This window comes from Camelina sativa, chromosome 4 (assembly GCF_030686135.1).
Source record: "Camelina sativa cultivar CO46 ecotype springtype chromosome 4, ASM3068613v1".
Classification (NCBI taxonomy): Eukaryota; Viridiplantae; Streptophyta; class Magnoliopsida; order Brassicales; family Brassicaceae; genus Camelina; species Camelina sativa.
The window spans coordinates 5,951,314-6,012,261 of record NC_141883.1 but is presented as its reverse complement, the minus strand read 5'-3'; the positions used below and the strand labels follow the sequence as shown (position 1 = coordinate 6,012,261).

General features: G+C 36.6%; 10 protein-coding genes, 1 long non-coding RNA gene and 1 pseudogene across 16 annotated transcripts; 5 read left to right on the top strand and 7 right to left on the bottom strand.

The window, feature by feature from the left end:
* Window positions 1-859: 859 nt before the first annotated feature.
* LOC104779952 (uncharacterized) lies at window positions 860-2,237 on the bottom strand. The gene has a single exon (XM_010504387.3). The coding sequence runs from the start codon at window positions 2,005-2,007 to the stop codon at window positions 1,156-1,158; it is 852 nt and encodes a 283-aa protein (XP_010502689.2). The 5' UTR covers window positions 2,008-2,237; the 3' UTR covers window positions 860-1,155.
* A 150-nt stretch (window positions 2,238-2,387) lies between these two features.
* On the top strand, window positions 2,388-6,386 carry LOC104783601 (cytochrome c1 1, heme protein, mitochondrial). Its single transcript, XM_010508738.2, has 8 exons — window positions 2,388-3,899; window positions 4,128-4,218; window positions 4,597-4,808; window positions 4,973-5,252; window positions 5,342-5,413; window positions 5,496-5,612; window positions 5,714-5,779; window positions 5,955-6,386. The coding sequence occupies exons 2-8, from the start codon at window positions 4,159-4,161 to the stop codon at window positions 6,069-6,071; spliced, it is 924 nt and encodes a 307-aa protein (XP_010507040.2). The 5' UTR covers window positions 2,388-3,899; window positions 4,128-4,158; the 3' UTR covers window positions 6,072-6,386.
* Window positions 6,387-6,683: 297 nt separating this feature from the next.
* LOC104783598 (putative methyltransferase At1g29790) lies at window positions 6,684-8,354 on the bottom strand. 2 transcript variants are annotated; one of them, XM_087509961.1, is made up of 2 exons: window positions 8,267-8,354; window positions 6,684-8,067 (listed from the first exon to the last, which is right to left on the bottom strand). In XM_087509961.1, exon 2 carries the CDS (start codon window positions 7,986-7,988, stop codon window positions 6,756-6,758), a length of 1,233 nt encoding a protein of 410 aa, XP_087366087.1. In that variant the 5' UTR covers window positions 7,989-8,067; window positions 8,267-8,354; the 3' UTR covers window positions 6,684-6,755. The 2 variants fall into 2 exon arrangements, with proteins under 2 accessions (XP_087366087.1, XP_019099605.2); XM_019244060.2 differs by having other exon boundaries at window positions 8,207-8,288.
* Window positions 8,355-11,018: 2,664 nt separating this feature from the next.
* Window positions 11,019-11,927, bottom strand: LOC147945470 (uncharacterized). The gene has a single exon (XM_087509267.1). The coding sequence runs from the start codon at window positions 11,925-11,927 to the stop codon at window positions 11,019-11,021; it is 909 nt and encodes a 302-aa protein (XP_087365393.1).
* A 15,143-nt stretch (window positions 11,928-27,070) lies between these two features.
* On the bottom strand, window positions 27,071-30,879 carry LOC147945469 (uncharacterized). Its single transcript, XM_087509960.1, has one exon. The coding sequence runs from the start codon at window positions 30,706-30,708 to the stop codon at window positions 27,301-27,303; it is 3,408 nt and encodes a 1,135-aa protein (XP_087366086.1). The 5' UTR covers window positions 30,709-30,879; the 3' UTR covers window positions 27,071-27,300.
* Window positions 30,880-31,156: 277 nt separating this feature from the next.
* On the top strand, window positions 31,157-33,122 carry LOC147945468 (uncharacterized). Its single transcript, XM_087509054.1, has 3 exons — window positions 31,157-32,246; window positions 32,332-32,553; window positions 32,671-33,122. Exons 2-3 carry the CDS (start codon window positions 32,494-32,496, stop codon window positions 33,016-33,018), a joined length of 408 nt encoding a protein of 135 aa, XP_087365180.1. The 5' UTR covers window positions 31,157-32,246; window positions 32,332-32,493; the 3' UTR covers window positions 33,019-33,122.
* A 3,059-nt stretch (window positions 33,123-36,181) lies between these two features.
* Window positions 36,182-36,894, bottom strand: LOC147945467 (uncharacterized). Its single transcript, XR_015596117.1, has 2 exons — window positions 36,684-36,894; window positions 36,182-36,472 (listed from the first exon to the last, which is right to left on the bottom strand). It is a non-coding gene; the product is annotated as an uncharacterized LOC147945467 (long non-coding RNA).
* A 2,607-nt stretch (window positions 36,895-39,501) lies between these two features.
* On the bottom strand, window positions 39,502-40,509 carry LOC147945466 (uncharacterized). Its single transcript, XM_087509266.1, has one exon. It carries the CDS (start codon window positions 40,507-40,509, stop codon window positions 39,502-39,504), a length of 1,008 nt encoding a protein of 335 aa, XP_087365392.1.
* A 1,691-nt stretch (window positions 40,510-42,200) lies between these two features.
* LOC104779949 (uncharacterized) lies at window positions 42,201-44,729 on the bottom strand. Of its 4 annotated transcripts, none has more exons than XM_087509957.1 (4): window positions 44,598-44,722; window positions 43,381-44,508; window positions 42,985-43,199; window positions 42,201-42,614 (listed from the first exon to the last, which is right to left on the bottom strand). In XM_087509957.1, exons 2-4 carry the CDS (start codon window positions 44,501-44,503, stop codon window positions 42,363-42,365), a joined length of 1,590 nt encoding a protein of 529 aa, XP_087366083.1. In that variant the 5' UTR covers window positions 44,504-44,508; window positions 44,598-44,722; the 3' UTR covers window positions 42,201-42,362. The 4 variants fall into 4 exon arrangements, with proteins under 4 accessions (XP_087366083.1, XP_087366085.1, XP_087366084.1 ...); XM_087509959.1 differs by having other exon boundaries at window positions 43,381-44,400; XM_087509958.1 differs by having other exon boundaries at window positions 43,381-44,450; window positions 44,598-44,719.
* Window positions 44,730-44,857: 128 nt separating this feature from the next.
* LOC104779948 (kelch repeat-containing protein At3g27220) lies at window positions 44,858-47,095 on the top strand. 2 transcript variants are annotated; one of them, XM_010504383.3, is made up of 7 exons: window positions 44,858-45,177; window positions 45,385-45,570; window positions 45,671-45,900; window positions 45,986-46,153; window positions 46,245-46,350; window positions 46,489-46,695; window positions 46,776-47,095. In XM_010504383.3, the coding sequence occupies exons 1-7, from the start codon at window positions 44,992-44,994 to the stop codon at window positions 46,938-46,940; spliced, it is 1,248 nt and encodes a 415-aa protein (XP_010502685.1). In that variant the 5' UTR covers window positions 44,858-44,991; the 3' UTR covers window positions 46,941-47,095. The 2 variants fall into 2 exon arrangements, 1 of the variants encoding a protein (XP_010502685.1); XR_015596588.1 differs by having other exon boundaries at window positions 44,868-45,177; window positions 45,986-46,140.
* A 1,862-nt stretch (window positions 47,096-48,957) lies between these two features.
* On the top strand, window positions 48,958-49,995 carry LOC104783594 (uncharacterized). The gene has a single exon (XM_010508732.1). The coding sequence runs from the start codon at window positions 48,958-48,960 to the stop codon at window positions 49,993-49,995; it is 1,038 nt and encodes a 345-aa protein (XP_010507034.1).
* Window positions 49,996-54,567: 4,572 nt separating this feature from the next.
* The window catches only part of LOC104783593 (UPF0496 protein At3g57100 pseudogene), an 11,949-nt pseudogene continuing 5,568 nt past the window's right edge, over window positions 54,568-60,948 (top strand).

The following is a 60,948-nucleotide window of genomic DNA, read 5'->3' as shown; positions in this document are numbered from 1 at the left end:
TATATACACATATATTTTGTATACATAATCAGAACGATTCAACCAAATAATGTTAACGTTCCAAATTCTTCCATTAAGAATTAATAAATGAAAAATCAAATATGAATTAGCTAGCAATACATATAAATGAAGCTTAAACTTTCAGTCTAGAAGAAAAAATGAAAACCAGATGCTGTACTTTGTGTATATATAAAACTTTGTAACGTTTTTCAAATAGGCTAGCCACCTTTGTTGGTTACATAAATGATGGAAATGTGTGATTGAATATTACTAAGTATATAGCTGCAAGAAGGTCGTGGTGATACTAATTTGTACAAATCATTACGAAACAGATATTAAAAGATTTAAGAAGCAAAGACGTGAATATATACCTATCATAAAAAGATAGGGGAATGTATGTGGTGAGTCTTCCGATAGCGAAGAGCCAAGGTACACATATATATAGATCATGATGTGCTTAGTTGCTTACATCTAAACTGATATATATATATATATACATATATTTCTATTATGTATATATGTAACAAGTTATACATAAGTGTGTTTGTACGTATGTATAATTAATGTGGGAATACAAAGCTTAGTGAAGAAATTTAATACTTGGTATGACACTGAATAGGGTCCCCATGTAGTTCATGTGTTTTTGTCTCTCAATCAAGATATGTACGTGTATATATATATATATCAGATCTCTACATTCATGATATTCTTTAGCTCATGATATAATTTGTTTACTACATGCTTTAAATTCTTTGATTTAAATATATTTTTGATATATTTGACTATCAGTTGAAATATATGATAACTATGAAATTACGGATGATATCTTAAACACAGATCTGTAATATGTTTTGGCAGATTTATCGATCTAAAAAATAAACAAAGAAGCCAAGATTGGTACGAAACCATACAATGGCATCTTTTTGTTGCCAATAAATACATGACATTATTACGGTATGTTCTATATATTTAAGCTTTCTTAGCTTCTTCACACTTGTTCCAACATTAACCTCATTTGTTTCCTTCTTACTCATCTTATAGTAGCCTATTAAACAACGTTGCTTGAAGTGATTATATAAAGTTTGTGATTAGTCACACTCTAAAATCACATAGCTTATTATTACGTACCCTCTTTCTTTCAGGCAGCAATCACCATCAAAGCCATAGAGTCAGAGCAGCTGTTGTGTCTAGCCTCCATGCGAAGCCACCAAACTCCATTTTCCACACCTCACACGGCACCGTTTTGGTATATTTTGTTTGCTGCCACGTGTATTGCATCCTCACCCTACACGTGAAAGCTCGGTAGTTACAATACATCGCCGCCGTCGCCTCCTCCGCCTCTAACCGCACCACAACATCCGACGACAACAACGACGAGGATGAATCCTCACCGGAAACATTCCTCCGGTAAGCCTCGTTGACCCACAGAACACGGTTCGAACCATCCGATACGAACGCTGGACACGTGTCTTTACCAAAATTATCAACGATCTCAACGTCCGTAAACCCCACCGCATGGGAACTCAAACTACCATCAGAAAACCCTGTGACGGACTCCACCGTCACCCAAGTCTCCACCTCCGGCCTGACGCCGCCGTTAAACGTACCCCACGTGTTGGTTTCTTGTGTCTCATCTCCGATTATCGTTTTCACCGTCGGATCGAGACTATCCTGTTCCAACGGCGAGTATTCACCGGAAAGATCTGATTTTTCCGGCAAGAGTTGCAACGTCACGACCCCGGCTTGTTCCCGATCATCAGACAAGTCAGATCTGCTCTTCCCTCGACACGTGCTTTTATTATTCTTCGAAACCCTAACGTACTTACGTTTGGTTCGTTTGCTCATACCGTACGAGCCACTGTTGTTGTTATCTCCCACGCCACATGGCTGACCACTCGTTGGCTTAGGAGCGATCGGACGGTACCGGAGCATGAGAGCGTCAACGGAAACTTTATCTTGCGCCTTACCGGCGTATCTTAGCGTTCCCAACCACTCATCTTGATCCATTTATCTTTCTCTCTCTTCACAAAAACACTCTCACTCTTTTCTTTCTCTCTCTCTATAGTCTTTGTGTCTGTCTCTCTCCGGTGAGCCGAAAAGATTATCATTCGGGGCAAATGAGGAGGAATGGTAATTCGCCACGTGGCTTTAGGGTTAGCGTAAGATACAGTTATATTATTGGATGGTTTCTGTTCATCTCCTAAGTCCTATGTCATCTTTTTGCACCATATTTTTTTTTTTTTTTCTTTTTTTTTCTTTTGCAGATTAAGATAAGCGTAACAAAAAAAAAAACTGTATAATTTGTAATTTGATAAAGATTCAAAACAACGCTCAGATGATCATCTTGTCAGAGTTCTCTCTGATATACGAACTGTTAACTCTCGTGTAATGTCCATTATTAATGTTATAGTTAGAAGATATACGTATCTTACGATGTAGCGCCACATCTATATATGCATAATGTTTGTACGACTCAACTCTCTCTATATGACTTAAAAGTGCGTACGCTTATGTATACATGTGAGATCTGTTCAATAATATATTGTAGGATTTTATATAGCCACATCCATTGTGTATATGTTTGTTGCATTTGTCTATATATACCATATAAAAGTGCTACGATCGACCAAACATTAACAAAAATCATATGCGTGTGAAAAGAAAATTCGTTTCAATTATCTTCACAAGCTGAAAATATAAAATCAAGGTCTCATTTAAAGAACAAAAGCATTACTTGTCTTTTTTTTTTTTTTTACGTTGCACATATATGGCATACAAAAATGAATGTTTGATCTGGATTATAATACAATGGCCAGTTAATACTATTGTATAACCATTGAGAGTCTAAATTTCTGGTCACTTAGCTTGAAGTATAATATTTTTGTTGTTTGATTAGCAAAATGTATGGTCAACACATACTAGTATTAAATTATGACGGGCCACTATAGACGCAGAGACACACACGTTGTTGAATAGGAGCGATGTGAATATATCTTTACCCACATAGATGCATACACATAGGGCCATATGATAAATTAAATGGTATGGGTATGGTATGGTGATCCAAGGCATCCAATAATTTTGGTTATATTATTCCCCATTTTTCTTTTCTTTTCTTATCTGAGATTTGTATATTATATGAATGCGTGGGTCCTTTGTAAAAAACACAATATGCTGTTCTACCTTACTTGAAGGCTCTGATTGGTCCTCGCAATCTTCAACCAATCATATTGCACTATGTGTCTTCCATTCCTCACTTGAAAAAGCTGTTATGTCATGACTCACCCCTCATTTGAAAATATATACATATATGCTTTGTGTACTCATACTTAACATATACTACTACGTTGAGACAAAAGAAAAAAATAAAGAAAAAGACAAATATGGGTGAGAAAACAAATATGAAAATACACTATAACCTCTATATATTAATAGTCGATAAATTAATAAGTGATAACTATGTAAATATCAAAATATTATTACTTGATTTTATTAATTTATAGTGGTTTAACTGTATTAGTGAAAACGAAAACGACCTATATTTGCTAACATAACACAGTTGCAAGTTATATTTATTTAGCTTGTGCATGGAAAACTATATTGGAGGGTCTGAAGAAAGTTCCTTTATTTATTTTTTTGGTTCTTTCTTTTTTTTCGAGTTATTAGAAAGAAAAAAATTGATGGAGTTATTATAGAGACTCATAAACATACTTGGGAATAAATTGGGCACGTACAAATTTAACGTTGGCCCATTAAGGCCCAAATAAGTGAACTGTCGTGTGTCTAGCAGCCGCTGTGTCATCGTGGAACTCCCATTTTCTCTCGTCTCTCTTTTTTTACTTGTTCGTTCCTTCCCAACTCGATCGTCTCCGTCGCCGATCTCGTTTCTTCATTTTCCGGTGAGATCCCATCTCTCTACGTATATCTCGTATTTCGAATCCTCTGATGTCTTCTTCGGGCATTTTTGATTGATTAGAGCTAATCTATATTTGTCGGATCTGTATTATAGTCTCAGATTTCTAGGGCTTCTTGGCTTTTGTTTTATTTTCGTATATGTGTTGTGAAATCGCATTATATCACTGATTTAGTATTCTGTGTGGATTCAATTTATTTTTTTTGTTCTTCAGCGAGTTTGATTGGTACAAAGCGTTTGATCAAATGGTTGGAGGAGGAGTTATCCAGCAAATTCTTAGGAGGAAGCTTCACTCCCAATCAGTTGTGAGATTCTTTTTTTTTTTCACTCTTAATTTACATTTTCCTCGTTTCTAGTTTTATTTTACGATTTCAGTTTGGGATCTGTTACAAGAGATTTCTTTGGGTTTTGTGGGTAAAAGCTTTGTGTTTTGGTAGATTTGCATTAGCTAACGAGTGATAGAGAATCATCTCTTGAATTGTTAGTGGAATTTTTCATATTTTGGAACATAGACAGGAGACATTGATTTGATTTGTGTGATTTGTCTTCCTGTTATGAACTTTTAGCATGGCAGGGTCTTTTAGTTTTGTTTAGTCTCTGCTTCAATGTGAAAACCTTAGTAGAATGCAGCAATCTCTTGCCAGTCCATTTTGTCTGATCATTGGTTTTGTGTTATCTTGCAGGCAACTCCAGTGTTGTCTTGGTTTTCTTCGAAGAAAGCTCATGAGGATGCTGGCTCTTCTGGTGTAAGAGCACTTGCCCTCTTGGGCGCTGGTGTTACAGGACTGTTGAGTTTTTCTACTGTTGCATCTGCTGATGAAGCTGAACACGGATTGGAATCTCCAAATTACCCTTGGCCTCATGATGGCATTCTCAGCTCATATGACCATGCTTCGTGAGTGTTTATCTACATATTTTCACCACTCTCTTTTCTTCTTGTTTTAAAAGTGAAAAGAGTGTAACTCCTGTTAACTTATATAGATAGGCTGTGCAACTTCTGGCTTCAGCTAATAGATTGATATTGTATTAACTTATGAAGGTTTGTTGTTGTATGAGCAGGATCCGTCGTGGGCATCAAGTTTATCAGCAAGTCTGTGCATCTTGTCATTCAATGTCTCTGATCTCATACCGAGATTTGGTGGGTGTCGCCTACACAGAGGAAGAAGCGAAGGCAATGGCAGCTGAAATCGAGGTAGTAGATGGACCTAATGATGAGGGTGAGATGTTCACCCGTCCTGGTAAACTCAGTGACCGGTTTCCTCAGCCATATGCGAATGAATCTGCTGCAAGGTTTGCGAATGGTGGAGCCTATCCTCCTGATCTAAGTCTTATAACTAAGGTCTGCTGCAGCTGCTACTTCACTTAAACTGAACATTTGTAGAAACTTGTGTTCTGTGTTCTAAATAGTTTTAATGTTCTGCCTGCCAGGCACGTCACAATGGTCCAAATTATGTATTTGCTCTTCTGACTGGTTACCGTGATCCTCCTGCTGGCATTTCGGTAAGTTTCTCTCTCAAATTAAGCATTGGACTTCTTCAAATTCAAAGTGCTGGTTATGAAAATTCCAATGATAATTGTACAGATAAGAGAGGGGTTACACTACAATCCTTACTTCCCTGGTGGAGCAATTGCTATGCCGAAAATGCTCAACGATGAAGCTGTTGAGTATGAGGATGGTGTCCCCGCCACAGAGGCACAGGTTAGTTTTCCCCCTCTTGAATATTAAAAAACATGAATGTTTAGGCCTTATGGATCTGTCCTTTCTCAGTGTCATGATTTGCTTTTTGATTTACGGTGCAGATGGGTAAAGATATTGTATCATTTTTGGCCTGGGCAGCTGAACCAGAAATGGAAGAGAGGAAATTGGTAGGTTTATCTTTCTCTGTTCTCTGGTGAACAATGCATTTTCTCCCTTAGTCTTTGCTGTTAATGTGACACAGTTTCAATCAAAGTTACTAGATTTAGTTAATGACCGAACTAGGGGACTTGAGAGAACTAATTGTTGTATATGACGCATAAATGTTGGTTGCACTATTTTCAGATGGGTTTCAAATGGATATTCCTACTCTCCCTCGCTCTGCTCCAAGCTGCGTACTATAGGCGACTGAAATGGTCGGTTCTCAAGTCCCGCAAGCTGGTTCTCGACGTGGTTAACTAAAGCGTCGCTGAAACACACAGTCGTATTTTTCAACAGTGGATGTTAAAATAGAGAAGAGCCTTTCTCTGGGTAATAACGTGTCTCCATTTTTATGTGTCATAAAAATCTTTGATGAGACCAGTTCTCACCTGTAAGGTGAAAAGACCTCATCGTTCTTCTTTTTTCCTTCGATTATTTACTAGTGAGTTTTATTTATGAGGATAATCACGAAAACTTGTTCTTTTTCGCCTCATAATAATCACACATGATTTTGAGATTATATCATTTGTTATGTTTTTTTTTCTCGTCTCAATAAAGAAGAATTTTGTACTCTGATTTTGTTGTCTATTTTGGGCAGTTCTTTGCATTCTTTGATGCCAAGAGTAGTAGTATACTTAGTTAAAAAGGAAAATTATTACAGTAAACAACAAAAAGTAAATGTCAAATGCAACATAGTCTACTCTTTTTTTTTTTGTACTGTATGCTATAAATTTATATGGATAAAGTCGCATAAAAGTAGTAATAATAAACAAAATTACAACACATTCATTACACTGAAAAACTTAAACAAATGATTTTCTCCAATTTCCCTTGTAAATATTTGCTTATTCATCTCTCTGGAATATAATATTACCTAACGAACTCCAAATTTATAACCTATGATCCAATGTAACAAGAGTCTTACTCTTACCATTGCCTATCCGATCAAGCTCTCACAGGCTTTTGTAATACAGCTGAGAGATACACCTGTGCATCAGCCTTCTCTCCAATAACCCATTTAAGCTTCTTATACCCAAACCTCTCGATCAAACGTGTAAGATCTTTCTTCTTCTCGTCGTTAGCGCAGTAGAAGTTATCCAACCAGAACAACCCACCAGGTTTCAAAACCCGATCAAGATCGAACATCAAGAACTCAAGCTTCTCGGGTTTACCCTCAGCATCTAATCCGCTAGAAGCATGGATGAGATCGAACACATTGTCAAGGAAAGGGAATCTATGGTCTAAACTCAAGAACAACGGAAAAAGCCCTCTCGCAGCTATGAACTCACTAAACGGAGCACCATTGTTCAACGTGTTAGTGATCACAGTCACGTTCTTCTCAGCCATTCTCGCTGCAAAAGTCCCTGATCCACCACTAACATCAAACCCGATTCGAACTTTCCCACTTCCTAAACCCAACACATCATCAATCAAGAAATCGTTCTTCCCCTTAACCTTCACAAACCTATCTTTCTCATTACCTAAATCAAAGCAACCAACACACTCCCGGCTAAGTTTCTTACCTTTCAAACAATCAAAACTCTTGCAACCGAGTCCACTCCAGTTAACACTCTTGTTACTAACAGATCTCCACAACGAATCAGTAAACCTACTCAGATCCTGCTTCTGCACCGTTTTCGCCAAACACCTCCTCCGCGGCAACGGCTCACACGCACGGAGAATCAACTTCTGGCCAAGGCTCCAATCATCAGGACATCTATCAAACACTTTGTATGACATATACTGAGAAAGCAAATCCGCAGATTTCTCGCAAGAGTGTCCAACGGAGGACACCATTTCAGTGATCCCTGTACGCGAATCTTTCCCCAAAGGAAGCTGATGACGCTGGAGGAACAATTTGAGCTCGGGAACAATGTTTGGCCGAGAGAGATCAATGGATTCGTATCCAAGCATCTGTTTCTCCATCTGAGCAAGCTTGCGCTGAGACGAATCGATCTCTCGGAGGATCAAAGAGAGATGCTGAGAGACGAGTGAGATGTTGTTGGAGTGGTGGACGAGTGGCGAGTTAGCTTGGGAATGAGAGGAGAAAGCGTATAAGGCGAAGAGATTCGTCGTGACGACGGAGAACAGCATGAGGAGGTTCACGGCGGAGGAACAAATCGTTGTTCGTTGGAATCTGGCTGTTCCATCGCCGATCTTTAAAGACACAGATCCCATTTCTTAGACTCTCTTCGTCGGTGAGAGGATGAGTTTGAGAGTTATAGTCTCACTATAGCTTGAATCTTCATTGTTGAATCTGCACAGAGAAATTTTCAAAATATTTCACATTTCTTGCTTCGATTACTCCGATTTGAATCATTCAGATCTACCGGAAAAATTCAACAGGAGAAATTGAGAAGTATATGAACAAAACCAAGATTGATGAATGAACGAACATTGAAGAAGCTTACTAAAGAGACGAAGATTGAGAAAGAGAGAGAGCGAGAGAGCATTACCGTGATTTCAGCACTGGAGAGTGAATTGAATCGCCGACATGACTAGTACAGTCAACACGTGAGTGACAACAATTTAACTTCTTTTTATGGGCTTTTATTGCATTTGGGCTTAGTTTTAATCCAACCCATGTGATACAAGCAGCACATACAGTACTTCTTACAGAATTAGAATTTAGAGGTCATATGATTTTTTTTGTTGTTAATGTTAAAAAACCAAAAAGAATCACTTACGGTAAGGGCATCATTAATAGGAGAACTTTTTTTTGTGTTCTTAGATTAAATATATAGTGAAAATAATGTAAGATCAGTTGTTAAGATCATAGGTAAAAAAAATGGGAGAACTAATTATGGTATTCTTAGAATAAAGATTTAGTGAAATAATGTAAGATCAATAGTTAAGATCTTTTGTTAAAAAGCTAGTTATTGGGAGAACATGTTTAAGATCATAAGATTTAATAATATAATATTCATAAACATTTTACAAATTATGAAAACTTATAAAATAACATTTAAATTGCTTACTTATAAACTTGTAAATAAAATGTAAAAAAGAAACAAACATATTACTTAATTAATTATAGCAGATAAACATCTTATTAAATGAATAAATAGTTTAATGTCCAAATTTACTCCATATATGCTCTATCAAATCCTCCTTTAATTTCTGATGTGCTTGTCTATCACGAATTATAGTATGGCCATCACCTAAACCCTCAAGATTTGAAGACATATTTACTGAAAACGAAAGATCTGGAGTAATTCCGGTTCCATCTTCTTGTTGGAATTCTTGTTCGTCATAGAGCGTGTATGAATCTCGTTCATCTTCGACAATCATATTATGGAGTATGAGACATGCTATCATAATATATGCAATCTTACCCTTTGACCATAAAAGAGATGGATTTTTAATCATGGCGAATCTAGATTGCACGACTCCAAATGCACGCTCAACATCTTTTCGTGCACCTTCTTGTTTTTCTGCAAACAAACGATGTTTCGGATGTTGTGGTTGTGGGATGGATTTAACAAATGTCGCCCATTCCGGGTAAATACCATCCGTCAGATAGTAAGCCAAATTATACTCATTTCCGTTGACATAGTACGTAACTTCAGGAGCTCGACCGTAAATAATGTCATTAAATACTGGTGATTGATCAAGAACATTTAAATCGTTACAAGTACCTGGAGCTCCAAAAAATGCGTGCCATATCCAGAGATCTTGTGAAGCTACCGCCTCCAAAACAATTGTTGGTTTACCGGTGCCTTGTGAATACATTCCTTTCCAGACTGTTGGGCAATTTTTCCACTTCCAATGCATACAGTCGATGCTTCCAACCATCCCGGGAAAACCCCGCAGTTCTCCGTAAAAGAGTAGCCTTTGAAGATCCGCTTGTGTGGGTCGGCGTAGGTATTCAGTGCCAAACAAGTCAAATATTCCAACGGCGAAATGTTCCAAACATTTACGAGAAGTCGATTCAGAGATACGTAAATATTCGTCAACCGAGTCCGCCCCAATCCCATATGCTAGTAGTCGAATTGCTGCAGTACATTGTTGTAGCGGTGAGAAACCATTCCGGAAGGTTGCATCCTTTTTTGGTTTAAAATATGGAACTTCTTCACTGAGACGATTCACAATACGCAAGAACAATGACTTGTTCATGCGAAACCGTCGGCGAAATTGCCTCGTCGTGTAAGTCGGATTATCACTAAAATAATCATTCCACAAACGTTCGTGGCCTTCTTCCCGTTGTCTATCGATATAAATACGTGTAGATGGTTCCTCCGGAATTTCATGAACAGCAGCTTCAAATTGATTATTAAATTGCTCTTGAAAAAAATGGTTCATACTATCATTATTTGGATCATAATGGTAGTGAAATTTGTTTGAAGAAGATGCCATAGCAAATAAGAAGAGAAAGAAGTATTTGAGAGGGTGAGAAGGAATGAAATATTTTATTTTGGTTATAGAAGGAAATATTTTTGTTGTAGAGAGAAGCAAATGTTTGTTTTCGTGCAAGGAGCAAATGTTTGTGTTGGTGCAAGGAGCAAATGTTTCTCATCTCATATATACAAGTGATCAAACTAAAATCCAAAGAAGGCAAAGACATAGCAAACATCACGGGTTCATTCACGAGTACATAGCAACATCACGGGTTCACAAAGCTATCAAACTAGCCTAAAAAAATCCAAACAAAAATCCAAACAAATAACAACCACCACACATCACGGGTTTGTTAAACAACATCCGAAAGCAAACAACATCCGAAAGCAAACAACAACATCCACACATCACGGGTTGATCATTACTAAAGCTGGTTCACTTGGTCAGTCAGCTGGATCACTCGGTCCTTGAGCTGGATCACTTGATCCTTGAGCTGGATCACAAGTACCTTGAGCTGGATCATTTGGTCGTTGAGCTGGATCACTTGTTCGTTGAGCTGGTTCCGGAGGATAGTAACAGGTCTCAGCCTCCTCTTCTGACTGAGTACTATAGTCTAATGGGCTGTTTATACCATAGTCATATTCACGGTCCATGACTTCTTCAACCTGAAACCGAAACACATATATAAGTTCATGAAAAACATATATAAAACATGGATTCACATAAAGCATATTAACATTGATATGGATTCACGGGTTCATATATATCATATAACATATAGCATATTAAGATGGATTCAAACATCGGAGATTCGCTTAGACAACAAACAAGATGGACAAACATCCACATACATAGTTAAAAAAAACATAGTTAAAACAGTTCCGCCATTAGCTTCTTCTTCAATGCTTTTTCATCTTCGTCTAAGGTTTCATTCTTGGCAATGAGAGTGTCAAGAATGGACATCTTTTGGAGTTGTTTCATGCCCTCTAAATCCTTCTGTTTTATCTCCCACATGTGACTAAACTCCGCAGAGGGTGCAGCCTTCTCTTTGCCTTTGTTCCTTACTCTTTTTGTTGCCTTGATGCCCGCGGGTCTGCTCTCGTGCTCACCAACGACAGAACCCGTAGATGGTGCAACTTCATCAGCTTTTCTCTTGTTAGAACTGGTTGTCTTCGGAGTAGGGTTCATATCCTCGAGAATTGTCCATTTCTGTTCATAGCGTAGAACATTCCAAGCATACTCCATACCGAACTTCTTCTTGTACAGGTTAGTGTAGATTTGGTGAGCATTTTGTAAAACATCTAGATCGTTCATCCCACTAGCTCTCTCACTCTCTGCCTCTGCAAAAGCTCCACAGAACCTGCTCACTTCCTTACTGATTTTTTGCCACCTTTGTCTACAATGGTCAGGGCGCCTAGGCTGAGCACCATCACGGACATGACTACTTGTTTCGTAGTAGTCTCCTATACGGATCCAAAAGGACCCTGCCTTTTGCCCATTCCCAACTACTGCATCCTTCGATGTGTTTAACCAGCCGCTTATTAGGACTAAGTCATCTTGGGTGGACCATAGCCTTCTCTCCCTTCGCTGTTCTGCTGTCTCTTCTGTTTGACTAGGAGGTTGACTCGGCTGTGAACTCGGCTGTGAACTTGGTTGTGAACTAAAAGAAGGAATTTGAGAGGAACCAATGTTTACATTGGGAGCAAAGCTGTCATATGGGAAGTTAAGAAGGCTAAAGTAGGGTTGAGACTGATTGTTAGGAGTATTGTTTGATTCCATATCAATCAGAATTTAACAAAGAACAGATATTGTTCGAAGGTGGATGATAGAAGAGAAGTAAAAGTTATGATAGATTGGAAGAAAGAAGCCAACAAGAAGGATGATAGAAGAGAAGTAAAACAGCGTGAGTGATTGATAGAAGATTCGGATGTAATATAGATCACTTAAGAAGGAAACAAGATGGACTTAAGAAGCAAAGCGGTTGGACGTAATATAGAGAACTTAAGAAGCCATCATTAAATCAAAAGTTAGGTGTTGTTAGGGAGTTTTAATTGTAAATAACGACAACCTAGTTCAGTCAAATCAGAAGTAAATAAAAGTCATTTACTATTTTTTCAAAGTAAATCATTCATAGATTTGGTAACTACTCAACTATATTTGTTAAAGCATTCATAAGTTTCAAAAGTTTAAAAATTTTTGGCAGTTTCAAAAGTTGAAAAATAGCAGACAGTTTCACAAGTTTTTACACAACTCAAACCTACAAAACAAAACTACAATCACAAAGACTAGCCAAATCTAAGAAACATACAAACAAACCAAATGATAAAAGGTTAGATGGTGAGACATACAAACCAAAACAAAGAGACACTTAATTGACAACAACAATGTCTAACATCCGACACCACAAAACAATTTCCCTCATTACACAATCAAACCACAATTAACAAGCCACTTCAATCAAATATAATCATTGAATAAACACTAATATCACGACTCAAATCAAGAAACCAACCATGCGACTTACCTTTTACTTTCGAGCAACCGCAAGTTTCTTGAAGGATCCGATTTAACTTGCGCTAGTTAACCTCACCTACAAGCCTCCGAAACAAAGAAAATTCAATTTTAATACATGAGTGTTATTGTTGATTCCAAATTCAAAATACAACTCTCGGAATTCAATCATAGATAAGCTCACTAAAATCGTATATTGATTAATCAAAACCGTTAATTCACAGATGAAACAAACCCTATGACAGATGAAACAAACCCTATGACACATGAGACAAATCCTATACTAAACCGGGCAAACCTAATTCACAGATTTGAGATTAACCCTAAATCGATGAAACATCCAAGAAACAAAGAGTGAAAGAGGAAACGACGGAACTCTATATGGTCGGAGATTTGCCCGACAAAGGAGAGGAGGAGACAAAGGCTCGTCAAGAAGATGTCGACTTCACCTTCAAATCGCCGGACAAATCAATCGAAAAAAGAAGGAAATTGAAACGAATTTGTCGGAGAAGCTATGTAAAGATCGACTGCTAGATGGAAGAGCTCTCGATTTTGGTGGTTCAATTGCCGGAAAACAAACCTTTGGCGGTGAATATGGCGAGAACGAAGCTTTCGCCGTTTTGGAGAAAAAGACAAACCCTAGACACGATTTCGAAGAAGGATGAGAGAAATGAATATTTTTCTTTCTCTCCAAAATGTCTCGACCAATCAGAATAGAGGAAAGAAAGGAGAACTGGGCTTTAGATCAGTTCTATCTCAAGACCAAAATTATTGATCTTAGCCCACTATTCACTTTTTTATTGATTTTTTTGGGCTTAGAACACACCATGTGTTCCCCGTTAATGATGGCCTAAGATCCCCAAAATTGGAATTATGCAATTTAGAAGTAGAGTTGAATTATACGATCTGTTACATATATATAATTTAGAGGTCATATGATTTTTTTAAACAAGTATCACTCTGAACTGAAGTAGTCACATATTGACATCAGGGAGCAGTAATTTTTTTAATATGTACAAAAACCAGGGAGCAGTATGTCTCTTCAACATAATTATTCATATAACCAAACATAATTAAAAGATTTTAACATTAATTATAAAATTAGAAATATACATGTAATATTCTAAAGAGAAAACATTTGTATAGAGTTGTTTGAATTTGAATACATGAATATCTGTACTTTTCTATTCCATATATACCCTTTAATGCGTTTAATTATTTTGTGAAGTAATGCTATTATGTGTAATATTCACTTTAATAAAGATCATTTTACAAAATGTACTTAAAAATGCTAATATAATTGACGAAATGTTTGGAAAAAATAAAATGACAAAAAAAAAAAAGCAAACAATAAGGAAAAGTTAAGAAAGAACTAAGAACAAAGTAAGCAAAACATAACATTTGGTGACGACATTTAATAAATAACTTATTGTTATCTAAATAACATAACATAAAATAATAACTAACCCCATATGACGTGCAACATCAACAATAAAAATAATTAACCTAAAAAAACAAAAATTGACTTTAGAATTTTCCGTGCAAGTGATTATTATTGCGCTGTGTTATAATATAATAAAAACTATGCAAAACATTTGACGTGAATATAATATAAATAAGAACTTGATTAATTAGCCATGCAAATGCATCCGGGGAGTGGCTTGAGAACCATCACAGACCTCTCATTCTCACGCATAGGTTGATGAGCGCGAAGGTGGACGGGCCTGAACTTCTAAATCGCAATTGCATAAGGATGGCTGTACACATTGAAGCACAACGATAGGCGAAGCGCTAGGATATTTCCTCTTGCCTGCAGACTTGCCCAATGTTGCGCCAAAGGGGAATCCTGACGCGGTCAAGTATCTTCTCTTGCCCACATAAGTGAAGAAAGATTGGGACGAATGTAGCATATGTTGACTTAAGCTTGAAGAAAACTTGAGTCATAAGGAATCCTAATCCTACCAAGTTGTGGTTTCTAAAGGTTTAGGATAATGACAAGTTATATTCAGGAGTTATCTGAATATACAAAGCCTAATAGAAATAAGAATTGGTGTTATGAGTTCTCTATATAAAGAGATGCAGGGTGTTGCATAATTTATATAGTTGAGAGAACAAAAGAGAAAAGCTTTAGGTTTTGAAAGAGTTTCCTAAAGACTAATAAAAAGAGAGTGATTCTTTTTAATTTTGTTCTACATATCTTTGAGACATTGTTACGTTCAATATCTACAAACTATATTTGGTATCAGAGCGATGGGAGATCTTACTGAAATTTCAACGGAGAAAACGATTGAAGGAGGAGGATCTTCCTCGCTTAAGTTTCCTATGCTAAACTCCACCAATTACACTGTATGGGCCATGAAGATGAGAATTCTTCTCAAGATACACAAATTTTGGCCGATTATTGAAGAACCAAGTGATGATAGCGATATGAATAATATGGCGACAACCTTGTTATTTCATTCTATTCTAGAGGCACTCATCCTACAGGTTGGTGAGTTGGACACATCAAAGAAGATCTAGGATGTTATACAAGCAAGACACGTCGGAGCAGAAAAATTTAAGGAAGCTAGGCTGCAGACCCTAATGGCTGAATTTGATCGGCTTAGGATAAAGGATACAGAGAAGATTGATGACTTTGCTGGAAAATTATCTGAGATATCCTCTAAATCTGCAGCTCTTGGAGAAAACATTGATGAGTCCAAGCTTGTGAAGAAGTTTCTCAAGTGTCTTCCTCGAGCAAGTACATCCACATGGTAGCCTCATTTAAACAAGTTCTAGATCTTAACAAGACTAGTTTTGAAGATATTTTTGGCCGTCTGAAAGCCTACGAAGAACGTATTTCTGAGGAAGAAGAAGCGCAAGAAGATCACACTAAACTTATGTATGCTAATATGGACACTCAACAAAACCGAGAATACAATAGTGACTTTAGATACAAAGGACGAGGAGGACGTGGTTCTTACCGAGGAAGAGGTCGCGGAAGGAGTAATGGAGGAAGAGACACATCTAAAATCATGTGTTTCCGTTGTGACAAGGTAGGACACTACGCCTCGAGCTGTCCTGATCGCTTACTTAAATTGCAGGAAGTCCAAGAAGCAGAGAACATCAATGAAACTCAAGATGCAGATGCTCTCATGATACACGAAGTCGTGTATCTAAACGAAAAACACTGCACACCAAACCAATATAAGCCAAACACTAGTGGAGAAAATATTTGGTATCTGGAAAACGGTGCCAATAATCACATGACTGGTGATAGGAGATACCTTGATGAAATTGATGATTCCATCACAGGAAAAGTGAGGTTCGGTGACAACTCCCGCATTGACATCAAAGGAAAAGGGCCAATCTCGTTTGTTGATATCAATGGAGAACCAAGAAGGATAATGGATGTATACTTTATTCCAGACCTCAAGAGTAACATAATTAGCCTCGGTCAAGCCACTGAGGCAGGATGTGACATTAGAATGCGAGGGGAATACCTGTTTATGTATGATCGGAATGGAAGGCTACTTGCCAAAGCAGAGAGGTCTAGAAACAGGTTGTATAAAGTACACATGGGAGTTACAAACACTACTTGTTTGTTCTCTAAAACCAGCACTAAATCAAGAAGGTGGCACGCAAGTTTGGGGCACCTTAATATCGAAACTACAAAGACAATGATGCAGAAAAATATGGCTCATGGTATACCACAGTTTGCGATTGATGCAGAAGTATGTTCATCATGTTTACTTGGTAAGCAAACTCGAAAATTATTTCCCAAAGCCACAACATATAGAGCAACCAAGGTTCTGCAACTCGTCCATGGTGATTTGTGTGGACCAGTCACACCGAGCACTGCTGCAGAAAACAAGTACGTTTTTGTACTCATAGATGATCATTCATGATACATGTGGACAATCTTATTTAAAGAGAAGAGTGAAGCCTTTGAGAAGTTCAAGAAATTCAAACAATGTGTAGAACAAGAGGCAGGAACCAGAATACAAACCTTCAGGACAGACAAAGGAGGAGAGTTCATATCACAGGAATTCAACTTGTTTTGTGAAGAATCTGGTATTAAGCGACACCTCACAGCTCCATACACTCCGCAACAAAATGGCGTGGTAGAGAGACAAAACAGGACACTTATGGAAATGACAAGAAGCATAATGAAACACATGCAGATTCCAAATTACCTTTGGGGAGAAGCCATCAAACATTCTACCTATCTCCTGAACAGAATTGCAACTAGATCCCTTGAAGATAAAACTCCATACGAAGTCTTGCGAAGCAAAAGACCCCATGTTGATCATCTCAGAGTTTTTGGATGCATTGCATACGCCAAAATAGACAAGCCTCATCTTAAAAAATTAGATGATAGATCAAGAATCACTATTCATCTCGGAACAGAGCCTGGTTGTAAGGCGTACAAGCTACTGAAACCGCAAACTCGAAGAATAATAGTGAGTAGGGACGTTGTGTTTGACGAGACTAGAGGTTGGGATTGGAGTTCTACCAATCAAGATAAAGAACAAAGTGGAAGTTTCAGTGTGGTGTTTGGTGAGTTTGGAAATTGTGGCATTTGAGAAAGTGAAGAAGTAGTCTTTGAATCGGAACAAACAACTGTCCCAGATCATGCAGATGATATGTATCAAGATAACTCATACCATGAGGAAAACATGGACAACAATGAAAACACGGAGGATGAAGAAGAGCAGGTTCAGGATCAGTCTAACTTAAGGAGAACAACAAGACAAATCACAAAGCCTAAGTATCTTCAAGATTATGTTCTACTCGCTGCAGAAGAAGGGGAATCACTACTCATGTGCTTGAACGATGAACCAAGATCCTACTACGAAGCAAAACTAGAAATAGAATGGATATGTGCGTGTGAAGATGAACTTCGATCAATCAAGAAAAATCAAGCGTGGAATCTCGTAGACTTACCAACAGGAGTTAAACCGATAGGTTTAAAGTGGATATTCAAGCTTAAACGAAACTCAGATGGAAGCATAAACAAATACAAGGCTAGATTGGTAGCCAAAGGTTATGTGGAGCAATATGGAGTCGACTTTGAGGAGGTTTTTGCTCCAGTAGCTAGAATAGAGACTATACAGCTTTTGCTTAACCTTGCAGCGTCTAAAGGATTGGAGATACATCATCTCGATGTTAAGACAACGTTTCTACATGGCGAGTTAAAAGAAACTGTCTATGTCACACAACCTGAGGGATTTGAGGTTAAGGGGAGTGAAAACAAGGTTTACAAGCTCAACAAAGCGTTATATGGATTAAGGTAAGCTCCAAGAGCATGGAACAACAAGCTAAATCAAATCCTTATTGAGTTGCAGTTTAAGAAGTGTTCAAAAGAGCCATCTGTTTATCGAAAGGAGGTAAGAGGAAGTCTACCTGTGGTTGCAGTGTATGTAGACGATCTGTTTGTTTCAGGATCAAGCATCCAGATCATCAACGAGTTCAAAACAGAGATGGCCACCAAATTCGAAATGAGTGATCTAGGAAGATTAACGTATTACTTGGGGATTGAAGTGTGTTAGTTTGATGGAGGAATAATGTTGACACATAAGCGATATGCTAAGAAGATACTAGAAGAAGCGGGAATGAGAGACTGTAATCGAACACTCACACCAATGGAATCTGGCCTAAAATTGTCAAAAGCTGAAGAAGAAGAGGATATCGATGCTACAAGCTATAGGAAAAACATTGGTTGTCTTCGTTATCTAGTTCACACTCGACCAGATTTGACCTATTGCATCAGAGTACTGAGTAGGTATATGCAAGCTCCTAAGGTTTCACATGGTGCGGCTATGAAGCAGGTTTTACGGTATTTGCAGGGTACGGTAAATTTTAGTTTAGTTTTTAAATGTTCTGCTTCACAAGTACCAAGATTGATTGGCTATAGCGATAGAAGTCATAATGTTGATCCCGATGACGGAAGAAGCACTACATGCCATATTTTTTTATCTTGGAGGAAGTCCAATCACATGGTGCTTGCAGAAGCAAGACACGGTGGCATTATCGTCTTGTGAGGCCGAGTTTATGGCCGGAACAGAAGCAGCTTGACAGGCCATATGGCTTCAAGATTTGCTTGAAGAAGTTACAGGTGTGTCTAGTGAGAAAGTCACAATCAGGGTCGACAACAAATCGACGATTGCCTTAACCAAGAATCCAGTTATTCACGGTAGTAGTAAGTATATACACACAAGGTATCATTTTATAAGAGAGTGTGTGGAGAATGGGCAAATAGAGGTTGAACATGTTCCTGAACATGAGCAAAAGGCATATATTTTGACTAAGGCATTAGGAAGGATCAAGTTCAAGGAAATGAGGGAGCTAATTGGAGTTCAAGACTTGGAGGAGATTGATTTCAAGCTTAAGGGGGAGATTGTTGACTTAAGCTTGAAGAAAGCTTGAGTCATAAGGAATTCTAATCCTACCAAGTTGTGGTTTCTAAAGGATTAGGATAATGACAAGTTATATTTAGGAGTTATCTGAATATAAAAAGCCTAATAGAAATAGGAATTGGTGTTATGAGTTCTCTATATAAAGAAATGCAGGGTGTTGCATAATTTATATAGTTGAGAAAACAAAAGAGAAAAGCGTTAGGTTTTGAGAGAATTTCCTAAATACTAATAAAAAGAGAGTGATTCTTTTTAATTTTGTTCTACATATTTGAGACATTGTTACGTTCAATATCTAGAAACTATAACATATGCCATGTCATCCTCACCCACGGGTTTCAAGAGGATGATGAATGCGGACGGCTACCGCTATGCATGTGATCACGTCTTTCATAGGAAGTGTATTCGGGGCAATAACATTGACCCTTATGAAATAACTATAAATGATGAATATTTTACGAACAAAATGGTAATAAAATAAGAAAAAACCTAATGTTAATACTGTTATTAAACAATTTTATGAACTTGTTAATAAAGAAACATAAATAAATAGAGTTTTGTCTAATATTTGTATATAATGGGCTTTAAATGTTAATATAATCAATACAATAAAATCATGTTGCTCTTTTTTCCATTGTTGACACCTCAACATTTTGGAGAATCCTAGAGCTGACATCTCAGTTAAAACATGTAACCAATTAAATTATAATAATTAATACAGCCTAATTTTGATATATAATAATATTCATATCTCTTTCCATGTCAATTTTATTAGTTAACTAGGTATTAGTCCACACAATGCGTGATTGCATGTATAATGATTTTTATTATATTTCTAAATATTTATAAAAATAATATTTTGTTTTTTTTTCTAGTAACAATAACATAATCAAATAATTTTTCTTTTCTTAAGATTGTATTATAGTAAAATTGTATCAAACAAAATTATCCAAAAATTAGTAACTATATCTAAAAATAATATGTTTAAGCATTCGTCATTTCAAAGTTTAAAGAAATATAAACAGAAGAGATATATATATATATATATATATATATATAACTAAAAATATAGCTAATAAAAATAAAAAATATGAAAATTTAACCAAAGACATTTTATTTTGAAAGATAAACAAATTAGTGGGAGAATGAAATTTATAATAATTATGGGGTAGGAGTTACATTTGCGTTAAATGTAGAATTACACATGACACTAAATGTGAGTTAATTAGAAATAAATTTTTAATTTGTTTTGTTTTATTTTATAAAAAGAATACCAAGTGGTCCAATGAAATTTTAAACTTATACATGGTTTGTTTTTTTGTTGATATAAACTCATACATATTCAAATTATATTATTTTATAAGTGACAAACTAAATTAGTTTTCGTATAACATCACATGAACTTCAATCTAAATATTTTTAAAAATTTCCAAGGAACATTGGCGATTGAAGAAGTCAATAATTGGATTCAAGTATGTACCGGATCACAAAGGTAAGACACTCGCCAATACTCTTCTACAATGTCTTGCTGACTGGGGGATAGAGAATGTGTTTACTGTGACTGTAGATAATGCAACTGCTAATAGCAATGCTCTGGGTGAGTTTCAGTCTACCTTCTCTCTAATTAGAGCAGATTCTCTAGTGTTGAATGGAGATTACATGCATATGAGATGTGCTGGGCATATTATAAACTTGATAGTTAGGGACGGTATGGCTGAAATGGATAGTAGTGTTACTGCAGTCCGCAAAGCTATATCTTATGTCAGATCAGGACCAAATAGGAGAAAGGCCTTTGAGATGCGAGTGGAAACTGGTAGATTCACGAAGGGTAGTTTGCCTCTAGATGTAACCACTAGATGGAATTCGTCATATTTGATGTTGACAAGAGCAATTAAGTTCCAAGGAGCTTTTGATAGGATGGATATGGAAGATAAGCTTTACAATGATTATTTCTTAGAGTATGAGAATGGAGAAAAAAGGATAGGACCTCCTTTGATGAATGATTGGCGTAAGATAGAAAGATTTGTTAAGTTTCTTAATGTTTTCTATCAGGCTACATTGGTAGTTTCTGCTTCCACTACTTTGAATGCACATAAGTGCTATAGTGAGATAGTAAACATTGCAATGAAGCTTCAGTTACTCTGCCTTAATAGTGATACTGATGTGAAGGTTAATGCCGAGAAGATGTATAAGAAATCTGACAAATATTGGGATGGCATTCAGAACATAAACATCATGTTGATAATTGCTAGTGTCTTTGATCCGAGAAAGAAGATGGAGTTTGCAAATTTGTGTTTTGTGGAGCTTTATGGAGAAGATAGTACAACTGCTAAGGGGTTGAATGAATCAGTTTTGATTGTCATGCGTGTAATGTATAAGGAATATAGTGAACGATATGTTGAATCAACATCTCAAGCATCGAGTCAGTCTGAATCATCATCTCAGTTTAATGAAGTGAGGCAAACAGATGGGTTATTCGATTCAATGGAAGATGAATTTGATGGTTAAAACCCAATGGGGCAGAAGTATGATACATTGTTAAGAAAGATTGGAGTTAGGGATACTAATGAATTGGAAACATATTTGAGAGAAGAAGTTGAGAATCCTGAATTGATTGTGGGCATTGAGTATGATATTCTCTCTTGGTGGAAAGTAAACAGTGCAAGGTATCCCATTTTATCATGTCGAGAGATTTATTTGCTATGCATGTGTCTTCTGTTGCTAGTGAAAGTGCTTTTAGCACTAGTGGAAGGATAATTGAACCATATAGAAGCTGTCTTACACACTACATGGTGGAGGTTTTGATGTGTACTGAACAGTGGTTAAAACAAGGTATTCATTTTGCAGAAAATGTGCTTACAAATGCATAGATTCTTGCAGAAGTGGAGTTTGAAGATGAGCTTGAAAGAGGTACTGTTTTTTTTTTGTCTATCACTCTATCTGTTTGATGTTGATACAATCTCTAAGACTTTTGTTGTTGGTCATTTTCTTTTCAGAGTTTGAAACTCTAACTCTCTAAGTGGTTTTGGTCCCGACGTGATTTGAAAGAAGAAGTTAAAAGGGGTTTGATGTTTTGGAGCAGAAGTATGTCGGATAAAGAAGAAGAGGGGTTCGATGTTTGTATGAAGAGGATGAATTCATATGATTGTTCTTTTACTTCTCTACTTACTCATCTCTTTAAGACTTGAAACTTACATTTGTTTTAACTATTCTATCTCTTTAAAACTTAAACTCTCTCAGTTCAGTATTGATTTTGATTTCGGGTTTTTCCTTAATTTCAAATTGAAATCAGTGAATATCGGGTATTTTTATCAATTTCAGATAAAAATACCCGAAACATATCGGATATCCGACGCCAACTTCGGATTTCGGGTAAATCCAAAAATACCTGAATCCGAAAGCATCCGACCCGAACCCAACCCGATTCTATAAAATACCCGATCGGATTTTATATGTCTACATCCAAACATCCGAAAATCCGAAGATCCAAATCCGAGCCCGATCGGATACCTGAATGCCCAGGCCTAAGTGCACCAATCAAGAGAGAGTGAAACATGGATATATTTTAAAAATTATATTATTTTTCTATATATTACTCCATTTAAATTTGAGTGCTAGAAGAGAATAGAAAATTGGACATGGATATTTTCAATCTCATGACCTTGTGGGGTGAATATAGTAGAAGAATATTAAAAAATTATTACTTATAAGATGATAATCTAAAATAGACAATGAAGATAAACTTTTTAAAACATTAAAAACAATGTAATATATATATACCTTAAAAACTCCAAAAATATAATTTAGAATTAAGTTTTTACAATGATATTTGAATTGATTTTTTAACCCATACAACAACAACATAAAAGAACACAAAACAAAACAAAACAAAAAGATTTGAGGTATAGTAAAAGAGGATGAGAGAATGAATGAATGAAAGAAAAGAGAATGAGTATTTAAAGGAATAGAAGTGATGTAGAATTATATTTAGAAAAATAGGAGTTACATTTCTAAGTTATTATGTGTTATAATTATATTCTTTTTTTTATATATTTTACTCCATTTAAATTTGAGTGTTAGAAGAGAATATAGAATTAGACATGGATATTTTCAACCTCATGACCTTGTGGAGGTGAATATAGTAAAAAAAGTATAAAAAATTATTACTTATAAGAAGATAATCTAAAATAGACAATGAAGATAAACCTTTTAAAATATCAAAAACTATGAAGATAAACCTTTTAAAACATTAAAAACTATTTATTAATAACAACAACAACAACAACAACAAAATTTGAGATATAGTTGAAGAGGATGAGAGAATGAGAGAATGAAAGAATGAGTATTTATAGGAATAGAAGTGATGTAAAATTCTAATTTATTATGTGTTTTATGACAATTAAGTGGAGAAATATAGATAGGAATTACAATTCTAATTTATTATGTGTTTTAATACAATTGAGTGGAGAAATATAGTTAAAGCATAATTTATACACTACAAGAAAACAAGCTTTTTGCGAGGACACATTGCGACGGAGTACAGCTCTAGCAAATTTGCGATAGATTTGCGAGGGATTTACTAGAAAATAAAAAACCATAGCACATTCCTCGCAAATTTGCGACGAACTCAGTCGTCGCAAATCTGCTGCTCAATTGCGATGCATTTACGACAAATTCGCTGGGAAGGTCCCTTTCCTCGCAAATCCATCGCAATATTGCGACGATTTTGCGAGAACATACTCCATAGCAAATTTGCTATGGAATTACGAGTGATTTGTGAAAGCCATAGCAAATCCATTGCAAAGTTAGGATAATAATTTTTTATAAATATTACAAAACTTAATAGAATTATTCTGAAATACATTTGAATGTGTTCATCAGGTGAACTTACTAACTTTTAACATTATTTTGATGGTTTTTACAAATTATATATTCAAGGTTTGCGACAAATTTGCGATTGATTTGCTAGACGCATAGCAAATTAGTCGCAAATCCATCGCAAACTACTCAAAACATAGCAATTCCCTCGCAAAAAAAAACTTTAAACCCTTAACCCTAAACCCTAAACCCTAAAGACTTATTACATTACTATTAATGATTAAAAAAGATGAATCCAAAACTATTAATCAAAGATAGCAGTGCAACACAAAATTGTTAGAGAATTGGACAATTTGGCAAATATATGTCTCAATGTAATGAACATATATGTGATATAGTGTAGAACATCATCATGTTTAGAGTAAGATGCAAAATTGGACAATTTTGGAAAGTTTGATGATAGAAAAGAATATGATGACACCATTGGACCTTATAATATACTTGAAAGTTAATTTGACTAATTTGTTACAATTATTTTGATGGTTTTTGCAAATTAGATATTTAAGATTTGCGACAAATTTGCGACTGATTTGCTAGAGCCATAGCAAATTCGTCGCAAATCCATCGCAAACAACACAAAACATAGCAATTCCCTCGCAAATAGAAACTTTAAACCCTTAACCCTAAACCCTAAACCCTAAACCCTAAAGACTTATTACATTACTGTTAATGGTTAAAAAAGATGAATCCAAAACTATTAATCAAAGATAGCAGTGCAACACAAAATTGTTAGAGAATTGGACAATTTGGCAAATATTTGTCTCAATGTAATGAACATATATGTGATATAGTGTAGAACATCATCATGTTTAGAGTAAGATGCAGAATTGGACAATTTTGGAAAGTTTGACGATAGAAAAGAGTATGATGACACCATTGGACCTTATAATATACTTGAAAGTTAATTTGACTAATTTGTTACAATTATTTTGATAGTTTTTGCAAATTAGATATTCAAGATTTGCGAAAAATTTGCGACTGATTTGCTAGAGCCATAGCAAATTCGTCGCAAATCCATCGCAAACAACACAAAACATAGCAATTCCCTCGCAAATAGAAACTTTAAACCCTTGAACCTAAACCCTTAAGACTAATTACATTACTATTAATGATTAAAATGATATAATTCAAAAATTATAATCAAAGATAGGGCACTAATGACAATTGCAAATCCTAAACCCTAAAGACTTTGCGAGGGATTTGCTACGTTCCCTCGCAATTTGCTCGCAAAAACTCTAAATTATAAAAATTTAAATTAATTAATATTTGCGATGCTTTTGCGAGGGAACGTAGCAAATCCCTTGCAAATTTTGCGTTGGAATTGCGACGTCGTTAATTTCCTATATAACTAAAAAACCTAGTTTGAGCGGAGCTCAAACCCAGTCGACAAACCCTAATTTCCTTCTTCTTCTTCCGATTTCTTTCTTCTCCGGTTGTTCTCTTCTCCTCTCTCTTCTCCGGTTGTTCTCTTCTCCTCTCTCTTTTCCGGTGAAACCTTCTCCGACCCTTACTCCTCCTCTTTTCTCTTTTCCTTTGAATCAATTGTCCGGTAAGTCTCCTCCTCTCCCCTTCTACCTCTTTATAGTTAGAAAGTTTGCTTAGATTAGGGTTTTTAATTCGATTTTAGGGTTTCAAATTTGGGGATTCAATTTGGGGTTTAGGGTTATGATTCGATTAGGTTTTTAATTCGATTTTAGGGTTTGAAAATTGGAGATTCAATTTGGGGTTTACGGTTATGATTCGATTAGGTTTTTAATTCGATTTTAGGGTTTCAAAATTGGAGATTCAATTTGGGGTTTAGGGTTATGATTCAATTTGGGGTTTTAAATTCGATTTTAGGGTTTCGAAATTAGGGATTCAATTTTTGTGTTTCTAATCAGTTTTTTTTTCTGCTTTCAGATGTCTTCTCGAGACCAAAATGTTTCTGTAAACCAAAACGTTTACAGAAATTTCATTGCTTCTCAAGGGTTAAGTCCTCCAGTCTCTGCTCGAAGGACACATTCTGCTTCTGTTCCTCCCCGAAGGTTACCTTCTCCCGCTTCTTCTCAAGGTACATCACCGGCGATGCATGCTGATAATCCTCATGGAAGCTCTCCGGCGATGCATGATGAGAATCATGGAAGCTCTCCGGCGTTGCATGATGAGAATCCTCCTCAGCAATCAACTTCGCGTATCAACAGTATTTCTGCCTCTCAAACTTTTTTCACTTTGGAACAGTTACTTGCAAGTCCCGGGCGTGCTGGCTTACCAAAACTGGATCCTAAGTGACCTCCGGATACTCTCTGGTGAGAATGTTATGTATCTAACCTATAGTTTATCTTTATGTTTTGTATTTTCAGTGATACTCATTCCTTTTATCTTATGTTTTGTAGGTTTGACCAGGATTCTTCGGTTGCTGCTACTGTCCGGGCCATTTTTGAAAGAGATTTCAAATCAGCTCATGCCAATTGGACCCAAACACCAGGTCCGGTTGTAAACCGGTGGTTTGAAACTTTTGCGGTAAGTTATAGATTGTTGATGTGTTTAAATTACATATTTTGTTTGTTTATCACTTGATTCTTGTTCTGATTCTGATTCTGATTCATGTTATGTCTTTACAAGCAAACATATAACTGGGATGCATCCATCAATGGAAGAGTTAGAGCTGAGTTTGAAAAGAAGTTGAAGAGTCGGATGAGTGATCAAGTGTCTCGGTGGAAGGGTAAGTGGAAGAAGAGAGGTAATGACGCAATGCCGCGGTGGCTTGATCCTACCGTATGGGATGGCTTGGTCCAGTTTTGGTGTGAACCAAAATCAGAAGCAAAAAGTATCAATAGCCGTAGTTGATATGATCCTCCCAAGGATTCGGCACCTTCGAGTTGGTTGATAGAGACACCTTGATTCTAAAGACGACGAAGCCTCAAGAATAAGGATGGTGGAATGAATGGTCGCACAAGAGTTGCGGAAAGACTCTTGATATACCGGTTTGATCTTTCAGCCTCACACCAAAAAGATCGGATCTCTCAGCCTCGCACCAAAGAGATCGGGGTTTTGACTATCGGAATCACACCAAGTAGTCGGTTTTGATTGTTGGAATCACACCAAGCAATCGGTTTTGTTCACAAAGAACAGAAGAGAATCACTCTCAAAAAGAAAAGGTTTTGATAAAAAGTTGGATGATTATTTCAATGATCTTACATGAGTCTATATAGGATAAGAAAACTTGGTAACAAAGCCAAGTATTAACTAGTCTTAAAACTTAAAAAAACAATTAAGATAGATGGTTGAATGAAGATCCAATTCTTGTGCATGTATCCCTTCCTCCAAAGTGACTTTAGGTGCATGTATCTCAATTTTCGTCACTTTTCTTTGACCACAAAATAAAGTGATTATTTTGGGCTTTCTTGGACTTGAATTAGGTTCAAAGTGGGCTGGACTTGATAGGTATCATCCCCAATAGATTTTTCAATGCTCTCTTTGACCATAAGCTCTTGAATAAGCCCATTTAGTGCATCCTTTAGTTTCTTAGCTTTTGCTCTAGTCATTGGTCCTTCAGGTACAAGCAATGGTTCCTCAGGTACAAGCAATGGTTCCTCAGCTACAAGCTTCTCTGGTTCAAGCTCAGCTACACTTTCCTCGTGTTCAAGCTCAGCTACAAGCTCATCCTCCTTAGCTCCATCCATGATCACATCATCCCCCTCCTCTTGAAAAGGATTTGACCTCAAATCTGGATCATCTGCCACAAAAGGAACCAAATCAGAAACATTAAAGCTTGAACTCACATTGTACTTACCTTGAAGATCTAGTTGGTAAGCATTGTCATTAATCTTTCTTGTGATCTCAAAGGGTCCATCGATTCTATGCATCAGTTTTGACTTCCTTTCAGCTGGAAACCGTTCTTTTCTCAAGTGAACCCACAGTTGGTCTCCTGGTTTGAAAACCATCTTGCGCCTTCCTTTGTTTGCTTGTTTTGCATACTGCTTTGTCTTCTCCTCAATGTTTATTCTAGCTTTCTCATGGATCTGTTTGACAAGGTCAGCTTTCTTTTTCCCACCCAAGCTAGCTCTTTCACTCAAAGGTAAAGGGGTTAGATCCAATGGAGATAAAGGATTAAAGCCATAAACAATTTGGAATGGAGAGAACTTATTTGAAGAATGAACTGATTGATTGTATGCAAACTCAACATGTGGTAAACATTCTTCCCAAGTTTTAATGTTCTTTTTGATCAAAGCTCGCAAGAGAGTAGACAAAGTTCTATTAACTACTTCAGTTTGACCATCAGTTTGTGGATGACAAGTAGTGGAGAATAGTAACTTAGTCCCTAGTTTAGACCAAAGTGTTTTCCAGAAGTAACTCAAAAACTTTGTATCCCTATCAGAAACAATTGACTTAGGCACTCCATGCAAACGAACAATTTCTTTGAAGAACAACTCAGCAACATGCAAAGCATTATCAGTTTTGTGACAAGGTATGAAATGCGCCATTTTTGAAAATCGTTCAATAACCACAAAAACTGAATCTTTACCAGTCCTAGTTCTAGGCAAACCAAACACACAATCCATAGAAATATCATGCAAAGGCTGAGTAGAAATAGGATGTCGATACTTTACCGTGATGTTGTTGATAGCTCTACAATCAACACACATGCGCCAACTTCCATCCTTTTTGGGCACAAGTAGGACTGGGACCGCACATGGGCTCATGCTCTCTCTAATACGTCCTTTCTCCATGAGCTCATTAACTTGTCTTTGCAGCTCCAATGTCTCCACGGGATTAGTCCTATAAGCTGGTCTGTTTGGAAGTGATGCACCAGGAACAAAGTCTATTTGGTGTTCAATACCATGGATAGGTGGTAAACCTTTCGGATTGTCCTCCGGGAATAAGTCCTCAAAATCCTGCAAAAGAAAGGTTATCTCACTCGGTAACACCAGTGCAAGGTCAGAAAAACTCATGAGAGTTTCTTTGTAAACAAACATAAACATAATCAAAGGTTGTTTCGAAAATAAAGCTCTCTTAACCTCTCCTTTTCTCACAAAGAAATTTGAATGCCTGACGGGTTTTCTCTCACAGGCCTTTGACTTGGTTTTTCTCAAACTCTCGCTCTCTTTTTGGTGAATTGTGTTTGTGGGGTCACTCATGGTGTTTGTTTCTTTCCTTTGCCTGAGAATCAACTGATCTTGGTAAACTTCATGAGGTGTCAACGGAAATAAGATGATCTTCTTGCCTTTGAACTCAAAAGAATATCGATTGGTGAAACCATCATGGCTTGTTCTCCGGTCAGATTGCCATGGTTTTCCCAAAAGAATATGACTTGCCTCCATAGGTAGAACATCGCATAAAACCTCATCCTCATATTTTCCAATGACAATAGGAACCTTTACTTGGATACTAACCTTCATCTCACCATCATCATTAAGCCATTGCAGCTTATATGGCTTCGGGTGTTTCTCCGTAGTTAGCCCAAGCTTCTTGACCATTGTTTCACTCGCCACATTAGTACAACTCCCGCCATCAATTATGAGACAACATACCTTATCTCGGACATGACACCTTGTATGAAATAGATTCTCCCTTTGCTCCTGTTCCACAATCATAGTTTGAACACTAAGTGATCTCCTTGCCACCAATATCTCACCCTTTGCTGGAATTTCTTCAAGTTCTTCTAGTGAATCAGAAACCACCTCTTCATTTTCTGATTCAAACTCTCCATTCTCCAAGAGAATCATGGTTCTTCTGTTGGAACATTCATGCGCATAGTGTCCTCTCCCATGACACTTATAACACGTCACATCACGAGCTCGGGTTCTGGTAGCCTCAGTTTTGTCCTTGGTAACTTGATTGACAACAATTGGCTTCGCTTCAGCCTTTGGAATAGCAACTGGCTTTTCTTCCTTCTGGTAACTTGTTTTTGGGTTAGATGAACCAGCACCATAATTTATCCGCGTAGAACTTCTTCTCTTGAGTTGCTTTTCCACCAAGATTGCTTTATGTAACATCTCTTCAAGCTCCACATAATGCTCCATCTCAAGCCTATCTTGGACATCTCGGTTCAACCCACTCATGAATCTAGCCATAGTAGCTTCTCGGTCCTCAACCACATCAGCTCTTATCAAAAGAATCTCCATCTCTTGATAGTAATCCTCCACACTTCGACTTCCCTGAGTCAGTCTCCTTAGCTTTTGATGCAGATCGCGGTGGTAATGGCCCGGAACAAACCTTCTCCTCATGATAGCCTTCATCTCAGCCCAAGTCTTAATCGGATATTCGCCATTACGTCTTCGTGAAGTCTCCAACTGATCCCACCAGCTAAGCGCATACTCACTAAACTCAACAGCCGCCATTCGCACCTTATTGATCTCAGAATAGTGTTGAAAATTGAAAACTTGTTCTACCTTCTTCTCCCACTCCAAGTAGACATCTGGATCATTTTTCCCAATAAATGGTGGAATTTTAAACTTCAGCCCTCCAATGTTATCATCATTTCTTTCTCTGCCTTCTCGCACACGTCTAGGTCTCCTTCGGCCTCCTTGAGATGAGTTTCCACTACGACTGTAGTAATCTTCAGCTGCTACATCTCTTGGCATTCTTAACTCCTCCTCTACTCTCCTCTGTTGATTAGGCAAGTTTTGTGGTTGCCTTTGTTGTGCATCTGCTTGAACTTCGTCCAACCTCTCATAGACTGCATTCATCTCAACCCTCATCATCCTCCGTATTTCTCCCAACAATGCTTCCATCTGGATATTTTGAAGTCTCCCAGGTTGTTCTACTTCATGGTTGTTATTTTCTCCGTCAGCCATATTTGAAGAAACCTGCAAGATGAACAAACTCACAAAAACAAAATCCTCACAAGTGTTTACTCTCAAGTGTTTCACTCACAAGTGTTTACTCTCAACTCTCAAAGTGTGTTCTAGTGACTCTCAAAGGTTCTAATAGAACAGAAACCAATCAAACCCAATGTTTTTCCAAAACAGTTGAAACAGAATTAAACTCAGCGAGATACCAAAAGATAAAATAGAACCGATTAATAGAAGTAGATTTTTTTTTTTTTTTTTTTTTTGAAATAGAACGAAACTTTTTTTTTTTTTTTTGAAAAGAACAGAATTGTTTTGTTTTTTTTTTGAATAGAAAAGAACCTTTTTTCTCTCTTTTTTTTTCCTTTTTTTTTTTTTGTTTTTGTTTTTTTTTCTTTTGCTTTTTTTTTTCTTTTGCTTTTTTTTTTAAATAAAATAAATAGAAAAAGAAGATGAAAAGATGAGAAGATGAAAATAAAGAAAATGGAAAGATAGAAAGATGATAGATAGAAGATTGAAAGATAGAAAATGATAGGAAGAAGATGAACGGTTAGAAGATGATAGAATGATATAATACCAAACTCAAGGGTGTGCTCTGATACCACTTGATATGATCCTCCCAAGGATTCGGCACCTTCGAGTTGGTTGATAGAGACACCTTGATTCTAAAGACGACGAAGCCTCAAGAATAAGGATGGTGGAATGAATGGTCGCACAAGAGTTGCGGAAAGACTCTTGATATACCAGTTTGATCTTTCAGCCTCACACCAAAAAGATCGGATCTCTCAGCCTCACACCAAGGAGATCGGGGTTTTGACTATCGGAATCACACCAAGTAGTCGGTTTTGATTGTTGGAATCACACCAAGCAATCGGTTTTGTTCACAAAGAACAGAAGAGAATCACTCTCAAAAAGAAAAGGTTTTGATAAAAAGTTGGATGATTATTTCAATGATCTTACATGAGTTTATATAGGATAAGAAAACTTGGTAACAAAGCCAAGTATTAACTAGTCTTAAAACTTAAAAAAACAATTAAGATAGATGGTTGAATGAAAATCCAATTCTTGTGCATGTATCCCTTCCTCCAAAGTGACTTTAGGTGCATGTATCTCAATTTTCGTCACTCTTCTTTGACCACAAAATAAAGTGATTATTTTGGGCTTTCTTGGACTTGAATTAGGTTCAAAGTGGGCTGGACTTGATAGGTATCATCCCCAATAGATTTTTCAATGCTCTCTTTGACCATAAGCTCTTGAATAAGCCCATTTAGTGCATCCTTTAGCTTCTTAGCTTTTGCTCTAGTCATTGGTCCTTCAGGTACAAGCAATGGTTCCTCAAGTACAAGCAATGGTTCCTCAGCTACAAGCTCCTCTGGTTCAAGCTCAGCTACACTTTCCTCGTGTTCAAGCTCAGCTACAAGCTCATCCTCCTTAGCTCCATCCATGATCACATCAGTAATGCTCGCTATAGTGATCCTAATGGCACCGGAATACATAAGCACCGTTCTGGTCAGACCTCTTTTAAAGCCCGAGCACGAAAGCTTGTAAGTATCTCTGTTTAACACAAGTTCATTATTCATATCATATCTACAATATAGTAATATAGTTGTTTCATTTCTCTGTTTTTAGTCTGAGAGTACTGGTGAGCCACTACCTGATTTCCTGCGAGTACTAGAAGACACTCATAGGAAACCTGATGGGTCGTTTGTTGATGGACTGTCTGAGAAGGTGTTCAATGAAGTGTCGTCAAAGATAGCTGAAGCTGAGTCTGAGCTATTATCAGCGGATAACATGGAGAGTAGTGCTTTTGGCGGGTTATCAGTAACTGTGAAGAACCAAATCTATGCCGAGGTAAAACATGCTTCATTGTTTTTGTTAATGTTTGTGTTTGTGTAAACTATGTGTGTAAACACTTATGGTGTTTATGTTTGTGTAAACACTTATGGTGTGTATATGTTTTGTTGGCAGGTTGCTCCGAAGAAAAAGAACCGGATATATGGGGTTGGTAACATGCAAGCAGAAGCATATTCAGCTCATATTGGTCAACCGCCTCCTCCTGATGAAGATCCACTTGTTCTAGCTGCAAAGCTTGCTGCTGCCGAAGCTGTTCTTGCAACTCAGGCAACTCAGTTACAGAAGATGCATAGTTATGATGCATACTTTGATTATCTTGCAGAGAAAGATCCAGAGTTTGCTGCAAGGTTTCACCGAGAAGATACAGCTGTTGGAGACATAAACACCGGAGAGGCAACCGGCGGAGAAGCTACCGGCGGCCAAGCAACCGGCGAAGAAGCTACCAGCGGCCAAGCAACATGATGAACTCTCTTTCTCTTAATGTGTTATGTGTAATGAACATCTTAGAACTTGATCTCCCTTGTAAACTTATTTTGTTATTTGAAAACTTAGTACTTCTAATTACAGCTTTAATTTGCATAAGTTATAAGGTTTAATTCTAATTATAGGTTTAATTTTAATTACAGATTTAATTCTAATTAAGCTAACCAAAATGAAAATTTTAATTTTTTTTTATACCATTATTATTATTTGCGACGGAAAAGATAATTGCAAAAGCATCGCAAATTTGCGAGAGAGTTACTAGATACGACATTTGCGAGAAAATTGCTTTTTAAACAAGTCCTCGCAATTTGCGATTAGTTTGCGAGGGAATTTTTTTCCTCGCAAAAGTTGCGAGGGATTTGCGACGTTGACCGATTTGCGAGAAGCGATTTGCGAGGAACGTACTTTCCTCGCAAATACCTCGCTTTTGTCGATTTGCGAGGGATTCACTACATATTCGTCCATCGCAAAACCGTTGTTTTCTTGTAGTGATATAATTTCAGTTTTATATTAAAATGTGAGTTAAATGTCATGATTAAATATTTTTTATTTGTGGATTTAAATAAATAATTTTCTAAATTGCATTGCCAAGTGTACCAATAAGTAGAGAGTGATCCCTTACTTAAAGAATAATTATATAAATTGTATACAATAATTATGTCATCTAATGGATAAAAATAATTTAAGAAAATGAAAAACGTTAAATATTTTACAGTACAATTCAAATTATAGGTGTGCATCATGAATATCTTTAACGGAAGATGTTTTATTAAGTGCGATAGTCGATGAAAATATACACATATTTAATTAATAGAATAATGGGGTGACATAACTCACTCTCCATTTCCCATACTATTGGTTAATTATGACAACTTTTTTTAAAAAACAATGAATGTAAAAATTTATTCAATAAAAAAACTACTAGGTAACAACCCGCACTAATATGCGGAATAAATCAATTTAAATAAAATTATCTGGAGTAAAATTATAATTATTGAACTAATATATGTTTTTGTCAAACGTAATCTATAATACGTCTTACCCGCGAAATCTTTTAACGTGAAAAAGTTTAATCATAGTCGAAAAAATATTGATATAATATTATTATTTATGGCAACATGTCTTTTGTTCAATTTATTGAAACAGGACAAATGATTAAATAAATAAATAAGATATTTTTAAAATTTTGGAAATTTTCAGAAGAGTAATATGCATTTACATAAAATGTAAAGATATGAGTACTATTAAGTTCAAATTTTTATTTTAATTTGCTGATTTTTTTGTTACATTCATTTCTTTTTTTTTAGTTTTTGAGAAAAAAATTTGGTATATTATTTGATGAGAAACTATTTTTACTAATAAAATTAGATGTTACATTTTTAAAAAAATTTAAAAGTACACATTAACAAAATATAGTACAGGTGAAAAAAAGAAAAATGTAACAATATATATATATATATATATATTTTGGTTAAACATATAATGACATGTATTGTAAATAGTATTACCAAATAGGGGTAAATTGCTAAAAAATGTCTGGAGCTCTCCAGCGACGACACCTCAGCATTTTTCTCAAAGTGCTTCACTATTAATATATAGGGGATTGTTAATTTACAACTATGTGTTACTTTAAGTTTGAGAAATTGTTCTAAGATAATGATTAAACTAGTGTTTACAACTATGTGTTACTTTAAGTTTGAGAAATTGTTCTAAGATAATGATTAAAGTCTTCTCCTTTAGTCACTTGATGTTGTATACTCCATGTCCAACCACCATATCAGTGCACATATTCTGTTCGACAAATTTCACGATTTGCGTTGCCATCGCCATGACGCCTCATATTCCTCTCCATTTAGATATGGTATATTGTCAATTTAACCGCATATCTCAGAAAAATTAGAGCTAGGTTTTATCAAATGTTTTCAATGAATACACTCTGCTGTGTACTGATGTTTGCCTCAAGCACAAATCAAGTTTCCTACCGGTAAAATCTTCCATCAGCTAGTATATATTGAGCTAGATACAGGTGAAACGAAGTGGTGGAACTTGCTTTCTCTCATGCTCGAGTGTTCCCCTATATTGCAAATCCTCAAGCTCGTCGAGTAAGCAATTTTCAATTGTTTTTTTATTAGTTTTTCCTGAGCTCTTCTTTAAGGTATTCTGATTGTCTAACATCATATTAATTGCATATTTATCAGTCAAGGTCCTCGTACTAAAAGTGGTTACCTTGTGGACTGGCAATGGAATCAACCGGCACATGTACCAGAGTGTTTACTGCTCCATCTTGAGATATTTGTGTGGTTAAGATATGACTGGCAACGAGAAGATGAGAACAAGGTTTCCGAATACACTTTTTAAAACGGACAATGTTTGAAGAAATCAATTTTCTCCACAAGATCCCACAGCGGTAAAGAGCCCAAAATGTAAGAAGAGAAAATCAAGGCATTCAACGAGTTGGCTAGTGTGGTCGGGGCTTCCGAGTCATGTCTCTTTGAGATCAAATGAGTTATCCCATCTCTACATTAGTACGTTGTTTGTGATTCACAAAGTTGACTCTTTTCTTTTTCCTACTTGTATTTCGTTAGTCTTTAATTCCAGTCACATGTTTACTGCTTTCTTATTCCTGCTGCCAAGATTATTCTGTCAGTAATTTCTTGGTTTCATACACTTTTGTGTATGCTTTGATCCTTATATTACCTTAAAGTGTGCTTTACTACTCTATGATGATGATTTTGGTGTTATATTTATAACTCCGTATGAATGTGTTTTCGGTTGTGCACAATTGGGCTGGGCTTGTGAAGGAAACTCTTTATGGGAGTCTTTAGAATGACATGATAATAGAAAATCTTAGTTTTTCGTATAATTTAAACCTGTTACAAAACGGTCACACATGTAGCTGTGGCATTAGCCACAAATTAAAACATAAACATTGTAACAAATTGGTCGCAAATTGTATTTATATTATGAAGCTTTATATGGGGCTAATGAGATCGAATGATTGAAGAACCTTTACATTAATAGAATTCTGAGGTGACACTACTCATTTGTCCATTGACATTTTAGTTTTTTTTTAAAAATCATTCTATAATTTTTTCATTAACAAATCTAGGATTTTAACTATTCTATATTAAGGACTTTGAAAGACAATCCAAAATTAAATAATATTGAAAGTGATATATATATACATAGTCAAAAAGTACATTTTCAAGCATATATGAATTAAACCAATGATGCTTAATTTAGATAAGCTTTTCCGAGAAACTCTTTAGTATCTCAAATTACGAGGACAAAGTGGTGCGAAACAAGCTCCAAGAGAGTAAAGGTTTTTGTTAGAAGATCCATGAAACCCAATGAATGATCTCCTTGCCTTTGACTTCAAGTTTAGACGTAGTAACCATATGATATGTTCATCACATGTATGGTTTAGATCAAACTGCAAAATGTATGCATCGACATGGAAAAGTCAATTGATATAAGAATGAAATTAAAGAAGATCAGGCATGCATTTATACTTAGTCGATAACATTAACCAAGTCTAAACCAATTCTAACCAGAAACTATATACATCAAAATTAAACGGTAGAACAATATGGATGTTAGCAAGATCAAGCACACTTTTGATGATAGAGAGTTCGAAGGCATACCTACTCGGTGAAACTTTGACCCGAGCCACCATGGATTGGCCCATGTTTAGGTTGACCATTTTTGACATAATCGAACTTGATAGACTCTATACCTTCAACACCCTCTCGTATATAGATCTGTGATACACCTTCATAGTTGGCTCCATCATCCCATTCCTTTCCTCCATTTCCACCTTTCGCTTTTAACTTTTGTGCCATCGGGAATCGATTTAAATCTGATCAAATGATACATAATGCATCACTTAACTCCACGTTCTGTTTCTTTGGCTCGGTGGGGCGGATCCACTTGACAATAGGGTGGGGCACGTGCCCCATGCTACTTATAAAAATTGGATTAATACACCACTGTATAGTTTATTCTCATAGCCTATTTGGTAGTAAGGTGCCACATGCACCACCTCAGATGAGTGTTCGACGCCTTTCTCTCAGTTTTTTCTTTTTTCCCTTCTCGACAGCCAACGACGTTTCTCTTTGTAATGTTAACCAACATGTTAATCTCTTTTTCCTATTCTAAAGCATACTTATGGTAATATAGCATGTTATCGTTTCTTTGCAGCTACGTTTATCTATATATAATACTAGATTAGGATCCGCACATCGTGCGGGTTTTAAAATTACTTAATAAAATTAAAAAGTTTTAAAATATAGAAATAAATTTTTGTAAGTGAAATAAATTTTCCGAAAATAAATAGATAAATAGTTTTAGTTAGAGAGAAGTTGAATTTCTATTTTTATATTTTAAAATTATTATTACAATTTTTATAATAACCTAAAGCTAAATTATACACCACCAAAATGTTTTTCAAACATTAACTATTACGAATATTATTATTGTCAAATTTAAAAAACGTTCAATTTCAACTTATTCACAAAATGTTTTACATGCAATCAACCTATCAAAACGTCATCTTATTAGCATTCACATACAATCTTACTCTATGTTTTACCATTAATAATGTGTTCTTACACCCTAAAATACTTTATTATTAAAATATGCTCTTTATCACCACGACACCACCTATAAAATGTTTATGTGAACATATTAAACTAATTTTTGTCTCTTTACTTTCAATTTGACGTAAGTTTTTTTTCACCACTAAAATTTGAAGTGACAGTTTGTATAACCACTAAAACTGTTTACTCAAAAAATATTTTGGATGAAAAACTGAGGAAAAAATATCTACACGATTGCAATGGGTTTATGATCAACCCAATAAAATTTGAGAAATTAAAAGATAGTTAAAAGAATAAAAAAATTATAACCACGATGATATAGGAGTCCTAGATAATTATAGATATAAAATATAAACTAAAATAAAAAAATCTAAAAATATTACAACATAAGAAATTTAAAATATTTATTTTAAAAGGAATAAATAAATAAAGATCTTACATATCTTTAACTGAAAATAATAATCAAAAACTCAAAATAATATAGAAAATTTTATTTTAAAATATCACAAATTTTTAATAAGAAAATCAAATTTAAATAAATAATATAACTAAAATCTAAAAAAGCTACAACATAATTAAATTAAAATATTAAAAAGAAGAAATAAACGAATATTGATAGTACGTAGATTCGTATCCAAAATTATAAGAGAAATATAATAAAAGTCCTTATAATCGTATAAGTTGCAAACAACTTATTTACAAAATGTGTTGCATGCAATCAACCCATCAAATCATCATCTTATTAGCATCCACATACAATTTTATTCTATGTTTTACCACTAATAATGTGTTCTTACACCCTAATATATTTTATTGTTAAATTATGCTCTTTATCACCACGACACCACCTATAAAATGTCTCTGTGAACAAATTAAACCAAATTTTCTCTTTTTACTTTGACGTAGTTTTTTTTCACCACCAAAATTTGTAGTGACAGTTTGTTGACCCACTAAAATTGTTTATTCAAAAAATATTTTGGATGAAAAACTGAGGAAAAAATATCTACACGATTACCATATGTTTATGACCAACCCAACAAAATTTGAGAAATTAAACGACAGTTAAAAGAATAAAAAATTATAACCACGATGATATAGGAGTCTTAGATAATTTATAGATATAAAATATAAACTAATATAAAAAAATCTTAAAATATTACAACATAAGAAATTTAAAATATTTATTTTAAAAGGAATAAAGAAATAAAAATTTTATATATCTTTAACTGAAAAAAAAACTCAAAATAATATAGAAAATTTTATTTTAAAATATCACAAATTTTTAATAAGAAAATCAAATTTAACTAAATAATATAACTAAAATCTAAAAAAGCTACAGCATAATTAAATTAAAATATTAAAAAGAAGAAATAAACAAATATTGATAGTACGTAGATTCGTATCCAAAATTGTATAAGACAAATAGAATAAAAGTCCTTATCATCGTCTAAGTTGCGAAGTTGTAATTTGGGAACCCTGTATTTTGGTAAACTATGTTAGACAATGAAAATCAATAAAAATTTTAAAATAATACGATGTTTATTATTCATATAGGCGGAAGTAGTCGAAGATATATGTGTAGCAATGTATAAATATTGTACTTACACATTGATTTAGTTTGTCTACCCATTGATGAAGCGTAATTAAATCCAGCCTTATATGAGGTTCATCTGCAAGTGTCTTTTTGATCATAGCAATCTGATCATCACTCATGATACCCTGTTTTCTTTTGCTAACAAGGTTTTCTGATCTCTCATGGTTTGTATTTTTGTCTTTGTTGTTCATGATTTTCTAGCGTACTTAAGATTTTGATTTGATATGAGATACCGCTTAATATACATCTTTATATAATAAGATATATGCTCTATTTCCTTACGGTGATAGGTAAATAAGACAAATTGATGTATATAATCATCATGCAAACCTTGTATAGACGATTCCTTGATCTAGAGGCCTTGACAAGTAGTCTTCCGTTTCGATCATACATTGTTAAGTGATCTCCTTTCATCCTTACATCACAACCAGCTTCTGTAGCTTGTCCCAGACTGATAATATTACTCTTCAAGTCGGGGATGTAATATACTTCAGTCATTGTTCTTGCTTCACCATTCATATCAACAAGCTCAATAGATCCCTTTCCTTTGATGTCTATGCGAGAATCATCACCAAATCTCACTTTTCCGGTGATAGTACTGTCCAAAGAGGATAAATACCTACGATTTCCAGTCATGTGGTTGCTAGCCCTATTATCGAGATACCAGGTATTGTCTTCTGCATCACTTGTTTCATATTTGCTTGGCACCACTTTGCTTTCGTTTAAGAATACTACCTCGTGCATCATAAGTTCGTCTGCTTCTTCCGTATCTTTATTGTCGTTCTCTTGTGTTTCTTGCAACTTAAGCAAACGATCAGGACACCTTGAGGCATAGTGTCCAAATTTGTCACATCGGAAACAAGAGATTTCAGACAAGTCTCTTCCTCCATTAAATCTTCCACGGCCTCTTCCTCTGAACCTTCCTCCGCGACCTCTGCCTCGATATCCTCCATAGTATCCTCCATTAAAGTCACGATTTGCTGGTGGCACTTGAGGCTCTGAATTTGAATACATCAGCTTGCTTTGATCTTCTTGTATCTCTTCTTCTTCGGTGATACGTTCTTCGTATGTTTTTAAACGTCCCACAATGTCTTCAAAACTTGTTTTGTTGAGATCCAACACTTGTTCAAGCGATGCCACAATATGGATATACCTTTTTCGAGAAAGACTTTTAAGAAATTTCTTAACAAGCTTGGATTCTTCAATGTCTTCTCCTAGAGCAGCTGACTTTGATGAAATCTCCGATAGCTTCCCAACAAAGTCATTGATGGTCTCCATATCCTTTATCTTCAATCAGTCAAATTCTGCCATCAATGTCTGTAGCCTAGCTTCTTTGACTCGATCTGCTCTGACATGTCTTGTCTTGATAGCTTCCCAGACCTTCTTTGCATTATCTAACTCACCAACTTGAAGGATGAGAGATCGATTGAGACAGCAAAGCCATAGCCATGTCGTTGAGATCAGCATCATCGTCTTCTGATTCAATCACATCCCACGCCTTATTTACTCTAAGGAGAATCCTCATCCGCATAGCCCAAATGGTGTAGTTGCTAGATGTTAACATAGGGCACTTGATTGACGAAGGTCCACCTCCTTCTTTCTTCGAACTTGTTGTAGCCTCAATATCTTCATTCTTTGTCATCGTTTCTTCTAACTCTGATACCAAATATTGTTTTTAGCAAGAAAGATTAAGAACAAAAGATGTTTAAGAATAACTCTCTTATTAGCTTAAAGAAAATAACTCTAAACTTTAAGCTCTCACAATCTCTCAATCTCTTTCTCTCTAAAGCTCACAACTCATAAGTTATGCTACATCTTAGTATCTCCTTATATATAAAACTTCTTAAGTATATTTCCCTAATCCTAATAGGAAAACTTCTTATTCTTTAACTTCCTATTATATTTAGATATCTCCTAAATATAATCTCCAATTTTCATTTCTCTTTTTGGTTAGCTTGATCTCCAAGCTTACTTCAAGATTACTTCGACATTCACATCAGACTGGAACCAAATACTCACTCTGCTTCACAATCACCGTTATAGCAAGCACCGTTTATTCACCCTACGATACTGTTTTCAATCAGCAATTTATCATGTCTGGCAAGAGAGAAATAAGCGGCGGCATAGTGAGCACCCAACCTCCTCTACTCAACTGGTTAAGATCATTGACAAAACAATCCGGAACCGCTTCATTGCCATTTGTACTCAAGGCGACTACTCCTATGATGATGGCCTGGCTTTATGGCTTGCTCGGCAACCATAAACTCCCAGCTTTGTTGGTGATTGGTGTTTTTTTCCAATTCAGAAACATTCAACTAAACAGTACACATTCATTGTAAAACACTCTTTTTGATTTTGAATTAATTTAACATTCAATTCAAAAATTAAAAAAACAAAAAAAAAAGAGAAGGGGATATTGATGAATCGTGTGTTTTAGGGTTTATCAGCTATGCTTCCTTTCTACGTTTCAATTGATTGTGTTTTTAGGGTTTAGCTCTTCTGAGTTCTTATTCCTGGCGCTAGAGAAAACGATGAAAACTTCATTCTTAGATTTCATCAACAATCGAATGGTACAAAAAGATGTCCAACGTGGAGACAAAAATATGAAATAGAAACCATGGCCAAGTCCCACATCGGTAGTATTAGAACTTGTAAACGGATATATATGTATATATATATATATATATATGGTAGAAATCGTTCAGTAGATTGTCGAGTGGCACGGAGATAGTGGATGTTCCCAGTTCTAAACATGTCTATGGGACTAATGAGATTGAAAGATTGAAGAACCTTTGAATTAATAGAATTCTGTGGTCACACTACTCATTGTCCATTGACATTTAAAAAAAAAAAAATCATTCTATAAACTTTTCATAAACAAATATAGGATGGGGACACTACTAATGGCCCATTGACATTTTTTTTTTTTTTTTTTAAATCATTCTATAAATTTTTCATAAACAAATATAGGATTTTAACTATTCTTTATTAAAGGACTTTGAAAAACAAGCCAAAATAAAATAATATTGAAGGTGATATATATACATAATCAAAAAGTACATTTTCATGCATTCATGAATCAACCTGATGATGCTTAAATATAGATAATATTAAGCTTTTCCGAGGAACTCCTAGTATTTCAAATCACCAGGAGAGAGTGGTGCAAAATAAGCTCCAAGAGAATAAAGGTTTTTGTCAGAAGATCCATGAAACCCAATGATCTTCTTGCCTTTGACTTCAAGTTTAAACGTAGTACCAAGGTTATATCCCATGAGTGCAGAAGTCCTGATATTGGTTTTGATCACAAATCCTTGTATTGCACCCTCGTCCAAGAAATATGTAACCGATACGATACGTTCATGACATGTATGGTTTAGATCAAACTGCAAAATGTATACATCCACATGGAAAAATCAATTCATATAAGATTGAAACTAAAGAACATCCACATGGAAAAATCAATTCATACTGAGTCGATAACATTAACCAAGCCTAAACCAAATCTAACCAGATACTAAATACATCGAAATTAAACGGTATTCATACACATTGAACGTAAATATTAAATTACGATTCACGGAAGAATAATATGGATGTTTAAACCAACGAAAAAAAAAAAAAAAAAAAAACCGAATCGATCAAACCGGCCATATTGGTTGGCTATGCAATCTAACAAACTCAGAAATAGTAGCAAAATATCAAGCACACTTTTCATGAATGGACCAAGAAATTATAGAGGGTTTGAAAGCGTACCCACTCGGTGAAACTTTGCCCCGAGCCACCATGGATTGGCCCATGTTCAGGTTGTCCATTCTTGACATAATCGAACTTGATAGACTCTATACCTCCAACACCCTCTCGTATATAGATCTGTGACACACCATCATAGTTGGCTCCATCATCCCATTCCTTGCCTCCATTTCCACCTTTCGCTTCCAACTTTTGTGCCATTGGGAATCGATTTAAATCTGATAATATGATACATAAAATTCGGAAAGTGTTAATATGACTAGTAAGATATGCATCACCTAATTCAAGATTAAAAACCATTCAGAACCTTTAGTTTATAATTCAAGATTAAAAACAAAACAAAAAACAAAAAACAGTGAGAAGTGTATCAATAATCACATCAGTAGATAGTGGTTGTACCTGATGGACCTCCAGAATAGATATTAGATTCAGGATGCTGCATTGTCCGTAGATTCAGAAAACGGTTGAATTCATCCATGTTCAAGCCTGAGAGAGACTGACTGGTAGTTGCCGTTTGAGAAACGTTTACTCTTTCCCGAATATTGATTGACTTGCCCAAACTAACTGGTCGTGTACCATGTCGTACTCGACCTTTAGGTGGTTTGTTCTTTTGTCGTTCATGCCACGACTCTGGATAGCCATGAAGTGCATAACATTCCTCAGCCTGATGTCTTCTACGCCCAGAATGAGAACAAGAAATGTCTTTCCTTGGAGGTCGAACATGTTGTACTTGCTCGGGTTCGGGCTCCGGTTTAAGTTCCTTCGACTTAGCAGCCCAAACATGTTTCTGCACGGGCTCAAGCTTACCTTCCTTCAACTTAGCAGCCTGAAAACGTTGCTCCTCTGTTATAACAAGGGAGTATACTTTGTTTAAATCTGGAAGAGGATCTTGGCTAATAATACTTAAGCGGATAGAGCTAAAACAAGATCTATGAAGTCCTATAAGAAACTGATGAACTCGTTCATCTTCCCTTTCCTTTTCAATATATTTCGCGGCATGGCACGAACATTCCGGAGTAGATTTGTAGCTTTCAAGCTCTTCCCATAACTTGGAGAGTCGGCCAAAATAATCTTTAACACTTTGACCTTCTTGTTTACAAGAACATATCATAGTCTTTAGCTCATGGACACGAACACCATTGGAAACGGAGAAACGACGTCGTAGGCTCTCCCATAGTTTGCAAGAATCATTAGTAAAAGCAACCGTGGAACGAACGTTGGGATCGATAGCTTTGAGGATCCAGCCCACGATTATAGAGTTTGTTGCAATCCACAAAGTTAGGTCTGAATTGGTCGACGGTTTAGGAATTGAACCATCGATGAACCCAATCTTTTGTTTTGCTTTGAGAAAACTCCGGATATGAAGGGACCATTCCGCATAGTTATCTTCTCGAAGTAGAACCGTGGGGATTAAGGGACCTGGAATATCAGAGAGCTTAAAGTAGCTTGAACTTGAAGAAGTAGAAGATCTGCTTGTACCATCATCATCATCAGGAGGAGAGGCAATGTTTGGGTCGCTCATAGTTGCTAACAAATTCAAGTGTTTTGAGTGTTTCCTATAATCAATTGTTGTACAAGTACAAATTATGATTGTAAACCAAACGAGAACTAACCACCTTCAGGGTAAGGATCAATGTAGAGTCTGCTAGACAAAGCAAAGGAAAGGCAGATATAGATCTGAGCTCTAAATCCAGATGATTAAAACAGTATTGATAATTTAATACAATGTTTCGTAATCACTAAAGATTGATCCACTTCGATGTATGCATATATAGTAATTAAATGATTCTCTCTCATGGGCTTTTGTTTATTAATGGGCTTAGTTTTAATCCAGCCCATATGATTAAACAAACACCTTCTCGTTCGTTAAGAGGGTTTTCAGAATTGGAAACAAGGAGCGGCGGAGTGAAAACCACCGGCGCACATGTAATCAGAGATTTCTTCACCGACGTGGGAAAAAACAACTCTATATGGACGAGATGTCTCTTTCACGGGCTCTGCGTAACACAAATGGCGAACAAACCTGATCATCATCACCAATCTTCAAGGAGATTGATACTTGTATTGTATTTCACCAGTGTTATTGGGATTGGATTTGTCGCAGCTTTCCTTTTTCTGTCTTCTTCAAATCTCTCCTTCACCGCCGTTTCTTCAATCTTGGTTCACGTTAACGGGCCGGAGATTCAGATTCCCAAGGTCCCTTTTGCTTGATCTTTTCAATTGATGGGTTTTAGCTATTCTTAGGTTTGAGGAACGATGAATTTATTATCTTTAAGTTTGATGAATTGTGTGTTTTAGGGTTTATCAGCTATTCTTCCTTTCTACGTTTCAATTGATTGTGTTTTTAATTAGGGTTTAGCTCTTCTGAGTTTTTTTTTAGATTTCATCATTCTTCACTTGCAGAGAAGCAAACAAACGAATGATACAAAAGATCATGTCCGATTATTATCTGCAACATTCGCCGATATACCGGCGCCGGAGTTACATTGGGAGCAAATGCAATCTGCTCCAGTTCCTCGTCTTGATGGATACTCAGTTCAAATCAAAAACCTTTTGTATGTCTTCTCCGGTTACGGCAGTCTAGACTACGTAAGGAGCTTGTTTATTTCTATACTCAAATTGAAAAGTTCTTTGAAACAAATGTGTTGAGAATATATTTTGAATGATCACTTGATTTGTTTTGCCTCAGGTTCATTCTCATGTGGATGTGTTCAATTTCACAGACAATAAGTGGTGTGAGAGATTCGACACTCCTAAAGAGATGGCGAATTCGCACCTTGGGATTGTGACGGATGGACGGTATGTGTATGTGGTTTCAGGGCAGCTTGGTCCTCAATGCAGAGGACCTACTTCTCGTTCTTTTGTCTTAGACTCAGTTACAAAGACTTGGCTTGAGTTCCCTTCACTACCAGCTCCAAGGTAAATACTTTAGATCAAGAAGATGTACTTATGTTGTTTCTGTATAGTCAAGTTCGATTATCGATCTCTGTTTTTTTGGATTCAGGTATGCTCCTGCAACTCAGATATGGAGAGGGAGGCTTCATGTGATGGGTGGAAGCAAAGAGAATCGCAATGCGGTTGCTTTTGACCATTGGAGCATAGCTGTAAAAGATGGAAAAGCCCTTGACAAATGGCGGGAAGAGGTTCCAATCCCTCGAGGTGGACCACACAGGTTTTATATTGTCTTTAGTTTAGTCACTGCCTGGTTTTGCCTTTTGGTTTGAGTCCCTTAGGTTGCTAATATTGCGGTTTACGCTGTGTAGGGCTTGTGTAGTTGCTAACGATAAACTGCTTGTGATTGGTGGCCAAGAAGGTGACTTTATGGCCAAACCTAACTCACCCATCTTCAAGTGCTCACGTAGACGCGAGGTTTACCTTCCTCTTTAATCTGTAGTTCCTGATTCATTTTCGACATTAACTGATAAGGATTGACTGTTGAGCATATGAACCAAAACTGAAAGAACCAAAGGCACGCCTCTAGTTTCTGATGTTTTGGTCGCATTTCAGATCTTTAATGGTGAGGTGTACATGATGGACAAGGAAACGAAGTGGAAAATGCTGCCACCAATGCCAAAGAACAATTCCCACATTGAATCTGCATGGATCATTGTCAATAACTCAATCGTTATCGTTGGTGGTACCACAGATTGGCATCCAGTGACGAAAAGGCTTGTTCTTGTTGGAGAGATTTTCCGGTTCCAGTTAGATACTTTGGTCAGTGATAATATCATCATCATCTCAATCATAGCTCTTTGTTCTTTTGTTTCTTAAACTGAATATGAAATATTTTGCAGACATGGTCTGTGATTGGACGGTTACCATTCCGTGTCAAAACAGCCATGGCCGGATTCTGGAACGGTTATCTGTACTTCACATCGGGGCAGCGAGATAGAGGACCAAATAATCCACAGCCTGGAAAAGTTATTGGAGAAATGTGGAGAACCAAGTTGAAGTTTTAATTGATTTGAAATGATGACTCTACTTTTTTAATAGAAGAATCATTGTTTTTTAGACAGAAGACAAACTTGCCCTAGTGTAAAATTGCTATCAAGAAAACTAAATTAAGATTGATAACTGTAAAAACTGTTCAGACTATAAAATGTAAATTATACAAGTACCACCAATGTCAAAGCTGGGAAAGACAAAAGTAAATTAGATTTACTTGTGTTGTAACTTGTAATGAACAACGTGGAGACAAAAAGATGAAATAGTAACCAAGTCCCACATCGGTAGTCTTAAAACTTGTAAACTGATATATATAAGATAGAAATCGTTCAGTCCATTGTCAATTGAGAGTGAGATTGAAGTTCCAAGTTCATAACATGTCTTTGGGGCTAATGAGATCGAAAGATTGAAGAACCATTTCATTATTAGAATAATGGGCTGACATATCTCATTCTCGATTGACTTTTTGTTTTTTAAATCATTTTATAAATGACCGGATAATCCACAGCCTGGTAAAGTTATTGGAGAGATGTGGTGGAGAACCGAGTTGAAGTTTTGAGTTTTACAAGTTTTGAGTTTTACATGTGCTATTTCTTGTTTTGTAGAAGAATCATTGTATTTTTTGAGTATCCAAGTCCCACATCGATAGTCATAAAATTTGTAAGATGATATATATAAGGTAGAAGTCGTTCAGTTGGTTGTCAATTGGGCAATGCGTAGATGTTCACAGTTCTTAACATGATGGGTCTAATGAGATCAAATGATTGAAGAACTATTGTTACATTAATAGATAAATGTGACTCCACAGTCTACCCCTTGCCCATGGACATTTTACAAAACTACATAAATTCGATAACACTATAATTCAACATTCTATTACATTCACTTGTTCAATACTATTTAAAAAAAAAAACATTCTAGAAATTTACAATGTTACTATTCTATACTAAAGGACTGGATGTCTGGTAGAGGCTGAGGGTAGAATTTGTAAAACTTAATGCTTTGAAAGGTTTGCCCTATCATCTTGGCTCATATCTTCTATTGCTTGCATTCGAGCAGTTGTTGCATCTTGCCTTGCTTTTTTGGCTTCTCGAACCTGCTCTTTGAGAAAACTGAGATCTGCATTGACGAAAACATAAACGTTCTTCCCATAGAGAATTCGTCCTTCCTCCAATGCTTCTTCAAGATGTTTGAAATCCCAAATGTGTTCATAAATTGCATCTAACAGTTTCCACTCGATTCCCACTAGAACCGCAGCCTTCCACAAATCTTGCAGGTTACGTTTCTCCTCAAAGTAGTCTGGCTCTTCCTGTGGTTTGGTCGCTTGGGCTTTCTTAGCTCTCGGAGCCTGTTTCTTCTCATCTTTACTCTCAGTCTCCTTCTTCGTTGAGAAATCAGATTTCAGTGGTTCTTCCTCTTTCTTTTTCTCTCCGTCTTCTTCATCTACCTTCTGATGGGGTCGAAGTGGAGGGAAGATCTCCTGTGTCGATGCCTCTAAAGACTCAGCCAGAGAAATTTATTAGGATACATGAGGATCGATTATTGACTGGTTCACAACCGGTTAACCCTGGTACAATTATTTTGGTTAATATGTGATAGTATATAAGGAGATGTGGATTAACATATAAGACTAAGCTTTGTAACATTCACATTATTTTCTGGTTAAGAGAGTTAATTAGAACCGTTGATGGTTCTCTTCTTCTTCTTCTTCTTCTTCTCTGATATGTTTTCTGGTGAATCGGATTGTTAATATGATATCAGATCTTTGCTCTTAAATCTTCCGCTTCGATCGATTTCATTGGGAAACTTGTGAGAAGTTCAATTGAAAGACATGAGTTGTTCAATTTCTTTTCTTCAGCTTGTGAGGATTCTTATTGCTGCGATTTTTGAGCTTATCGTAGGCATTTTCTTTGGGTTTTCCATTCTTCTTTTTGTTTCTCGCCTTTGATTGACCTTTTTTGTGGCGAATCTCTCTTTTCTTTTATCAAATTCGTTGCGATTTCTTGAGATTTTTCTATTCTTTCGTTGAAAATGGGATCTTTTGTAGCTCCTCCTTCGGTTAACCCAATCAATTTGAATCCGCGTGAATCTACTGAGTCTTCGCGTCTTCAAACGGATCAGTATGAGAATCCGTATTATCTGAATAGTAATGATCATGCTGGACTTGTTCTAGACTCGGATCAGCTTACGACAGCTTCTGATTTCCCATCCTGGAGGCGATCTATGCTGATGACGTTGAATGTGCGCAATAAAATGAGTTTTATCAATGGTACGATTACTAAACCTTTGGAAACTCATCTAGATTTTGGAACTTGGTCTCGTTGTAACGACATAGTAAGTACTTGGTTGATGAACTCGGTAGATAAGAAGAAAGGTCAGAGCTTGCTTTATATTTCTACTACAGAGGGTATGTGGAAGAGTATAATCTTTAGGTTTAAGCAAGATGATGCACCTAGGATTTTTGCTATTGAACAGAGACTTAGCAAGATTGAGCAAGGATCTCTGGATGTTACTACTTACTACACATCTTTAGTTTCTTTGTGGGAAGAACACAAGAATTATGTAGAATTACCTGTTTGCACATGTGGAAAATGTGAGTGTGATGCGACTGCTAAGTGGGAGAAACTACAGCAGCGAAGTCGAGTGACTAAGTTTCTCATGGGTTTAAATGAGAGTTATGAGCAATCTAGGCGTCACATATTGATGTTGAAGTCAATACCTACTATCGAAGAAGCTATCAATATGGTAACTCAAGATGAGCGACAGGGGACTATTAAACCTCTTACACTAGTTGATATTGTAGCTTTCCAAACTACGACTCCTGCTTCTTACGATGGTGAAAATGCTTATGTTGCTGCTTATAATACGATGAGGCCTCAGAAACCTGTTTGTACACATTGTGGACGTTTGGGACATACAATACATAGATATTATAAGCTTCATGATTTTCCTCCGAGGTACAAGACTGGTGGTTACAAGGGTAATGGTATGGTGCAGAATCAATCTTCTTACAACCCTCGTATGCATACCACTCAGATGCAACCTCGGATGCCTCAAACTCAGCCATGAATGCCGATGGTTCCTTATGATCCTATTCAGAAAGCAAATGCTTTTGCAAATGTTTATGCAGAACATGCACCTTATTCTTCTACGATTGGTCCTTATCCGTATGCAGCTCCTTCTGACTTGGTTTCTCCTGCTCGACTTGATGGTAATACTCTTAATACTCCACTCTTTACACCACAACATTTGCAACATATTTTATCACAATATAACTCTCAAGTACCAGCTCAAAAGCATGTAGCTACTTCTAATACTGCAACGGTTACTGAACATGGTCTCATGGCTTCCACTTCCACTTCTAGTACTATCCCTTTTCCTTCTACTAATCTACGATATGAAAACCACATTCTTACTTTTCAAAAACATGCTCTTTCTTCTCTTCAACAATTTCTTGCACCTAATGATTGGATTATTGATAGTGGTGCGTCTAGTACATGTTTCTAGTGTTACGGTTACTTTACCGAATGGTACTCGGGTTCCTATCACACACACATGCACCATATGCATTACCAAAACATTGATTTTACATAATGTTCTACATGTTCCTGATTTCAAATTTAATCTGATTAGCATAAGTTGTTTGGCTCAAAGTTTATTTTGTTCTGCTCATTTCTTTCTCAATTGTTGTCTTATTCAGGAACTTTCTCAGGGCTTGATGATTGGGAGGGGTAGACTCATCAATAATCTCTATATTCTTGAGACAGAACCAAAGACTCCCTCACCATCTCATCCTGTTGTTTGTTCTTTTTCTGCTACTGCATTATCTGATGGAGTTCTGTGGCATCATCGACTTAGACACCCATCTTTTGCAGTTTTACAAAGTCTTGTTAGTATAGTTCCTTCTCTTAAGTCTGTAGTCCCGAGTGGTTCAGCATGTCAAATATGTCCTTTAGCTAAACAAAAGAGATTAGCCTATGTTTCTAATAACAATTTAGCTTCACAACCTTTTGATTTAGTCCATTTAGATATTTGGGGTCCTTTTGGTACTGAGTCTGTTGAGGGTTTTCGGTATTTCCTTACTTTGGTTGATGATTGTACTCGTGTGACATGGCTTTATATGTTAAGAAATAAAAGTGATGTTTCTACAGTTTTTCCTACTTTTCTTAAAATGATTTCTACTCAATATACCTCAAAGATTAAAGCCATTCATTCTGATAATGCTTCTGAACTTGCATTTACTGATATCATTAAAGAACAGGGCATGTTGCATCAATTTTCATGTGCGTACACACCTCAACAAAATTCGGTAGTAGAACGCAAACATCAACACTTGTTAAATGTTACTAGACCTTTATTGTTTCAATCAAATATACCTTTGAAATACTGGAGTGATTGTGTGATGATTGCTGTTTTCTTGATCAATAGGATGCCTTCACCTTCGTTAAAGAATAAGTCTCCTTTTCAGGTTTTGAGTAATAAGGTTCCTGATTATACTATGTTAAAAAGTTTTGGTTGCTTATGTTTTGCATCAACTCCTTTACATGATAGGCATAAGTTTTCTCTAAGATCAAAACCTTGCATTTTTCTAGGTTATCCATCTGGTTATAAAGGGTATGAGATTTTAGATATGGAGTCTCATTCAATATTTGTCTCTCGTAATGTCATTTCTCATGAAAATGTTTTTCCCTTTAAGACATCAGAATTGTTATCTCAAGCGGTTGATATGTTTCCTAATAGCATATTACCATTGCATGCGCCACTACACTTTGTTGATTCTCTGCATTTGCTTGATGATGTTGATATTGATATCCCTGATGAATTTGATGCATCACATACATCGGCATCTGACACTGCACACTTGGACTCTGGTACTGTTTGTGTAGATAATCCTATCGTATCACGGGATACAGTTTCTTCTTCTCTTCCTGTTGCTAGGCCTAAGCGAACTGTAAAGACTCCCTCCTATCTTTCTGAATATCATTGTGCCCTTGTTCCTTATATTTCTGGAGATCCTCCTATACTTCTTCAATCACCAGAAAAAGCCATTTCTTCTAAACCTCACACTACACCTTATCCTCTTTCTTCAGTTGTTTCATATGATCGCTTTAGTCCTCTTTCTCAATCTTATATTTTCACATACAATCTTGAGACTGAACCTAAAACCTTTGCTAAAGCCATGAAATCAGTAAAGTGGACCAATGCAGCTGGTGAAGAGCTTCATGCTCTCGAGATTGCTCACACTTGGGATGTTACGTCTCTCCCACCAGGTAAAAATGTTGTTGGTTGTATGTGGGTATTTACTATTAAGTATAATCCTGATGGTACATTTGAACGGTATAAAGCCAGACTCGTGGCACAAGGGTTCATACAACAGGAAGGTTTGGATTTTATGGAGACATTCTCCCCAGTGGCTAAACTAACATGTGTGAAATTTTTACTTGGTGCTGCTGCTAAACAAGGATGGAGTTTGACACAAATGGATGTGTCAAATGCTTTTCTCCATGGTGACTTGGAGGAAGAGATTTACATGAGTCTGCCTCAGGGATATACTCCTCCACCAAATGTTGTTTTGCCACCTAATCCGGTTTGTCGACTTCGAAAGTCTCTTTATGGCTTGAAACATGCTTCTCGACAGTGGTATAAGCGACTGTCTTCCGTTTTCTTGGGCACAAACTTCGTTCAATCTCCTGCTGATAATACTCTCTTTGTCTAAGACATACCAGGTTCTTTTATTGCAGCATTGGTGTATGTCGATGTTATACTCATTGCTAGTAATGATGACAATGCCGTGGAGAGCTTGAAAGCATTGCTGCGATCAGAATTCAAAATCAAGGATCTTGGACCTGCTAGATTCTTTCTTGGCTTGGAGATATCTCGTTCTTCAATCGGTATTTCGGTGTGTCAACGGAAGCATGCCCAGAACCTGCTAGAGGATGCAGGATCAATCGGTTGTAAACCAAGTCATGTTCCTATGGATCCAAGTTTGCATCTTACGGCTACGATGGGAACGCCTCTATCTAATCCCCGTTCTTATAGAGAACTTATAGGTAGGCTTCTTTATCTTACCATCACCAGGCCGAATATCACCTTTGCTGTTCATCAGCTCAGTCAGTTCATCTCTGCACCTTCTGAGATTCACCTTCAAGCGGCTCATAAAGTCCTTAAGTATATCAAAGCTAATCCTGGCCAAGGCTTGATGTATTCTGCTGATTCGGACCTGAGCTTAAATGTTTTTTGTGATGCTGACTGGGGCGAACTGTAAGGATACTCGATGCTCTATTACTGGCTAATGTGTATATCTTGGTAACTCTCTTATCTCATGGAGGTCCAAGAAGCAAGGTGTCACTAGTAGAAGCAGTACAGAATCCGAATATCGCAGTATGGCTCAAGCGACTTGTGAAACTATTTGGTTATAGTAGTTGTTCAAGGATCTCCATCTTCCTGTTACAGGTCCTGTCAAACTGTATTGTGACAACAAGTCGGCTCTGCATATTGCTATGAATCCTGTTTTCCACGAGAGGACAAAGCATATAGAAATTGACTGTCACACAGTCCGAGATCAGATCAAAGTTGGTGCACTCAAGGTTTTCCATGTTCCTTCGGAGAATCAACATGCTGACATTCTTACCAAACCCCTTCATCCAAGTCCTTTCTATGGATTGCTTTCTAAGATGTCATTATCAAGCTTGTATCTTCAAAACCAGACATCTTTGAAGCTACAGACTTGAGAGGGACATATTAGGATACATGAGGATTGGTTATTGACTAGTTCACAACCGGTTAACCCTGGTACAATTAGTTTGGTTAATATGTGTTAGTATATAAGGAGATGTAGATTAACAGATAAGACTAAGCTTTGTAACATTCACATTATTTTCTGGTTAAGAGAGTTTGTTAGAACCGTTGATGGTTCTCTTCTTCTTTTTCTCCGATATGATTTCCTGTGAATCGGATTGTTAATAACATTGGAAATGGACACATCGACATTTTTTTGAGAAGAGAAAATATATATAGATGTTGAGACTTGGTTTTGTCTCTTTCCCGGTCAGTTTCCAGCGATGGAACCATTTTCCGATTTGACATCGGATTAGAATAGTAAACAAGTAAGTCAAAGTAGGTTTACGGTTGACTCGATTTAATTTAATTAGATTATAAAAATAATTTTGATTAACGGTTTGGTTTAGTTGAATTTGATTTGCATTAACTTTATACCAGATTTGGTTCATTTTCATTTAAAATTAATTATTCGGTTTTGGTACTCTTTAGTATAAGTTGATTTATTTTATTTTTTAATATTTACAATTACTTAGGAATTGACCGTTACATCAACTTAATATTTCCATTTCTTTCTTGGTTTACACAACTGTCGAAACTTAAAAAAAAAAGGAAAATCTTTACTGCTTGGCAAGAAAAGAAAGGAAATATGTCTTCGAAAAAATGGAAAATGCTTAGAATTAGAAGCGTGAAAAAAATGGAAAATTCTTTCGTATATAATGTATAACACACGATCGATGACCAATATTTCTATATTCATTCTTTTTTGTTCATTTAAAAAGTGTGAAACTCTCTTACTTTGCTCTAAATTCTTTGTGAACTCCGTTCTCTTAGACTTTGTTTCTTTTTTGCTTTACGTAAAGAATGAAGATTAGACTTTGCAAATCATTCTTGTCACGTATTCTCAGGCGTCGTCAACCTATATCCACTGTTTATCCCACTCCCACCATGTCTTTTCTATCGCTACCACCTACTACTACTTCCACCATTGGCAAAACTACAAGTAGGGGAATGTTTCGATCTCGATCAGAAGATAACATGAAGAAACTTGGGGACTGTATGGACAACATGGACGAGGACGTGTCCAAATTATTCATAGAATTTCAACAGACCGATCTTCGTGAAGATCTGGAGTTGTTCCATCTTCTCAACAAATACTTCATCACTAGCAAATCTGTTTCTTATCTCTGCGAATCTCTCAAGAGATACTTAGAGAGAGCAGAGAAGAAGGATTATATGTTAAACCGAACCATCAAACCCAAACCGGACATCTTCTCCAAGTTTCATATCTCTTGCTCATCACGTATCGTATCTCTTGTGAATATTTTGTATATCTTTAGTCGATCTTCTTTCTTGTAAGGAACAGCCTATATATTGTAAACTTCAGAATGTCAATAGACAACACAAATTCTCCACAGACTTTCAATTTTGTTCATGGTATCAGAGCCAAACAAAAATGTCTGAAGAATCGAAGAAAGGCGTGATGACAACAACAAGTGAAGAGACGACGGAGAAATCAAAGTTGTACCAGCTTTCGGTGAACGAGAATCCCGGTGGTGTGATTGCTCAAGTTCAATTCGATGGTGACAATTATGATAAATGGGCGCAAGCCGTGAGAACGGCACTGCGTGTGAAGAAAAAATATGGTTTTGTCGATGGAAATATCACAAAACCAGATGAGAATGATGCAGACTATGAAGATTGGGTTTCTACAAACTCCATGGTGGCGTTGTGGATTCTCAATACAGTTGATGCAAAATTAAGGAGAACTTTGGCAAACAAAGAAGATCCCCAGGAGCTTTGGAAAGAAATCAAGGACCGATTCTCAGAAGGAAACGGACCTAGAATTCAAGAAATCGAGGCTGAATTGGCGTGTCTCAGACAAGGAGGTGCGAGTGTGATTGACTAGTTCGGGAGATTGACGAAGTTGTGGGATGATCTGACAAATTATGAGAGACCTGTGGTGTGCAAGTGTAGTAAATGCACATGTAATCTCACGGTGGAACTGGAAAAGATAAAAAGACGAAGAAAAAATTAATCGGTTTCTTTTGGGACTAGATGAAGAGGTGTACGGAGCTGTTCGAGTTTCAATCATCAGCACAGATCCTTTGCCTTCGATAAATCAAGTGTACTCGAAGGTAAAATCGGTGGAAAGAATTAATACAGTGATGAGAGGAAGAGAGCATCAAAACAACAAAGCTGCTTTTAATGTACGAACCGGAGGTGTTGAAAGAGATAACTTCAACATGAGAATTGGAGGTCTTGCAAGGGAAGACAAAAACAAGCTTTGTACGGTGTGCAAGAAGACTGGCTATGGAGCAGACACTTGTTTTCAGGTCATAGGTTACCCCGAGTGGTGGGGAGAACGAACTCGCCAAACCGGAAGAGGTGGTGGCAGAGGGATTGGCAGAGGCCGTGGTGTTGCTAGAGCACATGCAGTTCAAGTTACTGCAGGAGGAGAAAGCAGTACAGAGGCTGAAAAGAGTGGCTACAAAGGACTTACCAATGAGCAGTGACACAGCATGATGCAGTTGCTGGAGAAACAAAAGCAGAGCACCATGGGACCTCGTTTAACTGGTAAGGTTGATTATTTGGAGTGGGTACTTGATACAGGTGCTAGTAATCATATGACTGGTTACAAAAATAATTTGAGTGATCTGAAATATATGATGCCATGCTCAGTTGGTTTACCAAATGGTAATAACACCCTTTCAAGAGAGAAAGGAAGTGTGATTTTTGATGCTGATTTCACTCTTAAGAATGTGTTGTTTGTACCAGACTTGAGGTGCAACTTGATATCAATATCTCATCTAATTGCAGACTTGGATTTTTTGATGCAAATAGCTAACAAAGGATGTGTGATTCAGGACCGTATAACGAGGAACCTGATTGGAGCGGGTGAGCTGCGAGAAGGACTTTACTTCTTCCGTAGGATGACGAGTTTTATGGCTTTTAAGATGAATAAAGATGGAGCTGAAGATGTATGGCATCGAAGGCTAGGACATCCATCAAATACTGTTTTTGATTTGCTTCCTTTTGTTCGTAGTAGAGTTAATGATTTTTCGACTTGTGAAGTCTGTCTACAATCAAAACAATGTCACAAAGTCTTTTCCTTGAGTGATAATAAAAGTTCTGAAATTTTTGAGCTGATTCATGTTGATCTATGGGGGCCTTATTGAAAACCAAGTCTGTGCAATTCATATTATTTATTGACCGCCGTGGATGATTTTTCAAGAGGGTTGTGGGTATTTCTACTTCACGATAAGGCTCAAGTTGGGAAAACTATGAAGAATATTATGGCAATGGTTTTACGACAATTTCAGAAGAAGATTAAGATTGTTTGAAGTGATAACGGGACTGAATTCACCTGTCTCAAGTCTGAATTTCATGCAAAAGGAATTGTTCATCAAACCTCATGTGTCGGAACTCCACAACAGAATGGACGAGTTGAGAGGAAGCATCGTCACATTCTTAACGTGGCGAGATCTCTTATGTTTCAATCAGGCTTACCAATTCAGTTTTGGGGAGAGTCGATTTTAACAGCAGCACATTTGATTAATCGAACTCCTTCAACTGTTTTGAAAGGAAAAACACCATATGAGATGTTATATGGGAAGTCTCCGACTTATGATCATCTGCGGATATTCAGATGTTTATCGTTTGCTCACAATAAAAAACGCAATGGTGATAAATTTAATTCTCGCAGTCGTAGGTGTGCTTTCGTTGGATACCCTTTTGGTAAAAAAGGCTGGAATTTATTTGACTTAGACACACAAGAGTTCTTTTTGTCAAGGGATGTGATCTTCGTTGAAGATATTTTTCCTTTGAATAACTCTGTGGATCCACAGATGACGGTGTCGGAACGAGTTACAGATCTCACAATGTTTGATGATGATGAACCGGAGTTGATTGTTGAAGAATAAAGAAGTGAAAACAGAGAAGACATTACAGAAACAGAGCATGATCAGAGAGTGAACAACGATATTGTTGATCAGAATGTGGCAAGAGGTTCTGACCAAAGAATTACCGACGAGAGTGCAGATATTAGTGTTAATGAACCTGTAGTTGCAACAGCTCAACGTAATGCTGAAAGAGAAGATTCGAATAGTGCAGATGGATCAAAAGAGTCAAATAATGAAGACGAACCAGAAGAGAAACATTTCGGACCAGGATTACGACAAACAAAACTTCCTGAGAAGCTTAAAGACTATGTTCTTCACACAATTCACGATAATGGAGATGAAGAATATCTTTGTACGTATCTCTTATCTGAATTTCTCACTTGTGACAGATTTTCTCAAGCTCACAAGGCGTTTCTCACATCCATTAGTAATGAGGTCGAACCTAAAACGTTTAGAGAAGCTGTTGCGGATAAGAGATGGAGAAACGCTATGCAGTTGGAAGTTGGAGCTCTAGAAGAAAATAAAACATGGGACTTGGAAGAACTCCCTGCGAGTAAGAAAGCAGTTGGTTCACAATGGGTATTTCGTATAAAATTCAAAGCAGATGGGACCATTGAGCGATTCAAAGCTCGGCTAGTAGCTCTTGGAAACAAGCAAGTTTCAGGTGTAGATTATTTTGAAACATTTGCCCCGTTGTTAAGATGACCACTGTTCGTACTTTTCTTGGTGTTGCTTCTGCAAAAGACTGGGCATTGCACCAAATGGATGTGCATAACGCATTTTTGCATGGAGACTTGGAAGAAGAAGTTTACATGAAACCTCCACCTGGTTTTAAAACAGAAAATCCAAACCTTGTTTGTCGTTTGAGAAAGTCGTTGTATGGGTTAAAGCAATCTCCGAGATGTTGGTTTGCCAAGTTGAGAGGAGCGTTGCTTGAATATGGATTCAGGCAATCATATTCTGATTACTCGTTATTCTCTATCACAAAAGGAGGTATTGAGCTGTATGTGTTGGTATATGTCGATGATTTAATAATTGGGGGGAACAATTCAGCTGCGATCACGTCATTTAAAGAGTACTTGGGAACTTGCTTTCATATGAAGGACTTGGGCTGTCTAAAATATTTTTTGGGGATTGAAGTTGCTAGAAGAAAAGAAGGTATTTACTTGTGTCAAATAAAATATGCTCTTGATATTATAAGTGAAATGGGGTTTTTGGGAGCAAAACCAGAAATTACTCCCATAGAATAGGGACATGGGTTAGAATTGTCTACAAGTTTGATGTTTGAAGAACCAGAAAAGTATAGAAGACTTGTTGGGAAATTGATCTATCTTGGAGCTACACGGCCTGATCTTGCGTATGCTGTCCGTATCTTATCGAAATTCATGCAAGAACCACGTAGAGATCATTGGGCGGCAGCTCAAAGGGTTGTTAGATATCTTAAGGGGACTCCAGGACAAGGTATTTTTCTTCAATCTGATTGTGATCTCCAATTACATGGATGGTGTGACTCTGATCATGGAGGATGCCCGTTGACAAGAAAATCACTTAGTGGTTGGTTCGTCACTCTTGGTTCCTCACCAATTTCATGGAAAGCCAAGAAACAAGATGTGGTTTCTCGGTCATCAGCTGAAGCAGAATATCGTTGTATATCTTTGACGGTGGACGAGCTGAAGTGGTTGAAAGCTTTACTCAAGGACTTAGGCGTAACACAAGATTCACCAATGAGTCTTGCGTGTGACAATCAATCAGCATTGTACATTGCGGCAAACCCAGTTTTTTTATGAAAGAATGAAGAACATTGAAATTGATTGTCACAATGTGCGCAATGCAGTTCAAGACAAGTTGATATCTACACGGAAGGTGGCCTTAGCTGAGCAGTTAGCCGACATTTTTACAAAGGGACTTGGAAGGCGAGAGTTCGAATATATACGATCCAAGTTAGGCGTTTGTAATCCGTACGCTCTAACTTGAGGGAGGGTGTTAAACCGAACCATCAAACCCAAACCGGACATCTTCTCCAAGTTTCATATCTCTTACTCATCACGTATCGTATCTCATGTAAATATTTTGTATATCTTTAGTCGATTTTCTTTCTTGTAAGGCACAACCTATATATTGTAAACTTCAGAATGTCAATAGACAACACAAATTCTCCACAGACTTTCACTTTTGTTCATTATAACTTGATTGATGAAGCTCTAAGTGATTTTCATGAAGAACAATTGAGTTATGGGGGACTAATGGAAGCAAGTTTCAGAAAAACATTCAGGGATCTGAGAAACTTCAACGACTTTGATGACCACGACTTGGATTATTGTGAGTTTCTCAGCAAATTACAGAGCTGTCACGAAGAGCTGGCGAAGATGATTGTGGAATTAGAGAAGAAGATGAAAGGAATTGATAAAAAGTTGAGACGTGTTAGAGGTCGAAGAGCTATTGTTACTGCCGCTTTATTAGCTCATGTAATCGTTGCTATATTCATTAGCAAGATGGTGGCGGGGATTTATGGATTGGTTCCATTGGAGGCGTTGAGTTCGTTTGTAACTTCGAGGTGGAAGAGATCAACCGAAGCTTTGAAACAACAGAAGACCGCCATGAGCTCGATGGAATGAGGAACAACGATTGCTCTTAAAGAAGTGGAGAAGATTACCAAATTGGTGAGTCGACTTGAAAGTGTTGAGAAATCGATTCGAGTAGCGACCGAGTTTGCTGTTAAGAAACGGTATTCGATGGCTGTCATGAAAGCTAGAGTCATAAACCCTAGTAAACAAGAAGAGATGGTGGCTCAAAAGTATAACTTCATCTCTTCATTCCTTATTACATCACATAGTTTATATATAGTAGAGACTAAGGTTTACAAGATTAAGTTTATCCCTAACACATGTCATCATCTGCAGAGAATTGCAGAGCTTAGAGGAGCGAATATGTTCCTTGTTTGGAGCGTTGTGTGAGCTGTAGAGTGAGCTGTTTTCAGTGGCTTGACTGTACGGCAAGGAGCACATGTCTCTGTTTTGTTACCGTTGCAGAGCATTTCTTGACTCAGAATCTTAATGGGCTGGACTTCATTGATGAGGCCCATCTTCTTACCTTGTTGGACCGAAACAACAAGGGCAGTGTTGTTCTGCTTTACATCCCCCCTTAAACTTTGTGTGGGCGGTGAGACTACACGAAGTTTGAACTTGAGATCGTTAAACACAAGGATTGGCAAGGACTTTGTGAAGATATCCGCCAATTGATGAGCTGAGGGGATGTGATAGACTATCAGTGAACCCTCAGCAACCTGTTCCAGAACATAGTGATAGTGTGTCTTGAAATGCTTGGATTGTTTGTGCAGAGTAGG

Coding starts and splice junctions, on each gene's coding strand:
- LOC104779952 (XM_010504387.3), bottom strand. CDS start 2,007: ATGGATCAAGATGAGTGGTTGGGAACGCTAAGATACGCCGGTAAGGCG.
- LOC104783601 (XM_010508738.2), top strand. CDS start 4,159: ATGGTTGGAGGAGGAGTTATCCAGCAAATTCTTAGGAGGAAGCTTCAC. Junction 5,414..5,495: donor ATCCTCCTGCTGGCATTTCG/GTAAGTTTCTCT, acceptor ATAATTGTACAG/ATAAGAGAGGGGTTACACTA. Junction 5,780..5,954: donor AAATGGAAGAGAGGAAATTG/GTAGGTTTATCT, acceptor CACTATTTTCAG/ATGGGTTTCAAATGGATATT.
- LOC104783598 (XM_087509961.1), bottom strand. CDS start 7,988: ATGGGATCTGTGTCTTTAAAGATCGGCGATGGAACAGCCAGATTCCAA.
- LOC147945470 (XM_087509267.1), bottom strand. CDS start 11,927: ATGGAATCAAACAATACTCCTAACAATCAGTCTCAACCCTACTTTAGC.
- LOC147945469 (XM_087509960.1), bottom strand. CDS start 30,708: ATGGCTGACGGAGAAAATAACAACCATGAAGTAGAACAACCTGGGAGA.
- LOC147945468 (XM_087509054.1), top strand. CDS start 32,494: ATGGAGAGTAGTGCTTTTGGCGGGTTATCAGTAACTGTGAAGAACCAA. Junction 32,554..32,670: donor AGAACCAAATCTATGCCGAG/GTAAAACATGCT, acceptor TTTTGTTGGCAG/GTTGCTCCGAAGAAAAAGAA.
- LOC147945466 (XM_087509266.1), bottom strand. CDS start 40,509: ATGGAGACCATCAATGACTTTGTTGGGAAGCTATCGGAGATTTCATCA.
- LOC104779949 (XM_010504384.3), bottom strand. CDS start 44,503: ATGAGCGACCCAAACATTGCCTCTCCTCCTGATGATGATGATGGTACA. Junction 43,200..43,380: donor CTATTCTGGAGGTCCATCAG/GTACAACCACTA, acceptor TCATATTATCAG/ATTTAAATCGATTCCCAATG. Junction 42,615..42,984: donor GGCAAAGTTTCACCGAGTGG/GTACGCTTTCAA, acceptor TACATTTTGCAG/TTTGATCTAAACCATACATG.
- LOC104779948 (XM_010504383.3), top strand. CDS start 44,992: ATGGCGAACAAACCTGATCATCATCACCAATCTTCAAGGAGATTGATA. Junction 45,571..45,670: donor GTTACGGCAGTCTAGACTAC/GTAAGGAGCTTG, acceptor GTTTTGCCTCAG/GTTCATTCTCATGTGGATGT. Junction 45,901..45,985: donor CCTTCACTACCAGCTCCAAG/GTAAATACTTTA, acceptor TTTTGGATTCAG/GTATGCTCCTGCAACTCAGA.
- LOC104783594 (XM_010508732.1), top strand. CDS start 48,958: ATGGGATCTTTTGTAGCTCCTCCTTCGGTTAACCCAATCAATTTGAAT.